Genomic DNA, 54,756 nt, shown 5'->3' with positions numbered 1-54,756 from the left:
TTTTTTGAGACGGAGTCTCGCTCTGTTGTCCAGGCTGGAGTGCAGTGGCCGGATCTCAGCTCACTGCAAGCTCCACCTCCTGGGTTCACGCCATTCTCCTGCCTCAGCCTCCTGAGTAGCTGGGACTACAGGCGCCCGCCACCTCGCCCGGCTAGTTTTTTGTATTTTTTAGTAGAGACGGGGTTTCACCGTGTTAGTCAGCATGGTCTCGATCTCCTGACCTCGTGATCCGCCCATCTCGGCCTCCCAAAGTGCTGGGATTACAGGCTTGAGCCACCGAGCCCGGCCCGGGCTAATTTTTTGTATCTTTAGTAGAGACGGGGTTTCACCATGTTGGCCAGGCTGGTCTCCAACTCCTAACCTCGTGATCCGCCCACCTTGGCCTCCCAAAGTGCTGGGATTACAGGCGTGAGCCACCGCGCCCGGCCTAAAATATTTTAAAAGTATTTTTAATGCAAAGTTGAGCTGGTGGGAAGGTAAGGGAACTCCTGGAGTCCAGAAATCTTACAGAAATATAAATCCAGAGGTGTTTGGTGTTGGAGTTGGTACTTGCTGTGAGGAAATCTGCTATTTTTGATGACGAGAACCTGCATGACTCAAAATGTGAAGGGAAAAGACAGAACCCAAGGCCCAAGCAGGATGAGATGCCAGAGTGGAGACCACATGGATGCCGGGAACCCCAGGAGGCAGTACCCTCCAGTGGGTAGGATGGGAAAAAATGCCCCTCACAGAGGTAGGCGGTTGGGGTGATTAGCTATCTTCACCTTGTTAGTGAGCAAATGATTGAAAGAAAGCCTTCTGGGCCGTGTGCGGTGGCTCAACCCTGTAATCCCAGCACTTTGGGAGGCCGAGGTGGGTGGATCACGAGGTCAGGAGATCGAGACCATCCTGGCTAACACGGTGAAACCCCATCTCTACTAAAAATACAAAAAAATTAGCTGGGCGTGGTGGTGGGTGCCTGTAGTTCCAGCTACTCGGGAGGCTGAGGCAGGAGAATGGCGTGAACCCGGGAGGCGGAGCTTGCAGTGAGCCCAGATCGCCCCACTGCACTCCAGCCTGAGCGACAGAGGGAGACTCCGCCTTAAAAAAAAAAAAAAAAAAAAAAGAGAAAGCCTTCTGTTAATAAGCCTGCACTCACAAATTTGGGACTTAAATTCCCGCCATCTGACAAGTCCAAAATTTCATCTAAATTAATGTCTGGTTAGGAATGTTCCCAAGTACATGTTAACATTAAACAGAAGTCAACTAAGATGCTAAACCATTTCCCAAGTAGTTCCCAAAGATAACGTTTTGAGGAACATGAGTTAGCCATGAAAAGGAGCGGGACATGGTGGCTTACACCTGTAATCCCAGCACTTAGAGAGGCAGAGGCGGGAGGATGGCTTGAGGCCAGGAGTTCAAGACCCTGGCCTGGGCAACATAGGGAGACCCTGTCTCTACAAAAAATACAAAACTTAGCCCAGCATGGTGGCATGCGCCTGTAGTCCCAGCTACTCAGGAAACTGAGGCTGAAGGATTGCTTGAGCCCAGGAGGTCAAGGCTGCAGTGAGCCAAGATGGTGCCACTGCACTCCATTCTGGGCAACAGAGTGAGACTCTCAGAAAGAAAAAACAAAAACAAGCAAAAAAACAAACAGTGGCTGGGCGCGGTGGGTCACGCCTTTAATCCCAACACTTTGGGAGGCTGAGGCGGGCAGATGACGAGGTCAGGAGATCAAGACCATCCTGGCTAACACGGTGAAACCCTGTCTTTACTAAAAATACAAAAAGTTAGCCGGGTGTGGTGGCATGTGCCTGTAGTCCCAGGTACTCCAGAGGCTGAGGCAGGAGAATCACTTGAACCCAGGAGGCAGAGATTGCAGTAAGCCGAGATTGCACCACTGCACTCCAGCCTGGATGACAGAGTGAGACTCCATCTCGGGGGGAAAAAAAATGTACTATGGAAAATGAGTAAACATGCATAAATGCATAGAAAATATTAAAACATTCTGCAGGCTGGGCGCGGTGGCTCAAGCCTGTAATCCCAGCACTTTGGGAGGCCGAGGCGGGTGGATTACAAGGTCAGGAGATCGAGACTATCCTGGCTAACATGGTGAAACCCCATCTCTACTAAAAACACAAAAAACTAGCCGGGCGTGGTGGCGGGCGCCTGTAGTCTCAGCTACTTGGGAGGCTGAGGCGGGAGAATGGCGTGAACCCGGGAGGCGGAGCTTGCAGTGAGCCAAGATCACGCCACTGCACTCCAGCCTGGGAGACACAGCGAGACTCCGTCTCAAAAAAACAAACAAAAAAAACATTCTGCAAACAACCCAAATGTCCAAAAGATGTCTAGTTCATTATACTAAGATACAGCCTTACATTGTAGCTGTAAAAAAAAAAAAAAGCCCAGTGGAGTAGCTCATGCCCAGCACTTAGCACTTTGGGAAACTGAGGTGGGAGGAACAGTTGAAGCTAGGAGTTGGAGACAAGCCTAGACAACATAATGAGGCCCCATCTCTTTCTATATATATATAAAAAGAAAAAAAAACCCTGATATATAAATCTCTCCATATACAACTGAAAAAACTCAAGATGCTGATAGAGGTATATAATATGCTACCTGGATTTTATATTTTTAAAAATGTATACCACGTGATGCAAATTAACTGCCTTGATTTTAAAAGGGGAAATGCACAATATTTAGATTGATGTTTATTTGCATATGCATTAGAAAACTTGAAAGGCATACAGTGAAAAAGCAAAAAACAAGCAAAACCAAGAAAACAACAACAAAACCCCAAGCCATAAGCAATGACACCTGCATGGAATAGTTCTGAGTTTGACAGAGGACAGCAACAAGAGAGAGTTCTCACAGCATCTTTTGATACTTTTTTTCTTTTTTTTTGAAACGGAGTCCCACTCTGTTGACCAGGCTGGAGTGCAGTGGCGTGAACTCAGCTCACTGCAACCTCTGCCTCCCAGGTTCAAGTGATTCTCCTGTCTCAGCCTCCCAAGTAGCTGAGACTACAGGCGCGTGCCACCACACCCGGCTAATTTTTTATTTTTAGTAGAGATGGGTTTCACCATATGGGCCAGACTGGTCTTGAATTCCTGACCTCAGGTGATTCACCAGCCTTGGCCTCCCAAAGTGCTGGGATTACAGGCGTGAGCCACTGCGCCCGGCCAATACTTTTTTTGTTGTTGTTGAGTCTTGTGAATAGAATACATATTCTAGAATAAAAAGCTTAAAATTAAAAAAAAAAACAAGTTTATTCCACACCTACCCAATTTCACATAGACTTGAAAACATGGATCATATAATAAATACGTGGGTTTTTCTACTGAATATTTACCGTTCATCTAAAGTACCTCAGAAAACACAAATATGAATCTTGCACTAGGATTTGTTGACATGACCACAAATTGTGAAATTTCAAAGTCCTCTCAATAGCCTTCCAGTCCTAGTAACTCAGGTACACCTGGATTCCTGACAACTCTATTTCTTTGTTTCCTTTCATCACTTTGGTTCATTTCTATGGGTTCTATTATTGGCATTTTTTTTTTTTCTCAGATCTTTGCAAAACCATCCTTTATGGTGAAAGTCTTGAAGGATTCTCCACAAATGCAGGAAAATGCATTGCTAACAAAGTGCTAAGTCAGAAGTATCTTGGGACCTGTTTGAACACAAGATTCGGCCGGGGGCGGTGGCTCAAGCCTGTAAAGTAATCCCAGCACTTTGCAAGGCCGAAGCGGGAGGATCGCTCGGGTCCAAGCGTTCGGGACCAGCCTAGGGATGCGAGACTCCCTTCTCTATTTAAATAATACTAACAAAGAAGAAAGAAAACAAGATTCAACAGTCTTGTCTGTTTCCATTTCGCAGTGTGCTTCCTCCTTCAATTGCACATTGCCGTATTCCCTTCCAGTTTGCATTCCCCCTAACGACAGAGTTAACTAAACTGGCACAGCCTGCCTGTTCTTTTGATCCGAAAAGGGTCACTTGGCTATTCTTTGCCACCAGTCCCATCATCACAGCCGACTCAGTCGGCCAGAGGACTGAGGGCCTCGGAGGCAGTCAGCGCTACAGTAAACGCGACAGCAGCGAAGTCCATCTGCGGTGGATCCGCGTCAAAGGCTGCTTCTCTCGCCCTGCAGCCTTCCACGAACAGCCTGCGGCGTTCCTCGAAATCCCGTAGTAATCTGACCGGAATCATGGAGCTACCATCCAGATACTCGCGGAACAAGAGCTGCCGGTTAATTTCTAAGAAAGCGAGCTGCTGATGGGGGTCTGGCGCGGACGCCAGGCCCGGGACGCTGCTGGGGATGGGCTCGGGCACAGGGCTCGGCACCCGGGCCATGGACCGCGTAGCTTCGGCCACTGGGCCTTCCCCGGACTCCCGCACCCGAACCCCGCCGCCGACTGCCCCCTGCAGTATGTCGCTGACGCCACTCGCTGTGCCCACCTGTGGGACACTGCTGTCTCCGGGGAGTTCAGACATCTCCAACAGTCCAGTCGACTCCGCCATAGTCCGAGTGTTTCTACGGAGACGGAAATAATGGTATTGCGCTGCTGTATGCAGGATATGCGCATGCGCGAGTCTCGGTGAGCGCGTAAACGCTGCGCGTGCGACAGTGTGCGCATGCGTAAGCACGGTGCACTCTCCTCGAGCGTTCCCTAGCGGTCCTGAGTAGCCATTACGTCTGTAGCCGCCTCTGGTCCTCTGAGCGCCTGAGGACCTGCGGACTGTGCGGTATTTTAAATTACAACCAGTTCAATATTATTGTAAAGTTCCTTATAAGGTCATTTTCCAGCTCCTGTCTTTTTTTTTTTTTTTTTCCAGACTGGGTCTCGCCCTGTCACCTAGGCTGGAGTGCAGTGATGCGATCTCGGTTACTGCTGCTTTGACCTCCCAGCTTCAAGCCATCCTCCTGCCTCAGCCTCTGGAGTAGCTGGGACTACAGGTGTGCACCACCACACCCAGCTAATTTTTTATTTTTTGTAGAAATTGGATCTCACTTTGTTGCCCAGGCTGGTTTCGAACTTCTGGTCTCAAGTGATCATCCTGCCTTGTCCTCCCAAAGTGCTGGGATTACAGGCCTAAGCCATGCGGCCTGGCCTGTAAGTAATATTTTGACACTGCAAGTTTGGGGGTTTCCCAAAACCACCTTTAGGCCTGATAATTCCCAGAGCTCATTGAAATGTTACACTCAGTCATGCGTATTACAGGCAAAGGACACAGATTAGAAGAGATGTATAAGGCACAATCTGGGATGGGGAGGGTTTCAACTGTGAAGTTCCTGTGTTCCTAGGGATGTGTTACCCTTTGTCGTCCATGTGTGGCAATAAGTGCGGGGGTAGTGCTAACATAGGACTCTTACCCAGGCTTTGGTGTCGAGAATTTTTATTGGGGTTTTACTACATAGGCATGCTTGATTAAACCATTGCCCATTTTGTTGAAGTCAATCTCCAGCCTCCTACCTGATATCACATGGCTCCAAGCCCCAACTCTCTAATGATGTGGTTAGTCTTTCTGTGTGGCTAGCTCTGATGCTGATGATAACCCAAAATGTGAAAGTCTGTGTTCCATTTAAAATCAGTCAGCTGTGGCTGGGTGTAGTGGCTCATGCCTGTAATCCCAGCACGTTGGGAGGCAAAGGTGGGAGGATCGCTTGAGCCCATGAGTTTGAGACCAGCCTGGGCAACATAGTGAGACCCCTGTCCCTACAAAAACATATCAGGCAGGCATGGTGGCATGTGCACCTGTAGTCACAGCTATTCAGGAGGCTGAGGTGGGAAGATGACTTGAGCTTGGGAGGTCGACTGTGCAGTGAGCTATGATTGCATCACTGCACTCCAGCCCTGTGTGACACAGCGAGACCCTGACTCGAAAAAAAAAAAATTCTTTGAATTTAACTGGAATCCAAATATGAGAGTTGCTGGCAATTGAACTTCAGGAGGATCCATCTAAAAATTCTGACCTATCACAGGTCGTGTCTGGGAGCTGATTGGGTTGGAAATCATTCTGACTCATGCGTACCTTGCTTTGTTTCTACAATTCTCTTGGAGAGATGGAGTGAGTTCTCCCACATGTGACATATATGCTTCAAAAGGCACATTTGTGATATTCCACAGAAGACAAAAGAAAGGACTTCTTTGGAAGGTAACTTTAAATTAGGCAGATAGCTTGATCACTGGAGGGAATTGGTAATTATGAGCTAGCCGTAAAGTCTCCAGAATTCAGCATAGCTTCCAATTTGAATGGCTATAATAATACACTGCTCATTACCTGCAAGTCAAAGAGGCCAGAGAAACTCTCTGGAAAAATAGAAAAATCAAGTAAAAATTCTTAAACTAAGTTTTAATGCTGATTCTCCAACTACCTTATTTTATTTTTATTTTTTTGAGACAGAGTCTCACTCTGTCACCCAGGTTGGAATGCAGTGGCATGATCTAGGCTCACTGCAACCTCCACCTCCCGGGTCACTGCAGCTTACACTTCCTGGGCTCAAGTGATTCTCCTGCCTCAGCCTCCTGAGGAGCTGGGATTACAGGTGCCCACCACCGCGCCCAGCTAATTTTTGTATTTTTAGTAGAGACAGGATTTCGCCATGTTGGCCAGGCTGGTCTCAAAACTCCTGGCCTCAAGTGATTTGCCCTGCCTCGGCCTCCCAAAGTGCTGGAGGCCAGGCGCGGTGGTCATGCCTGTGATCTCAGCACTTTGGGAGGCAGAGGAGGGTGGATCACGAGGTCAGGAGATTGAGACCATCCTGGCCAACATGATGAAACCCCATCTCTACTAAAAATACAAAATTAGCTGGGTGTGGTGGTGCACGCCTGTAGTTCCAGCTACTTGGGAGGCTGAGGCACAAAAATCGCTTGAACCCAGGAGGCGGAGATTGCAGTGAGCTGAGATCGTGCCACTGCAGTCCAGCCTGGTGACAGAGCGAGACTCCATCTCAAAACCAAACCAAACCAAACCAAAAACCAAAAACCAAAATAAAGTGCTGGGATTACAGGCGTGAACCACCACGCCTGGCCGCCAAAACACAGTTTTTGATAATTAGTCCCAAATAAATTCCAACCACAGCCTCTCCATCTCAACTGAAGGCAACTCAATCCTTCTAGTTGTTCCAAATGAAAAAATCTTAGAGTCATTTGTTCTCTCTTTTTGTGTGTGTGTGTGTGTGTGTGCACGGAGTCTCACCCTGTCACCCAGGCTGGAGTGCAATGGCACCATCTCGGCTCACTGCAACCTCTGCCTCCTGGGTTCAAGTGATTCCCCTGCCTCAGCCTCCCAAGTGGCTTGGACTACTGGCACACACCACCACGCCTGGCTAATTTTTTGTATCTTTAGTAGAGATGGAGTTTCGCCGTGTTGGCCAGGCTGGTCTCGAACTCCTGACCTCATGATCCACCTGCCTTGGCCTCCCAAAGTGCTGGGATTACAGGCATGAGCCACCACTCCTGGCAACATTCTCAAATATGACATTCAATCTGTCAGCAAATTTTGTTGGGTCAGCTTTCTCAACATAATGAGAATCTGTTGTTCACTGTTTACACTTCCTCTGCACCCATCCTGCTGAACCACCACCATCTCTTCCCCAGATTATTACAATAGCCTCCTGCTGGTCTCTCTGCTTCTACTTTGCCCCCTACAATCTATTTTTAATAAAATATCCAGAATGGGCCGGGCGCGGTGGCTCAAGCCTGTAATCCCAGCACTTTGGGAGGCCGAGACGGGCGGATCACGAGGTCAGGAGTTCGAGACCATCCTGGCTAACACGGTGAAACCCCGTCTCTACTAAAAAATACGAAAAACTAGCCGGGCGAGGTGGCAGGCGCCTGTAGTCCCGGCTACTCGGGAGGCTGAGGCAGGAGAATGGCGTAAAAACCCGGGAGGCGGAGCTTGCAGTGAGCTGAGATCTGGCCACTGCACTCCAGCCTGGGCGACACAGCGAGACTCCCTCTCAAAAAAAAAATAAAATAAAAAAAATAAAATAAAATATCCAGAATGGTTATTATTATTTTTCTGAGATGGAGTCTTGCTCTATTGCCCAGGCTGGAGTGCAGTGACGTGATCTCGGCTCACTGCAACCTCTGCCTCCCGGGTTCAAGTGATTCTCCTGCCTCAGCCTCCTGAGTAGCTGGGATTACAGGTGCCCGCCACTATGCTGGCTAATTTTTGTATTTTTAGTAGAGACAGCATTTTGCCATGTTGACCAGGCTGGTCTCAAACTCCTGACCTCAAGTAATCCACCCACCTCAGCCTCTCAAAGTGCTGGGATTACAGGCGTGAATCACTGCACCCAGCCCACAATGATTATTTTAAAATGCAAGTCAGACAGCTCACTCTTCGACTCAAAACCTCCAGTAACTTCACTTCCCTCAGAATAAAAGCCAAAATCCCAACAATGGTCTATAAGGCACCATTCCAATACCAGTTCAGGCCAACTTGCTACTTCTCTGACTTCATCCCCATTCCTTTCCCCTTGCTTGCTCTGCTCCAAATCAAGGTGACTTCCTCACTACTTCTCAAATACCTCAGAGAACTCCTGCCTTAAACAGTGACTGTTTAGTTTGCCTGGAATACATATAACTTGTAATAATATATGACATAAATAACATGTATTGTGTACAATAACATATAAAATATATTCTATATTTATAATACAAAATAATTTATTATGCCTATTTCCTCTATTTGAATGGAACCTGAATTCCACAGGGCAGGGAATTATAAAAATTTACCATTTTAAGCCAGGCGTGGTGGCTCAGTCTGTAATCCTAGCACTTTGGGAAGCTGAGACGGGTGGATTGCTTGAGGCCAAGAGTTCAAGATTAGTCTGGGCGACATGGTGAAAACCCATCTCTACAAAAAATACAAAAATTAGCCAGGCATGGTTGTAGGTGCCCGTAGTCCCTGCTACTCAGGAGGCTGAGGTGGGAGAATCACCTGAGCCTGGGAGGTTGAGGCTGCAGTGAGCCATGATTATACCACTGCACTCCAGCCTGGGTGACAGAGGTGACATACTGTCTCAAACAAACAAAGAAACAAACAACCAGGCCGGGCGCGGTGGCTCAAGCCTGTAATCCCAGCACTTTGGGAGGCCGAGACGGGCGGATCACAAGGTCAGGAGATCAAGACCATCCTGGCTAACACGGTGAAACCCCGTCTCTACTAAAAAAATACAAAAAACTAGCCGGGCGAGGTGGCGGGCGTCTGTAGTCCCAGCTACTCGGGAGGCTGAGGCAGGAGAATGGCGGGAACCCGGGAGGCGGAGCTTGCAGTGAGCTGAGATCCGGCCACTGCACTCCAGCCTGGGCGACAGAGCGAGACTCCGTCTCAAAAAAAAAAAAATAAAATAAATAAAGAAACAAACAACCAAACGAACAAAAAATTTTTTTAAAGAGATAGCATTCTTTATTTGAAGGCTGAGAGAGATTTTCTCCTGACAACACTTCTGACACCAAATATGTGTGGGATTTTCCATAACGATTCTCCAAAACAAACTGAGTGTCCCACAGTTCCATTCTGATACCAACTATCTGCAGTTAGTGCAGACCCCACAGGTCCCATAAGACTATGCCCACTTCAGATGCCAGTCACAAATGGAGTATGTAGGCTACCCACACTTCTACCCAGCCAAGTACAAATTCAGGAGTTCCCGTGACCCACCACCTCAGGTTTGATAATTTGCTAGAACTCACACAACTTAGCGAAGTGCTGTATTTACTAGTACTAGCTTATTTATTTTGAGACAGAGTCTCGCTCTGTCTACCCAGGCTTGAGTGCAGTGGTTCCATCTCGGCTCAATGCAACCTCCACCTCCTGCATTCAAGTGATTCTTGTGCCTCAGTCACCTGAGTAGCTGGGATTACAGGTGTGTTACCACCATGCCAGGCTAATTTGTGTATTTTTTAGTAGAGACGGGGTTTTGCTATGCTGGCTAGGCTGGTCTTGAACTCCTGTCCTCAAGTGATCCACCCTTCTTGGCCTCCCAAAGTGCTGGGATTACAGGTGTGAGCCACTGCGCCCAGCCAGTACTAGTTTATTATAAAGGATACAACTCAGAGAGAGCCATGTAGAAGAGCTGTACAGGGTAAAGGGTGGGTGTGGGGGGCACGTAGAGCTTCCATGCCCTCTCTTGGTAGGGTTCTCCCAGCACCTTGATGTGTTCAATCTAGAAACTCTCAAAATCCTGCTGTTTGGGACTTTATGGAGGTTTACTTACATAGGCATCATTGATAAATCACTTACCAATGTAATTGACTCAATCTCCAGCCCCTCGCTCCTCTCCCCACCAGGAGGTTGGGGATGGGGCTGAGAGTTCCAAGCTTCCAGTGAAGCCTTGGTCTTTCTAGTGACTAGCCTCCACTGCAAAACTATCTAAGGGCCACCAAGCGTCACCTCATTAGAGCAAAAGATGCTCCTAACACACTATCACTCGTTGATTCTAAGGGTTTTAGGAGTTCTGTGCCAGGAACCAGAGAGAAAGACCAAACACTGTATCTTTCTTATTATAGCACAAAGGCTATTTTTACTTTGAGGATCAATGATTTTCATCTGGTGTTTGCTCCTTTTGGAGCAAACCCGTGGCCCATCCATTGCATGAGAAATGGAGGTATTTTTTTGCTTTCCTTGCAGAAAACAATATGTATGGGTAGATCTTGGTGACAGGAGGTGGGAGTATCTAGTCATTGTAGTTAGCTGACAGAGAACCACCTCCCTCTTTCCTTTTTTGTGTGTTCTGTCCAATCCCTGAAGAAAACAGAACCTTACCCACTATCCTAGTTGTATTCACTTCAGAGCTGGTGTCCAATGCCCATTTATTGGAAGGTCTTCCCACATTCAGCATGTGCAGGTGGCCATTTCTCCAGAAGCAGTTGAGTCTGGATCTCAGATATGAGGTCATATGTTTAGGTTTGCATAAAGAAACTGAATTCAGTTTCAATGTGTATTTAATTCAAATTCAGTTGGAATGTGTATTTAGCTACTCTAAGGATGTGCATTGGTCCAAGAACTCTAGATTCTTATGTGCTGCCCCTCACAAATCCCAAAACTTTGGATGTTTAACCTCTATAAGATGTCACCACTTGTAAGGATGTAGAATGGCTGGGTGTGGTGGCTCACACCTGTAATCCCAGCAATTTGGGAAGCCAAGGGTGGCGGATCACTTGAGGTCAGGAGTTTGAAACCAGCCTGGCCAACATGGCAAAACCCCATTTCTACTAAAAATACAAAAATTACCTGGGCATGGTGGTGCACGCCTATAGACCCTGCTACTTGGAAGGCCAAGGCAGGAGAATCACTTGATACCTGGGAGGTGGAGGTTGCAGTGAGCCGAGATCGCACTACTGCACTCCAGCCTGGTGACAGAGCAAGACTCTGTCTCAAAAAAAAAAAAAAAAAAAAAAAAAAAAGAAAAGAAAAAGAAAAGAAATGAGGTGAGCTGACTTTGAGGTTGATGTAGTTACATAATGAATAAAACACCCAGAAGCACTCTGAAAAAGAAGTATAATAAAAGGCTTTAGCATTACCAGATTTAGAACTAGTTAGAAAATCTAAAACACAGTTTTTGTACAAAAAGGCATCTTAAAACAATTAGTGGAGCTGGGCATGGTGCCCAGCACTTTGGGAGGCTGAAGCAGGTGGATTGCCTGAGGTCAGGAGTTTGAGACCAACCTGGACAACATAGTGAAACCCTCTCTACTAAAAATACAAGAAATTAGCTGGGTGTGGTGGTGTGTGCCAGGAATCCCAGCTCCTTGGGAGGCTGAGGCAGGAGAATCACTTGAACCCAGGAGGTGGAGGTTGCAGTGAGCTGAGATCCGCCACTGCACTCCAGCCTGGTTGACAGAGCAAGACTACATCTGGAAAAAAAACAAAACCAAAACAATCAGTGGGGAAAAGGTGGACTACTCAATAACTGATATTAGGGCAACCAGGAAGTCATCTAAAAAAATTGGATCCTTGCTGCTGTCTCCCATCTTCTGGCCTGCCTGGATGTTCAAGGGGACAATGACAGAGCTGTGGACTGCAGGAAGATGGCTTGCTTCTCTTCCAGTGTGATTTGGATCATGGGCATTTTGTAGCCTTTGAACTGGCATTAATTGCCAGGTTGGGCCATCAGGAACTTGCGCGTCCATCTCGGGGAGACCTGGCCTTCAGAAATGACAGCATTTGGCCCCAGGAGGAGCCTGCAACTCGGCCTTGGTCTTCCCAGTGTGTGCCGCCCATGGGGATATGGGACAGTAAGGAGCTAAGCAGAACCTGCTGCCTGAATAGGGGAACCTGCATGCTGGGGTCCTTTTGTGGCTGCCCCCCGTCCTTCTATGGATGGAACTGTGAGCACGATGTGTGCAAAGAGAACTGTGGGTCTGTGCTCCATGACACCTGGCTGCCCAAGAAGCGTTCCCTGTGTAAATGTTGGCAGGGCCAGCTCTGCTGCTTTCCTCAGGCATTTTACCTGGCTGTGATGGCCTCGTGATGGATGAGCATCTCATGGCTTCCAGGACTCCAGAACTACCACCGTCTGCGTGTACCACTTTAATGCTTGCTGGCATCTGCCTTTCTATACAAAGTTACTATTAATCGACATTGACCTATTTCCAGGAATACAATTTTAGATATCATGCAAATTTCATGACCAGTAAAAGCTGTTGCTACAATGTCCTAACTGAAGGATGATCATTTGTTAGTAGCCTTAAAATAATGAATACATTTCCAAAATGGTCTCTAACGTTTCCTTATAGTACCAACTACTTCTTACCTCTTTGCCCTGCCCTCTCCCAAAAAACTACTTTTTTCAAAAGAAAGTCAGCCATATGGTCGGGTATGGTGGCTCATGCCTGTAATCCCGGCACTTTGGGAGGCCAATGCGGGTGGATCACCTGAAGTTGGGAGTTCGAGACCAGCCTGACCAATATGGAGAAACCCTGTCTCTACTAAAAATACAAAATTAGCCAGACTTGGTGGTGCATGCCTGTAATCCCAGCTACTCGGAAGGTTGAGGCAGGAGAATCGCTCAAACCCGGGAGGCAGAGGTTGCGGTGAGCTGAGATCGCGCCACTGCACTGCAGCCTGGGAAACAAGAGTGAAACTCCGTCTCAACAATGACAACAACAACAACAACAAAAGTCAGCCATATCTCCATTGTGCCCAAGTCCAGTGTTTCTTTTTTTTCTTTTTTTGAGATGGAGTCTTGCTCTGTCACCCAGGCTGGAGTGCAGTGGCGCAATCTCAGCTGAAGGAATGGAAGTCCGTCTGCATGTATGCAGGGAGACTGGGTAAGAAAGAGGAAGCAAATGGGAGAGAGAGGTTGGAAAACATAAAATAGGTTATTTGATTGGTGATTAGGTGGGTGTAGAGAAGCAAGTTAAAAGGCTAAATGGAAGGACAAGTTTCCATCATCTATAGAAAGATACATAAGACAAGGACTCCCCTTTTTTCCCCCAAAGGCACTGTAAAAAGAATGAAGTCGTCTCAGAAAAAAAATTATACCTCAATGTCCCCAAATTATGTTTCCTCCAAGCTATACAATTATTTTAACTGTTGAAGAGAAAATGTTCACAATGTATTTAGTTGTAAACCAAGTGATAAAACCACATATTGTAGAGCTCATTTTAAAAATACATTGTATAGGCCGGGCGCGGTGGCTCAAGCCTGTAATCCTAGCACTTTGGGAGGCCGAGACGGGCGGATCACGAGGTCAGGAGATCGAGACCATCCTGGCTAATACGGTGAAACCCCGTCTCTACTAAAAAATACAAAAAACTAGCCGGGCGAGGTGGTGAGCGCCTGTAGTCCCCGCTACTCGGGAGGCTGAGCCAGGAGAATGGCCTAAACCCGGGAGGCGGAGCTTGCAGTGAGCAGAGATCCGGCCACTGCACTCCAGCCTGGGTGACAGAGCGAGACTCCGTCTCAAAAAAAAAAAAAAAAAAAAAAATACATTGTATATATGTGTATGCACAGTAAAAATGGAAAATATATTGAAAAAAATTTGATCCTTATATTGTACCTGAGAATAAATTTCAAATGGTTCAAAGATTCAAATATGAACAATGAAACCACACACACACACACACACACACACACACACACACCAAGAGTACCTTAGGATTCAAAATACTGCAGGTTTATTTATTTTTTATTTTTTGAGACAGGATCTCACTTTGTCACCCATGCTGGAGCCTGCTGGGCTCAAGTGATCCTTCCACCTCAGCCCCCAGAGTAGATGGGATTAGAGGCGTGTGCCACTACACCAGGCTAATTTTTCATATTTTTCATAGAGACAGGGTTTCACCATGTTGCCCAGGCTGGTCTTGAACTTCTGAGCTCAAGTGGTCTGCCTGCCTCAGCCTCCCAAAGTGCTGGGATTACCGGTGCGAGTCACTGTGCCCAGCCTCCTGCCTCCTGCAAATCTAAAGGAAAATAGGCAACAAAAATTACCATGGCCAAAGGCTTTCCAAAAAGCCAAAACCTAATGATCAAATTGTGAAAAGATATTAGTAACTTATATCCCAAGCTATTATCATACCTCATATCACTAACATGGGTGTCATAAATAGCTACTGGATTCAACGAAGAAAGTACAAAATTATCTGGGAGGGGAGTGGATAAAGAATATGAACAAGGTGTGGTGGCTCACACCTATAATCCCAGAACTTTGGGAGGCCGAGGAGGGAGGATCATCTGAGGTCAGGAGTTGGAGACCATCCTGGTCAACATGGTGAAACCCCGTCTCCACTAAAAACACAAAATGAGCCAGGTGAGGTGACATGTGCTTGTAATCCCAGCTACTTGGGAAGCTGAGGCACAAGAATCGCTTGAACCTGGGAGGCAGAAGTTGCAGTGAGCCGAGGTGGTACCACTGCACTCCAGCCTGGGCGAGAGAGCTAGATTTTGTCTCAAAAAAAAAAAAAAAAAAAAAAAAAAGACTATGAGCAGAGAGTTTACGGAAAAGGGAATTTCCATGACTCTTAAAATTAACTGGCCGGGTGTGGTAGCTCACCCCTATAATCCCAGCACTCTGGGAGGCCGAGGTGGATGGATCACCTGAGGTCAGGAGTTCAAAACCAGCCCGGCCAGCATGGTGAAACCCCATCTCTACTAAAACTGCAAAAATTAGCCAGGCGTGTTGGTGCATGCCTGTAATCCCAGTTCTTGGGAGGCTGAGGCAGGAGAATCCCTTGAGCCTGGGAGGTGCAGGTTGCAGTGAGCCGACATCACACCATTGCACTCCAGCCTGGACAATAAGAGCGAAACTCCCATATCAAAAAAAAAAAAGGTATTTAAGTCTGCTCATAATAAAAGCAAATTAAAACTGATATACCAGTTTTTCGACTATCAGATTCGCAAAAGCCAGAAATTGATGGTTTAGTGTGTTGGCTAGGCTGTAACATCCATGATCATTAACTGCTGGTGGGAGTGCAAAGCAGGACACATATAGAATGTTGCATAGCAATATCCATAAAATCTCAAAGGCGTACCTTTGGCCCAGAATTCTCATTTCTGGGGAATCAGCCTACAGATATTACATGTAAAAAGGAATCTAGGTAGCTATTGATTAAAAGACACATCATTAGGGCTGGGCGCGGTGGCTCACACCTAGAATCCCAGCACTTTGGGAGGCTGAGGCGGGTGGAACACGAGGTCAAGAGATCAAGACCATCCTGGCCAACATGGTGAAACCCCGTCTCTACTAAAAATACAAAAATTGGCTGGGTGTGGTGGTGGGCACCTGTAGTCCCAGCTACTCGGGAGGCTGAGGCAGGAGAATCACTTGAACCTGGGAAGTGGAGGTTGTAGTGAGCCGAGATTGTACCACTACACTACAGCCTGGTGACAGAGCAAGACTCCATCTCAAAAAAAAAAAAAAAAAAAAAAAAAAAGTTTCATGAAAACCTAAGGAAAAAATGATCTATTACAGCATCAAATGTAAGATGCACCTACATTTCAGAGATGTTCAAATATGAAGTGAATTTTGAATTGAAGCAATACTGTATTTGTGCACATGCCACATGATATACAAGATGAACTACTCTAGTAATTTTTTATTCTGCCCAAAGAAATAGATGGGCAACAACCTACATGTCCGTCAATATATTCCTGGTTAAGTAAATTTCGACATAACCTCAGAATGGAATAAAATGCCACTTTAAAAAATAATGAGGAAATACAGTGGTTTGGAAGGGTCAACATATGTTCTTAATGAGAAAGCAATGTATAAACCAGTAAATATAATATGCTGACTTCTGTGAATACATAAAACAAGTAAACCCAGATTTATATGTGCCTGTGTACATGTAAGGAAATGTGGCTATTAGAGGTCATGGTTGGTACTGGATGGAGGAAAACAAGAATGGAAGGCTTTTCACTGTATATTTTATACATTTTTTGGCTTGTGAATGGATTTTTTTTATACCAAAAAACTTTAAAAATTAAAAATTGAAAGAAAAAAGTCCAGAAATTTGATGTTCTTGTAAACATGATTTATCACATAATATGTACATTTACTTTGCTTGTCACTTGAAATGTCTAAGAAAACACAAAATCAATCTTAAACTAGAAACTTCTATTGAATATTACATGAAGAGAGCACATATTCCGACAATTTCAAGTTCTTTTGGTAGCCTTCTAGTCCCAATAACTCAGCGTTAACGTCTTATTCTGTTCAGCACTATCTGATAATTTCTTTCATCCTCATGGACTCTAGTATTGGTGATTTTTCATCAAGTCTCAGTTTTATAAAACCATCCTTTACTTTGTAATAAAGCAATGTTGAGAGACATTTTCCGTAATGCAGGGGGAAAAATGTAGATCAATCACAAACTCAAATAATGTTACAGTTATAATGCTTTGGACATTTTTTTCTATTTCTTCTGTGATGCTTTTCCAAGATAAGCTTCCCCCTCCCCCCTTTTTTCCCCTCCACCTGTGCACTGTCTTATCACAATATACTCTTGACTTCTGAAAATCAAGTTGCAGGATTGGTATAACTGGAATGCAGAGGTTCTCTTGAAGTAGTGTCACCACATAACTATTCTCTATTGATAAACTTATCACAACCAAGTTCTTCTATCAGAGGGTTGATAACTTCAGATGCAGTCAGAGCTATCGTAAAGGTTAAAATATCGAGGTCCACCCTGTGAGGATTTCGCTGATATTCGGCATCAAACGCTGCTTCCCTTGCTCTGCAGGCTTCCACGAATCGCCTGCGGCGTTCTTCAAGCTCTTGTATTCTGCCGGGAGCAATCGGGTAATTTTCCAGATAGTGGCGGAGAAACTGCTGGTAATTTATTCCTAAAACGCTAAGTGGGTGGCGGAGACGGAGATAGGGCAACGCAGCCAGGCCTCCGTTCCCGTGCCTGGACCTGGGCCTGCCCTCGAGACCCTCTTCGTCCACCGGCTCCCCCAGCAAGCGGGCGACCTCCGCCATCCGGGCTTCTCTGGCTGCCGCCGCCGCCGGGCTTTCCCTGCCCGCCGCGGCTGCCCTGGCCACCGCCGCCGCTGCCACCGGGGCTCCCCTGGCTGCCGCCGCCGGGGCTCCCCTGGCCGCCGCCATCCGACCTTCCCTGGCCGCCGGCATCGGGCCTCCCCTGGCCGCCGCCATCGCGCCTTCCCCGGCCTCCTCAGGCTGTGCCGGGGCCGGCTCCCGCCTCCCGCAGCCTACCTCCGCCTGCGGGACGTCTCTGTCACCATTCGCCGCGCTTGTCTGCGGGACGCTGCTGTCTGCGGGCAGCTTGGACATCTTATACCGTGGGGTCAACTCGGCTGCTCCCAAAGAAACTGGAATAACGGGACAGCGCGATGCCCGGTGGACGCCCCAATGCGCGTGCGTGAGCGCTGTGCGCACTATAAATGCCGTGTGCGTAACTGGGCGCGAGAGCTTAGATTCTACCGCAAACCCTGGGAGCAGTGCGCATGCGTACTTTCCCGGCGCCCGCCGTTCTGCAGATGCCCCCTCGAGGCCGGGAAGCGCCAACGCATCTGAAACAGCCCAACGACGAAGGGCGGGGCCGTATTGGCCATTTCAACCAGCTTGATGTTTATGAGAAATGCTTACAAGATCGCTTCTTATAGGCATTCTCAAGGTTCTGTCCTAGGGTGTTTCTCTTTGTTCTCCAGTAGATTATATGCCACCTCTATTATATATCAAGATATTTTAGATTCATGGTCTTTTCTGGATTTTTAATTTTTTTTTTCATTCATTCCTTTGCCTATCTTCACCCATACGGATCGATTATAAAGCTACTAAAGCTTTATAATTATAGTCTTTTCTTATTATCTTTAACATTGCATTGACTACCTTGGACATTTGTTTTTCAAATCTTATTTGTGCAATATAACATTCAGAAAAGTAAACAAAACATAAATATACAGCTGAATGATTTATCACAAAGTGAACATCCATTTAACTGCCACACAGGCCAAGAAATGGAATATTTCCAGTATCCCAGAACCCTTCCTCTTCTTATCACTATCCTTTTCTTTCTACCCAGAAGTAACTACTACCCTGATACTTACGGTAATCACTTTCTTGTTTTTCTTTTCATTTTACCACCTAAGGGTGCATTCTTAATGCTGTAGTTTAGTTTGGTCTGTATTATGAATTTTATGTATGTGAGAAACACACTCACCTGTCCAAACCCGAAGAATGGATTTGGAGGCACGAAGAACAGTGGAAGTGAGACTTTTAATAAAGATCTTGCAAGATCAGCTGGCTGGTAGGCAGGCACACCCAGAGCAGTCACAACGGTAATTTATCTCCTAGCATGCAAGTCCCTCCCCCGGTTCCTAATTGGTCAAGTACTATGGGGTTACAATCTTCCCGGACTTCACCTAGGTTTCATTATCCCCTTTATAAGGTTATACCCCATCCCCTTACACGTTTAAGTTTCGATTTCCCAGTAATAAAAATTCCTTCCCTTTTTTTTTTTTTTTTTTTTTTTTAAGATGGAGTCTTGCTCTGTAGCCAGGCTGGAGTGCAGTGGCGTGATCTCGGCTCACTGCAACTTTTGCCTCCTGGGTTTGAGCGATTCTCCTGCCTCAGTCTCCCCAGTAGCTGTGACTACAGGCGCGTGCCACCAAGCTCAGCTAATTTTTGTATTTTTAGTAGAGATAAGGTTTCACTATGTTGGCCAGGATGGTCTCAATCTCTTGACTTCATGATCCACCCGCCTCGGCCTCCCAAGGTGCTGGGATTACAGGCGTGAGCCACCGTGCCGCCGGCCACTCTCTTCCCTTTTACGGGCTGACCCCGCCTCTACATTCTATTCCCTTATTGTGACCTTCTAGGTGCATGAGCCCTGCGATTTGTTACATTTTCAGGCTGGCTGCCAGTACTTAGATTTATCATGCCTCAAAAATGAACCATTTAAAATGTTTTCTCACGTATACTCTTGTATCTGGTTTTTTGCACATAACATTATTTTTATGAGATTCACCCATTCACATTTTCTCTTTCTCTCTCCTTTTCTTCTCTCTCTCTCTCTCTCTTTCTCTCTTTCTTTCATCTATTCTGTTACCCAGACTGGAGTGCAGTGGCACAATCACAGCTCACTGCAGCCTCAACCTTCTGAGTTCAAGTGATCCTCCCACTTCCGCCTCCCGAGTACCTGGGACTACAGGTGTGCACCACCACACCCTGCTAATTTTTAATTTTTTTGTAGAGACAGGGTCTCCTTATGTTGCCCAGGCTGGTCTCAAACTCCTGGGCTCAAATGATCCACCTGCCTCGGCCTCCCAAAGTGCTGGGATTATAGGCGTGAGCCACTGTGCTGGGCCTCCAGCCTACATTTTCATTATGGTTTTTAAACATTTTACTTTCTTGATAGTTACTATATTCATTACCATTCTTTTGTTTTGTTTTGTTTTTTTTTTGACAAAGTCTCACTCTGTCGCCCAAGCTGAAGTGCAGTGGCGTGATCTTGGCTCACTGCAACCTCTGCCTCTCGGGTTCCAGTGATTCTCCTGCCTCAGCCTCCTGAGTAGCTGGGATTACAAGTGTGCGCCACCACATCCAGCTAATTTTTGTATTTTTAGTAGAGACAGGGTTTTATTATGTTGTTCAGGCTGGTCTCGAACTCCTGACCTTGTGATCCGCCTGCCTTTGGCCTCCCAGAGTCCTGAGATTACAGGCATGAACCACCGTGCCCGGCTTATTACCATTCTTTTACGGGTCTCGTAATATTGAAACATGCATCTTATATACTGGCTCTCCAATTACTTTCTCTTTGTTCTGATTAATGTGAACAAACAAAATAATTTGCTTTGATTTTGCTGGTGGTGGTCCCTGTCATGATGCCATGATTCATGACCATCAACAAATGACTTAAATGACTTATTGTTCGCTGCTCTATCAGAAGTAGCTATTCTGAGGCAGTAAGGTCTCATCCACAGAACACAAGACTGCATTTTAATTTTCCTGGTCCAAGCACCAAATTAATAAAACACAACAGCTAGACTACTTGCTGCTTCCTACCAGCATCTCTGCAATCACTAAGTGTGTGGCTCCTTTAAGGCAGCTCCCAGGCTAGGCTGGAGTCCTCACCTTCAGGCTGCCTGGAGAGTCACAAATATTTAACAAAAGAAGTTGCAGACTTAGGTAATAACATATATTATCACAGGAAGAAGTAGAAATCATAGTAATTTGCTGTAATCCTACAGAAGCAGATATAATCTTGTTCTCCAGACTAAGAATCACCTTACAGCAGAAGCTGAAAGGCCCTCTGATTTTCCAAGAATAGAAATTGCTCTAAGTAAAATGATGATTTATTAGACAGAAGTGATACAAAAATGGTTCCAGGAAAATGAAGTGAACTAAAATAAGAAACTACAAATAGAGGAAGGCAGAAAAACTTGGTGATAATGTGAGGGGATACAAACAAAAATTTGAGAGGTAGTCCAGGTTTTCTGTTGCTCCCAAGACTGTGTCTGTTGTGGCTGCAGCATCTTTGTAATTCACCGCCAGTATTTCAGGATGACTTGAGGATGATTGCAACCATGTTGTAGACTAAACCATTAAGGCAGCTGGGATCAGGGGCTCCACATTGCTTAAAATCTTTACAGCAGAGGGGTGTGTGTGTGTGTGTGAGAGAGAGAGAGAAAGAGAGAGAGAGAGAATTTGAACCCAATTAATATATATATTTTGAGACAGAGTCTAGCTCTGTCATCCAGGCTGGATGTGCTGGGATTACAGGCGTGTGGCACATGCCTGGCAAAAAGTGGTTCTTTTTTATGGTTAGGTTTGAAACTACCTTTGCACAAATGATAACAGTGAGAAAATTATGACGGTGTAGGAGATCTGATCTAACCAATCCCCATCTTGCGTTTTTTTTCTTTGGTTTTGTTTTTGAGATAATGTCTTGCTGTCTCCTGGTCTGGACTGCAAAGGCACGATCATGGCTCACTGCAGCCTTGATCTCCTGGGCTTAAGTGATCCTCCCACCTGAGCCTACCACGTAGCCGGGACTACAAGTGGGTGCCCCCATGCCTGGCTAATTAATTAATTAATTTTTTTTTTTTTGGTAGAAATAGAGTCTTGATATGTTTCCTAGGCTGTTCTTGAACTCTTGGCCTTAAGCGATCCTTTCTCCATCTGCAATCTGTCTGCTTTGGCCTCTCAAGGTGTAGTATTACAAGCGTAAGCCACTGTGCTCGGCCTCTTCCCCTTTTTTTGTGGCTATCTTGACACTGAGTTTTTGAATAGCCCAGGCCAGTTGTTTGGTATAACATCCCATACTTCTGGGATTGTCTGATTGTTTCTTTATGATTAAACTATCCTTTACCCTAAGTCCCTGCTGCAAACGGATCCCGGAAATAAACATTTGCACATAAACCTCTAAAATAGAGGCCCGGACTCAGCCAGGTGCAGTGGCTCACACCTGTAATCCCAGCACTTTGGGAGGCTGAGGCAGATCACTTGAACTCAGGAGTTCGAGACCAGCCCGGCCAACGTGGTGAAACCCCATCTCTACTAAAAATACAAAAGAAAATTAGCCGGGTGTGGTGGCGTGCGTCTGTAATCTCCGATGCTCAGAAACCTGAGGCAGGAGAATCCTTTGAACCCGGGAGGCGGAGGTTGCAGTGAGCCGAGATCGCGCCACTGCACTGCAGCCCAGGCGGCAGAGTGAGACTCCAAGTCACACACACACACACACACACACACACACACACACAAAAGAGGCCAGGACTCAGAGCATCCTGGAAATGGTTGTGCAGAATCTACACTCCAGACGGAAACACTGGGGAAAGTTTAGGAGCCCACCTTTTCCTCCCCTTACCCTCCGTTCAGGCTTCTGCCCACTAGAGGGCAGCCAAGTCAAACAAGGTCTAAAGCTTTACTCAGATTTGGTGATCTCTTCTGGGATCGTTTTTTTTTTGTTGTTTTTTTTGTTTTTTTTTTTTTTTGAGACGGAGTCTCGCTCTGCCGCCCAGGCTGGAGTGCAATGGCCGGATCTCGGCTCACTGCAAGCTCTGCCTCCCGGGTTCACGCCATTCTCCTGCCTCAGCCTCCCGAGTAGCTGGGACTACAGGCGCCCGCCACCGCACCCGGCTAGTTTTTTGTATTTTTTAGTAGAGACGGGCTTTCACCGTGTTAGCCAGTATGGTCTCGATCTCCTGACCTCGTAATCCGCCCGTCTCGGCCTCCCAAAGTGTTGGGATTACAGGCTTGAGCTACCGCGCCCGGCCTAATTTTTGTATTTTTAATAGAGGCGGGGGTTTCTCCATGTTGGTCAGGCTGGTCTCGAACTCCTGACCTCAGGTGATACACCGGCCTCTGGCCTCCAAAGTGCTGGGATTACAGGTGTGAGCCACCGCGCCCGGCCCTTATGAGTGTTCTTTTGGGACCCTGTCAGAGCAGCTTACTAAGCACTTCTTCTGTTGTTACCTTGTTGAGTTGAGGTCTCCTCTGAAACTTTGTGTATATTTTGAGGAGATGGACTATTTCTAGAGGTCGTCCCAGAACTGCAACTGTGCTTTCCCATAATAAATCTACAAATACTGACTTCTCTTTTTTTTTCCCTTTGAGACAGGATCTTGCTCTGTCACCCAGGCTGGTGCAATCATGGCTCGCTGGAGCTTCGACCTCCCGGGCTCAGCTGATCCTCCTGCCTCAGCCTCCTGAGTAGCTGGGACTATAGGCGTATGCCACCATGCCTGGCTAATTTTTTTTTTGTTTGTTTTTGGTATATTTTGTAGAGATGGGGTTTTGCCATGTTGCCCAGGTTCTGACTTCTTTTTTTTTTTTTTTTTTTTTTTTTGGGGGGGGTTGCGGCGTTTTTCCCCCCGGTGGGGGGTGGGGGGGGCGCGGCTCACTGCAAGCTCCGCCTCCCAGGTTCACGCCATTCTCCTGCCTCAGCCTCCGAGTAGCTGGGACTACAGGCGCCCGCCACCACGCCCGGCAGTTTTTTGTATTTTTAGTAGAGACGGGGTTTCACCATGTTAGCCAGGATGGTCTCGTTCTCCTGACCTCGTGATCCACCCGCCTCGGCCTCCCAAAGTGCTGGGATTACAGGCTTGAGCCACCGCGCCCGGCCCCTGACTTCTAATAAACAAAAAATTTGGTCTCTGTATCTTTCTTTTTCCCTTTATATTTCACTGAAGAAAATGAAGGTGGGCTTCTTCATGGGGCTGGGCCAGTTAAAATTAGGCTACACTCATATAAGCATTTCCCCAAATCCTCCTAACACCTCTTGTGAAAAAGGGTATCCACCACATCACACCATCAATTCTGTGACAACTTATTCTAACCCGCTGCTTCTCAATCCTATCTGCAAGACATCATCTTGAAAACAAAATCAAAAGAAAAATAAAAAAACCAAAAAAACGCAAGATGGGCATTGGTTAGATCAGATGTCTTCCACTGTCATAATTTTCTCACTGTTATAATTCGGGCAAAGGTGGTTTCAATCCTAAGCATAAAAATGAACCATTTTTCCTGTATTTTTGGGTCTTCAATCTGAAAGCACTTGTGTATACATGTTAAATAAATTTGTATACCTTTTCTTCAATTAATCTGCCCTTTGCAAATTGATTTTTCAGCAACCTTGAGAGGACCAAAGCCCTTGGCCCCTAAAGGGATTTATGGCTTTTATTTTCAGACTTCTTATGGAAGTTGGCTGCCTTTCTAATTAAAAAAAATACTTGCCATAGGAAATTCTTTGCTTTTTTATTTATTTTTTTAAATAATAGAGACAAGGTCTTGCTATGTTGCCCAAACCAGTCTCAGACTCCTGGGTTCAGGCAGTCTGCCACCTCAGCCTCTCAAAGTGCTGGGATTACAGGTGTGAGTCACAGTACCCAGCCAGGTAATTCTTTTTATTTGTCATCCTTGTGTGGTAGCTGAGACCACACAGGTGTGCACCAACATGTCTGGCTAACTTTTGTGTTTTTTGTAGAAACAGAGGCAGGCTGTGTAGCTCAGGTGGGTCTCAAACTCCTGGATTCAAAGAATCTCCTGCCTTAGCCTCCCAAACTGCCGGAATTACAGGCATGAGCCCCTACGCCCTGTCTATAATCCCATGTAGCTGGGATTATAGGTACCCACCACCACTCCCAGCTAATTTTTGTATTTTTAGTAGAGACGAGCTTTCACCACGTTAGCCAGGCTGGTCTTGAACCTCAAATGATCTGCCCGCCTTGGCCTCCCAAAGTGCTAGGATTACAGGCGTGAGCTACCGCGCCCAGCCTGTCACCTTGATTTAAATGAATGCAGCTTTTTTTTTTTTTTTTTTTTTTTTTTGAGACGGAGTCTCACTGTGTCTCCCAGGCTGGAGTGCAGTGGCGCCATCTCGGCTCACTGCAAGCTCCGCCCCCCGGGTTCACGCCATTCTCCCGCCTCAGCCTCCCAAGTAGCTGGGACTACAGGCGCCCGCTACCGCGCCCGGCTAGTTTTTTGTATTTTTAGTAGAGACGGGGTTTCACCATGTTAGCCAGGATAGTCTCGATCTCCTGACCTTGTGATCCACCCGCCTCGGCCTCCCAAAGTGCTGGGATTACAGGCTTGAGCCACCGCGCCCGGCCGAATGCAGCTTTCTTAGTGTCTTGATGTTTGTGAATTTCTGTGGAGTTTGATACTGCTCCTTTTGCTGCTGCTTCTGTTTTTCCAGGGTCCCCTTATCACTTGACCTGCTGTTATATTATGTTTGATTTATTACAGATACCCCATCAGCCTGGGTCTCTCTTTACAGCCTTTGTACACATAGGTCTCCACACAGGGATTTGGATTATCTCAGTATCCCACATCCTCACTGTCCCCTGTCCCCGCCAACACCTTTCTGAAGTTTTCTAGTCCCTCCTTTTCGTTTGTGCTCCTTAAAGCCCAGCCCCATGCCTGACTTTGGTTCCCACTGAGTACTGCTACAAGCATTCTACATTTGTGGATATTAAATCTTTGGCAAGGTCATTTACCTGGGCTGGAATAGGGTTCTCGGCTGATCTTCCTTCGTAAACACCCACCCAATGGGAGAGGCTGATACTCAACATGCAAACCTTGTTTTTTACTTCTCCAGGCAAAGGGTGTTGGAAGACATTCTGAAAGGGGTGTGTTGTGAAGATTTACAAATAGTCTTTGAACATCTGCTTTATGATAGGTCTTGGAGGTGCCTTGTGGGTGTGGCTTTGGAAGGATGGTTACAAGGAAATTGTGGATATTAAGGAAGTCAGGAAAGGAAAAGATCACTCACAATTCAATAATTCAGAGAAAGCTACTAAGGGACTTGCTGGCTGCTTGATGCCCAGAGGCCAGGCCATAACTTCTATCAAGGCTCAGGACTGTGGAGAGAGAATTTAAAGGGGCACCACAAAAGAAACTCAGTAATCAAGATAAACAAATTTTTAATGTAATATCTTTAAAAACACAAACTAATGCATAAAGAAAACACCCATATTGAGCAGAAAGGTTACAATTGTGCCTCTGCTTCAATTCCACCCCACCCTCCAGAAGTTTCCCTCAAGCCGCACCTGTAAGATAAAAAAAAGATAAAAACCTGTAAGATAAAAGATAAAAATGAGCTGGGTGTGGGGGCTCAAGCCTGTAGTGCCATCACTTTGGGAGGCCGCCGCAGGTGGATCACTTGAGGTCAGGAGTTCGAGACCAGGCTGGGCAATGTGGCGAAACACCGTCTCTACTAAAAATACGAAAAAAGAAAGAAAAAAAAAAATCGGCATGGTGGCGGGTGCCTGTAATCCCAGCCACTTGGGAGGCTGAGTCAGGAGAATTACTTGAACTCGGGAGGCGGTTACAATGAGCCGAGATCTTGCCATTGCACTACAGCCTGGGAGACAGAGCAAGACTGTCTCAAAAAACAAAACAAAACAAAACAAAACCTCGGGAATTTTTGGCTCAAGCCTCCAATTCTCACCACCACTATCACCAGGGGATCTTCTGCTGTTCACCCAAGTCCAGCCTAAGTCCCCTAAAATCCTGGGGAAACGTGACCAGACTCTCCCCATCTTCATTCCAGGAGTTTGCCCCGAGCCAATGTTGCTCTCCCTGAGAACAGTCTGGAGGTTCCCTGTCCTGGTACACTGTCCTACTCTAGGGGACACAGGGTTAGTGTCGCCCCCAAACCGGGAGTTCCGAGAGAGTATTGCCTCTCCCTGAGCCACTTCTGTCCCAACCTGGCATCTGCTTGGGGAAGGGTGCACCAGGGCAGAGACTTGCGTGGTGAGCTCAGCTCACCTGCAGGTGAAGGTCAGCGCACACTGGCCACCCGGGACCGCATTTTCCAGAATCCTTTGGCGGTCCCATGATGCTCTCGCAGTCATCAGATCTCATTGGCTCGCAGAGGAGAAACTTGTCAACGCCACTTGGGCATCTTAACAGTGGGCTCTTAAACTCGGCTGTGTGCGCTGTGCAGATGTCAGAGGCACCCTGTGTGGGCAAAGCCAACTGCTTGCCCGCCTCTCTAGCTCCAAAACTACAATACCCAGAGGCCTCTGCGGTCACTTCCAGTACGTACCCTACGCACCTTCCGTGTGTCGCGTTAGCGTCAGAAGCACTTCTGGTCGCTGGTCCCGGCTGGTTAGGCTAGTTGGCCCCCAGGGAGGCCTCCCTCCCGGTGTTTCCCACACCTCTGCACCTCGTTACCTGACCGGCTTCAGGATCCGCAGCGTGCACCCGCATTCGGTGAGTGCCCTATAGGCAGGCAGCATGCCCCTCTGTGCGTCCCTGTGTTACTCACGGGGACTCAGGCTGGGAGCCATAGATCTGTCTCAGAACTCGGGTGCTCTCCTGTGGGCACCTCCAGGCCATTTTCCTTTCACTGGAGCCCACAGGGTTAGAGACAAACCCTCACTCTGTTGCTTGGGGACAAGGGCTTCACTCCCTGGCCCGAGCTTGGGGCTGAGCTTGAGGGTGCTGGGTCATCCTGGGCCCCCTGTGGATGGGAATTGGCTGCCCTGGTGATTTCTGTGACATCCCCGACCCCAACTTCGGGGCTCTGGAGCGGACTCCGCTTCACCTCGTGGGGAGGGGGTTTCCACCTGAGAGTCAAAAAAGAGGTGAGAGTTACCTGTAATTCCATCTTGGATGTCAGCAGAATGGATCCTGTTACCTTTTCTTGCCCTGGAGGCTGCCTTGTTGGTACTGGGGAAAGTTCATTCCTAGTTCTGGAAGAGCGGCTCATTCGAACAGGAGTCCTCCTTCAGCATTCCTTTCTGCTCCATCCCTACTGCAGTCATTCACGAAGTAGTTAATTGTAAACACACAAGGAATGGTTTAAATAAAAGTACTGAGACATGTGCACTTAATTGTTCAGTGATGTGGATGAAAGGCAGGGACAGCAGAGATGCCTGTGATTTCAAGTGGTTGGGGAGGACTCCCAGAAGTAGGGCTGTCTCAGCTGCCCCTGACCAGTTTGTTATCTTGGAGATTCGGGGGAAGGCATTCCAGTGGGAGGCAGAAGGACGCCTACTCTCAGAGGCTGGGCTCTTGCTAGTGTGGAAGGATTATGGTGGCCAAGGGCCTTCTTAAGGTTGATTTTTAAATATGCATAGGTGAAGATACAGACTAGCTGTTCACACATAGAACAAGGAGAAGCTTGATATAGTCTGACCTGAATTTTACATTTGAGAGCATTTTCAGCTTCTGGCAATTGGGACATTTCACCCAAAATTCCAGGTTCCCTGCTTCTTGGAAAATAAATCTGCTTTAACTCTGCACTATTCTTGTTTTTTTGAGATACAGTTTTGCTCTTGTTGCCCAGGGTAGAATGTGATGGCATGATCTCTGCTCACTGCAACCTCCGCCACCTGGGTTCAAGTGATTCTCCTGCCTTAGCCTCCTGAATAGCTAGGATTTACAGGCATGTGCCAGCACGCCTGATTAATTTTCTTGTAATTTTCTTTTTAGTGGAGATGGAGTTTCACCATGTTGGTCAGGCTGGTGTTGATCCTCTGACCTCAGGTGATCCACCCGCCTCGGCTTCCCAAAGTGCTGGGATTACAGGTGTGAGCCACCTCACTTGGCCAGTCTGCACTGTTCTTAGTGTCAGACAATTTGAGCCAAACAATGCCTTTCTCATTCGGATATGACCTTCTGGGTCTAATTTTTGTATTTTTGGTATAGCCAAGGTTTCAACATGTTGGCCAGGCTGGTCTCGAACTCCTAACCTCATGTGATCCATCTGCCCCAGCCTCCCAAAGTGCTGAGATTACAGGCACGAGCCAGCGCTTGTCCTTGCCTGGCTAATTCTTTGTATTTTTGAAGAGACAGGGTTTCACCATGTTGGCCAGGATGGTCTTGGATCTCCTGACCTCCTGGTCCTGCCGCCTCAGCCTCCCAAAGAGCTGGGATTACAGGTGTGAGCCACTGTACCTGCCCTCAGTGTAGCTCTTTATCAAAGTATTTATGTAGGAAAAATTAATCAAAGGGCACAAGCATTTCAATACTTAGGTTGTTTAAGATGAAATCTGTGACTGGAAGAGTGCCAGACACACATGAAATGTTTCCTGCATGAAGGAACCACAACTGAAATAAACAAATTTGAAGGAACTAAGTAACAAATTATTTTCTGTTTGGTTTGGTATATTATTTTGGGAATGTATTGATTACATATGTCAAGGGTGTTGGGAAGAATTTCCAGATACTCTGATATGCATGACAGCTTTATCATACAAAATAAAGCAAGGCTATCTTAGGAAATTAGGTATCACTGCCAAGGACCTTTACATGAGATGATAAATTAAAATTACTATTAACTTTGTAACAATCAGATGGACTGGCAGGCAAGTTGTGTCATTTTTTTCTCAGCATTTTTTCTTTTCCTTGATTCAGTAAAACAAACTTAAATGCCAGCTATCTGCAGAACACTCACTAGACTATGTTTAATGATATGTGAAACACAGCCTGCACACTCACAGATCCTTGCCACGTCCTGTTCCCATCCTCTCAAAACCTGTGTTGCCGGGCGCAGTGGCTCACGCCTGTAATCCCAGCACTTTGGGAGGCCGAGGGGGGTGGATCACCCAAGGTCAGGAGTTCAAGACCAGCCTGGCCAACATGACGAGACCCTGTCTCTACTAAAAATACAAAAATTAGCTGGGCCTGGTGGCAGGTGCCTGTAATCCCAGCACTTTGGGAGGCTGAGGCCGGCATATCATGAGGTCAGGAGATCCAGATCATCCTGGCTAACACGGTGAAACCCCGTCTCTACTAAAAATACAAAAAAATTAGCCGGGCATGGTGGCGGGCACCTGTAGTCCCAGCTACTCCGGAGGCTGAGGCGGGAGAATGGCATGAACCCGGGAGGCGGAGCTTGCAGTGAGCCGAGATCGCGCCACTGCACTCCAGCCTGGGCGACAGAGCGAGACTCCATCTCAAAAAAAAAAAAAAAAATGGTGGCGACGAGGCGGCTTCTGGGACTGGGGCAGCCCTGACAGCGGCGGCGGCGCAGGCCAAGGCGGCGGGTGGGAAGAGGATTATGAGAGGGGCCTACGGGAGACCCAGCATCGGACCCATAGGAGTCCTGTTCTCAGGACCTTCTCCATCGGTCTTCTGCTTTGGTTCCCGGTGGAGGAGGAGCTTCAGGGTGCCGGCTGGCCTCTCCAGACTTCTTTTCGGATCCGATTATGGATCCGACCGGGTGATCAGCAATGGGGTTACAATGTAGTGAGGTGGGAAGGGTCTCGCTGGGGCACAGAAAGATCCCAAGGGCCGCAGGGCCTACTGTCCGCTGAAAATGCACTGATCCGTGAGCCCACTGCCTCCCTCCTTCCTGGGTGGAGCAGTGGACTCCTGCCTTAATCTCCAAGGCCCGGGTACTCCACATCACAACACTCCTTTCTGCCGTATGTGCAAAGAGAGACAGAGGCGGGTCCGAGATGGAGGCAATGTGACCACACGTGGCACTGACGTCCCCCAAGAGCAGATAGAGTGAGCGTGTGTCTTTGAGGCCATAGGGGGCGATGCCCAGACGGACACTGATGGACATACCCTGACGCCACCTCCCTTGCACCCAGCAAAACCCAGTCCTTTGGTCCCCTGACATCCATGGCAGCAAAAAGATTCAGTGCTTGCAGGCACTTTCCTCAGGAGCAGAGGAACTGGATGGCCCTCAGGAATGAGACAGAAAGTGCAGGTGGGATACAACACCGCCTTTTCTAGAAGGCAAAGGTGAGTCACGCTGGTGTCCTCTCCCGCTCTTCCTGGACCGACCACGCAGCCAGCAGTTGGGACATGGAGACCAAGGGAGCTTCCCCGCCCAGACAGGTATGGAAGCCCCGAGCTCCAGGATCATCACACCTGCCCAATCAACCAGAAATAGGTTTGCAGAGGGTAGCAATCATGAAATGGACCCCTACGAAGTTTGTCCCTGATAGACTGGGAAGTGATCTTTGTTGAAGACAGTGAGCCAGACGAAGAAGCCTCAACACTTGTCCAAAATTGGGCAGACAGAGCAAGAGGGAGGACAGAGCAGAGGCCAGAGCCCAGGCAGGATACTGCAAGTGCAACCATCACGGGCAGCCGGGGAGAAGTGCAAAACGGGTGACTTGGACAGAAAGGCCAGCGTTTGCGTGACAGAGATGCTTGCCCCATGTCATTGCCGGCTTCCTTCTCCGTCCCTGTGTCGAGCTGTGGCTAGATTACTCAATGAGGGCGGAGGGCGAAAGGAGTGAGAACCATCTTCTTGAAGGTGTGTGGGCACCCTCCTGCGGGTGGACAGTGAGCACCTGGGAGGCCTTTGTCCTTGGCTGGGGTGTGGTCCTCTGGATCCTAGCAAAGAGGCGGCTCAGAATGGAAAGGGGATGAAAACACTGTGGGGCAGGCCGGAGACTCGGAGCCCTGATACCCAAGCACTGCCACGGAGGGCTCCTTGAGCTCTCCTTTGCCAAGCCTCAGGGACAAGTTTCTGAGACAACTGTGGGAATCACTGTGACGGGAGAGTCAGCTGGCGCTTCGTGCATGCATTGGCTGGTCCGACTCGCGCTCTGCTCCTGGAAGTCAGACTGTGGCCCCTTGAAACAATGGCGGCTGCGCAGCTGCAGGGGGGCTACTGCTGCAGCCGCGGTGTCGGCTAGATCCGGGGTCCAGTAGGGGACAGCGTGGGAGAGGGGGCCGCGGGCGTCCCACGGCCAAATCCTCAGGAGTCCTGTCTTCAGGACCTCCTGGAGCCGACTGCCACCGGTGGAGGGGGAGCCTCAGGGCGCCTGCTGGGGTCTCAGGACTCCTCTTCAGGTGCGATTTTGGACCCCTCTGGGTGAGAAAGAGGGCTCACCGCATCTGGTGAGGCAGGCAGGGCCTTACTGCAGCGCAGAATGATCCTATAGGCCTCAAGGCGTGGTGTCAGCTGAAAATTCACTGACCCATGAGCCCTCTGCCTCCCTCCTCCTTTGAAAGAGCAGTGGCCTGCCCGGCTTCTAAAAGCCCTGGGGCTCCTGCAAGCCGACACCGCTTTCCAGGACACGTGCACACAGGGACAGGGGCAAATCCGAGGTGGAGCCAATGCAACCACACGTCGCACTGGTGTATCCCAGAGCAGATGGGGTGAATGTGTGACACAGAGGGCATATGGAGCAATGGCGAAACAAACGATGGTGTCCAGGCATGTGCCTAGTGGAAGAGGGGCACAGGTGACCTTTCCATCAATGCCAAGGAAAATCAAAGAACACCTGGGAACCAGGAAGGGGTCTGTGTGTGAGCCCAAGCCACATTTTGAAATGCCTGCCAAAGGAGCAAAGAGGTTTCTGCAAAGTTCACCCCATTCCCGACACTCCACCGCCCAGGTAGCCCCGACGCAATCTCCCCTGCGCCCAGCCCCGGGCCCAGCCCAGTCCCGTTGGTTCCCCGACATTCCTTACAGCCAAAAGATTCAGTTGTGGGATGCAGCCCACCCAGGAGCAAAGGAGAGGATGTCCCTCAAGAATAAGACAGGAAGTGGAGAGGAAATGCACTTTCCTAGAATCCAAGGCCAGTCACTGTCGCCTACCGCTCATTCTAGGCAAACTACTCAGCCATCAGGTGAAACATGGAGACCGAGGGAGCTTCCCTGTCTGAGACAGGTATGGAAGTTCAGAGGTCCAGGATTGTCAAAACTACCCAATCAACCAGAAACAGGTTTGGAGAGAGAAACGCTGATGACACGGATCTCCACGAAGTTTCCCCCTGATGGACTGGGAAGTGTTTTTTGTTGAAGGCATTGATCCAGACCAAGAAGCACCTAGACCCCTCAAAACAGGGCAGACAGAGGAAGAGGGAGGACAGAGCAGAGGCCAGAGCCCAGGCAGGATAACGCACAGTTTCACCACCACAGGCATAAGGAAAGGAGTGCCAAACGGGTGAGTTGTCCAGAGAGTCCAGCGTCCCAGTACAGGGATCCTTGCCGTGTCCACTTTCCTGCTTCTTTTTAAGATTGTGTGGTGATGTGTAGTTTCATTTCTCGGAGAAGAGCCACGAGGAGATAGAACCATCTTCTTTGACTTCGGTTTGCTTCCCTCCTGCAGGACAATGAACTCCTGTGAGGCTATTTGTCCTTGTCTGGAATGTGGTCATCTTGATCCTAGAAAAGAGGCCGCTGAGGATAGGGATGAGACTTCAATTTCTCCGGGACCGATGCCTCTCCACACGTCGTGGAAGCCTTCACAAACCCAAAGTGGAACCGCCGCGAAAAGGACTGACAACCTGCCACGTGACCTAGCCAGAGACGCAGGAAAGAGGCTCACTAAAGACAGGCAGACATGCCGGAAATCGCTTTGTGGTGCACAGGGCACATTCACCCCAACACTCACTCGCACACGGGCGCACAGACAGAGAGACAGAGAAAGCGAGAGAGACAGACAGAGACTGAGAGACAGAGAAGAAAGAATGTGATACACACCCACAGACACACAGCAGTGGCACAGAAACACACCCCCCCAGGCAATCCCTGAGGCTGTGGGGTTCTGCTCTTGAGGAGAACGACTGTTGGGTGAGAGAGCAGTCCACAGGCACACAGGCAGGCCTGTCCTCGAGATCACGGGGGTTATGACTTTTGGGGGGATTCACCGGATCACCGTCCGGGCAGGCCTGAGGCTGGGATGCCGCGCTGCTTTCCTTGGACTCCGTCTGTTTCTGCATCCTGGTAGGCCCTCCGTGTATCGCGGTGTCCCAAAACGGTTTTGTCGACCCCTTGGATTGGTGAGGCTGGCGCCTCGACACCGACGCACTGCCACGGAGGGCTTCTGCTTTGTTGGGGCTCAGGGAGTCGTCCTCAGCCAACCGTTGGAGTCGCTGTGACAGGAGAATGGGCTCGGGCCTGGCGCGTGAGCATTGCCCAGGCCGACTCGTGCTTGAAGTCCGGCTGCGGCCCCTTTACACAGGTTCGGAGACGCGTGTGCGGGGGCTTCTGTGGCAGTCGCGGTGGCGGCTGGAGCGGGGATGTAGTAGTGAGCATTGTGGCAGTGGAGGCTTCGGGCCTCCCAGGGTCGGCTCCCCGGGAGTCCTGTCCTCAGGACCTCCTCGAGCTGACTTCTACCGGTGGAGAGGGAGATTTAGGGCGCCAGCTGGGGTCTCCGGACTCACAGGCTGGAGTGCGTTTGTGTGATCATAGCTCACTGCAGCCTCAGTCTCCCAGGTTTCAGCGATTTTCTTGCCTCAGCCTCCCACCTACCTGGGACTACAGGCATGTGCCCCCACACTCAACTACTTTTCTTCAAAAACATTTGTGTATGAATGGGGACTTACTATGTTGCCTGGCTCATGTCAAGCTCCTGGGCTCAAGCCGTCCTCCTGCCTTGGCCTCCCCAGGTGCTAAGATTAAGGTGTGAACTTCGCATGCAGCTAAATTCTTATATCTTAAATCCCTACCTCCCACAATAAGCAGATGTTAGTCCTGCTTATTTTATAACTTTTTGCTGTTCATGTCTCTTTTTGTCCCTGGACATAGTGATTAGCAACCTACTCTCCACCAAATTTCAAATCATTAAGGGCATTATGCTGTGTCCCAGGAGTGGCTGAGGCTTCAAGGACCTGCTGCTCTAACCTAGGCCTGCTGAGGAGTACAATTCATCTTGTGTTTCTGTGTTGTTTAACGACCTTCCTGAGCTCCTCTAAGTCAGTCCATCCTGCCACAACTGGGAAGAATCAGGAAACTCTCCAGGAAAACGTTTCTCAACCTGCCTGTTGTCAAGTAGAAGACAGGTCTGCTGACCATGGCAGGCATGGCAGCGTGGGACAGTGAGTGCCCCCCACCGTGTTTGCTATTCACTGCATGTTCCACCTGAACTTTCCCATCTGCTCAGTGAGTCTTGACAGTGGGGTAAAGGAGACTCACGCTCAAAGACCAAGGCTGACCCTCTCTGAATACAACGCCTTGACCTTGTTACTGTCACCATGGTTTTGTCTTCAGGGACTAAAAGATACAATAAGAATTGTTCCTTTAATCGTCCTGTTGATGCACAAAATACTTAAATGCTTCTACATAGGTCTGCTCTTTTGCACCACAGAGCATTAAGGGAAAGTCCCCACAATAAGAGTGCCTTTCACCTGAGCTGCTACATGTGACAGTTAGACAGCTAAAGGTTAAAAAAAAATCAAAGCTCTCCAAATGTTGTGGGTATGACAGCTGGTCCAACTTCACAGTCTGTACTTTCCCTCTCTAACAGCAAGGATAAATACAGAGATAACTAGCAACTGATACCCTAGTGTGCCAAGCCATTGATGTATCTATGTGATTAAAAACCAGCATTTAACCATACCCCAGATACATTAAAAATCAACCCCACACTCATAGTAATCAAAGTAATGAAAGTAATTCCACTTTGCTTCCAGATGGCAGTTACAATTGGAAAGGAAATACCTAGTTTACGGGAGGCATTAATACTTACATTGTTGCAGAACCTGAAGGCTTATAAGAAAGTATTCTGGACTTTCTGACCTGGATACTAGCAAATAGTGAAAAATACATGTCTGAGAATACTCTTGGAACAGAAATGTGAAAAACCCAAAGTTAAGAGATATTATGAAGGATCAAATATAAAATGACCCACTGCTAAAGAGGCAACAAAGAAAATTGTAGAAGAAAATGGCAAAATGTACTATGCCTTAGTGGGTTTGTGCTACTGTGTAACAAAATACACTAGACTGGGTAATTTCTAAAGAACAGAAATGTATTTCTCACAGTTCTATAGGCTGGAAGTCCAAGATCAAGGTGCCAGCAGAATTGGTGTCTGGTGAGGGCCTGGTCTCCGCATCCAAGATGGCGCCTTGTGCACTGTCTTCAGGAGGGGATGCACTGTGTCCTCATATGGCAGAAGGAGGAAGGGCAAAACAGGGGAAGCCCACTCCCTCCAGTCCTTGTGTAAGAACCCTAAACCCATTAGTGAAGACTCTCCTTTCATGACTGAATCACTTCCTAAAGGCCCTACTTCCTAATCCTGTGAATTGCTGATTAATTTTAGGGGAACACATTCACAGTATAGCACCTTATATTCAATTTCTTAAAAATTATTTTGTTGTTTTGCTTTTCTGTTTTTCAAATGGCTTAAAGTGCACAAAATTGGATTCATCATAATTCTTGGCTCATAGCATACCTTGGCTCCTATTTCATCCTTGTCTGTGCCTGGGCCTCTATATAAATATATTTGAATGTATTTGAGTAATACGGTAATCACTTGTGAACCCACAACACAACCCAAGAACTAGGGTTCTGATCCTAACATCTGCTCCTCCTTTGTCCCTTTTCCTGATTTACACCCTTCAGCCCCAGAGATAACTACTACCCTGAATTTATGTTTAGGATTCCCTGCCTTTAAAAACAATTGTTTTATTGCATATATATGATTGCCCTAAATGACATATTATTTAGTTTTTTAAGGGTATAATTTATTTACCCATTCTCCTATTAATTTACCCTTTCTCCTATTAGTGAACATTTGGCTTATTTCCAGATTTTTGTGATTATGAATGACATTACAGGAGCATTTCTTTTCTTTTTTTACTGCTTCTGGTACATATGGGCAAGAGTTTCTCCAGGGCCTACGGTAGAGGAATTACTGTGCCATAACATATGAGTATGCTCATTTTTATAAGATAATCCAAATTATTTTCCAAAGTGGTGGTTCTAATTTAAACTCTCACCTCCTGTATTAATTCAAGATGATCTTGTTGATCCACAGTCACTCCATATTTGGTGATGTGGTTTGGCTGTGTCCCCACCCAAATCTCAGGTTAAATTCTATCTCTCAGAATTCCCACATGTTGTGGGAGGGACCCAGGGTGAGGTCACTGAATCATGGGGGTCAGTCTTTCCTGTGCTATTCTTGTGACAGTGAATAAGTCTCGTGAGATCTGATGGGTTTATCAGGGGTTTCTGCTTTGGCTTCCTCCTCATTTTCTCTTGCTGCTGCCATATAAGAAGTACCTTTTGCCTCCTGCCATGACTCTGAGGCCTCCCTGATCATGTGGAACTGTAAATCCAATTAAACCTCTTTTTCTTCTCAAACTCGAGTTTGTCTTTATCAGCAGTGTGAAAACAGACTAATACAGTAAATTGGTACCAGTGGAGTGAGGTGCTGCTGAAAAGATATCCAAAAATGTGGAAGCAACTTTGAAACTTGGTAACAGACAGAGGTTGGAACAGTTTGGAGGGCTCAGAAGAAGACTGGAAAATGTGGGAAAATTTGGAACCTCCTAGAGACTTGTTGAATGGCTTTGACAAAAATGCTGATAGTGTTATGAACAATAAGGCCCAGGCTGAGGTGGTCTCAGATGGAGATGAGGAACTTGTTCGGAACAGGAGCAAAGGTGACTCTTGTTATGTTTCAGCAGAAAGACTGGCAGCATTTTGCCCCTGCCCTAGAGATCTGTGGAACTCTGAACTTGAGAGAGATCATTCAGGGGATCTGGTGGAAGAAATTTCTAAGCAGTAAAGTATTCAAGAGGAGACTCAGGTGATGTTAAAGACATTCAGTTTTATAAAGGAAGCAGAGCATACAAGTTTGGAAAATTTGCAGCCTGATTTTGTGATAGAAAAGAAAATCCCAGCCGGGCGCGGTGGCTCAAGCCTGTAATCCCAGCACTTTGGGAGGCTGAGACGGGCGGATCACAAGGTCAGGAGATCGAGACCATCCTGGCTAACACGGTGAAACCCCGTCTCTACTAAAAAATACAAAAAACTAGCCAGGCGAGGTGGCGGGCGCCTGTGGTCCCAGCTACTCCGGAGGCTGAGGCAGGAGAATGGCGTAAACCCGGGAGGCGGAGCTTGCAGTGAGCTGAGATTCGGCCACTGCACTCCAGCCTGGGCGACAGAGCCAGACTCAGTCTCAAAAAAAAAAAAAAAAAAAAGAAAATCCCATTTTCTGAGGATAAATTTAAACTGCCTGCAGAAATTTGCATAAGTAACGAGAAGATGAATGTTAATCCCTAAGACAATGGGAAAAATGTCTACAGGGCATGTCAGAGGTCATCACAGCAGCCCCTCCCATCACAGGCCCAGAGACCTAGGATGAAAAAATGGTTTTGTGGGCCAAGCCCAGGATCACTGCTCTGTGTGTAGCCTAGGGCCTTGGTGCTCTGTGTTTCAGCCACTCCAGCCATGGCTGAAAGGGTACAAGACAGATCTCAGGCCATGGCTTTAAGAGTGCAAGCACCAAGCCTTGGCAGCTTCCACCTGGTGCTGAGCCTGCACATGCACAGAAGTCAAGAGTTGAGGTTTGGAAACCTCCACCTAGATTTCAGAGGATGTATGAAAATGCCTGGATATCCAAGCAGAAGTTTGCTGCAGGGGTGGGGCTCATATGGAGAAGCTCTGCTAGGGTTGTGTGGAAGGGAAATGTGGAGTTGGAGCCCCTACACAGAATCCCTACTGGAGCACTTCCTAGTGGAGCTGTGAGAAGATGGCCACTGTCCTCCAGACCCCAGAATGGTAGATTCACTGATAGCTTGCATCGTGAGCCTGGAAAAGCTTCAGACACTCAACATCAGCCCATGAAAACAGCCAGGATGTGGGCTATACCCTGCAAAGCCGCAGGGGCAGAACTACACAAGGCGATGGGAGCCCACCTCTTGCATCAGCATGACTTTAATGTGAAACATGAAGTCAAGGGAGATCATTTTGGAGCTTTAAAATTTGACTACCTGGCTGGATTTTGGACTTGCATGGGGCCTGTAACCCCTTTGTTTTAGCCAATTTCTCCCATTTGGAACAGCTGTATTTACTCAATTACCTGTACCCACTTTGTATCTAGGAAGTAACTAGCTTGCTTTGGATTTTACAGGCTCATAGGCAGAAGAGACTTGCCTTGTCTCAGATGAGACTTTGGACAGCAGATATTTGGGTTAATGCTGAAATGAGTTAAGACTTTGGGGGACTGCTGGGAAGGCATGATAGGTTTTGAAATGTGAGGACATGAGATTTGGAGGGGCCAGGAGCAGATTAATATGGTTTGGCTATGTCCCTACCCACATCTCAATTTGAGTTGTATCTCTCAGAATTCCCATGTGTTGAGGGAGGGACCCAGGGCGAGGTTGTTGAATCCCTTGGGCTGAGCTTTCCCATGCTATTCTTGTTATAGTGAATAAGTCACAAGATCTGATGAGTTTATCAGGGGTTTCGTCTTCTGCTTCTTTTGCTTCCTTCTCATATTCTCTTGCCATTGGTGTGTAAGAAGTGCCTTTCATCCATGGCCATGACTCTGAGGCCTCCTCAGCCATGTGGAACCATAAATCCGTTAAGCCTCTTTTTCTTCACAGTCTCAATTATGTGTTTATCAGCAGTGTGAATGTGAACTAATACATTTGGTATTGTCAAACTTCTTAATATTTGTGGAGAGAATAGATATGTAGTATCTTGGGCATTTTCCTGATTACTAATGAGGGTGAGAAAATTTTTATGTTTTAGGGGCATTCTCTTTTGTGAAATCCCTATTAATGTCTTTTCCCAATTTACTGTTGGGTTGCTATTTTTAAAATTAATTCATAGGAGCTCCTTATACTTTGTTGATATGATATTAATCTTTCATAGGTTTTAGGTATTGCAAATGTCTTCTTCTAGTTTATAGTTTATCTTTTTACTTTTTCACTTTTATTTTTTATTTTTTAATTTTTTTTTTGAGACAGAGTGTTGCTCTGTCATTCAGGCTGGAGTGCAGTAGTTCACTGCAACCTCCACCTCCCAGGTTCAGACGATTCTTGTGCATTAGCTTCCCAAGCAGCTGGGATTACTGGTGTCTGCCACCAATGCCTGGCTAATTTCTTGTATTTTTAGTGGAGATGGGGTTTCACCATGTTGGCCAGCCTGGTGTCAAACTCCTGACCTCAGGTGATCTACTGTTGGGATTACAGGCTTGAGACACCATGCCCAGCCTATCTTTTCACTTTTTGATGTAAAAAGTTCTTAATTTTGTGATAGTCAAAACGTCTAATCTTTTTAAATGGTTAAGTGGCTTTTTGTATCTCATTCACTTACATTTTCTACTAAAAGTTTTAAAATTTTGTTTCTGATGGGTAAGTCTTTGGTACATCTGGAATTTAATGTTTGTATATAGAGCAAAGAAAGAATATAATTTTATTCTGTTTCCTATATCAATAACCATTATTTTTCTTTTCTATTTATTGAAAAGTCCTTTCTTCCCTTGCTGATCTGCCATGTCACCTGCGTCACATATCAAAGATTAAGTTTGTGGAGATTTGTTTGGGAGCTCTCTATTCTGTTTCATTGGTCAGTTTATCAGTGAAGACCACACTGTCTTAATTGCTGTAGCTTTATAAAACTTCTGATATTTGACAGGACATCTTTCCTCTTCTTCAATAATGTCTTTGATATTCTTGGCCCCATCCCTTTTCCAGATATATATATATATATATATATATATAGAGAGAGAGAGAGAGAGAGAGAGAGAGAGCGAGCGCGAGCGAGCGAGTGAGCGAGAGAGTGACAGGGTCTCACTTTGTTTCCCAGACTGGAGTACAGTGGTACAATTGTAGCTCACTGCAGACTTAAACTCCTGGGCTCAAGAGCTCCTCCTATCTCAGCCTCCCAAGTAACTAGGACTCTAAGGCATGCACCACCACATCCAGCTAATTTTTAAAAAAGTTATTATTTTTTTGTAACGATGGGGATCTTGCTATGCTGCCCAGGCTGGTCTCAAACTTTTGGCCTCAAGCAATCCTCCCACCTCAGGCTCCCAAAGTGCTGGAATTACAAGTTTGAGCCACCACATGTGGCTCCATTTTCCATATTTTAAGACCATATTTTAAAAGCTCCTCAAGCCTGCTTTTTTCTCTTGGTGCTACTTGCAACTCCCTTACTTAGCCTTGGAAATACTATTAGTGAAGAAAATTTGAAGAGTTGAAAAATAAAATCTTCTTTCTTTTCTTCCAATTGCAAAAGAGCAGACACCCTCCTGAATCATAAAACGAGTTTTGATAAATTGGTGAACTGAGAGCATACACAGTATTATTAATTCTGTTCTAATTTCTGCTTCACTGTGGAGTCTCTTTGCATAGTCTTAAAAGATTATTGCTATGAAATATTCTTTTACATTTAACCCATAACCTCTGTAATTCTGCAGTTGTAATTGGTTGTCTTACCTAATAATCTGTTGCTTTGCTTCATAATATTTAAATTGGCATCTCTATTTTCCAAAAGGCTTAAATACTAGTATGGATTTTTTAGTTAAGCCAGAAGAAAGTTCACTTTATTTACTAACATAACTTATACATAAAGGTTTAATACATCTCCCTGCTTCTTTTCTTTTGCATCATGACAACCACTGAAAATAATATTTCTATAGCAGTTGGGGGTAAATAGACAGTGGCTTTTGTGGCCAGAGGTGAATGGCCCAGGGTCTCCAGCACTCCAGGTCCCACTGAGCCTGCCCCACAGCTGAGGGCATCGGTATTTCCACACACCTGTAGTGCATGGTGCCCCAGAATAGAGATTGGATGCTCTCCTTTATTCAAATGGGAAGTTGAGAGTATTGCCATTGTAATTAAATTAATACATACATATTTATACACTGTTAAAATCTGGTTGGATTTGTGTCCCTTCACAAAACAAATCGCTTAAATGAAACCACAGAGTTAACATAATTAAGTATATCTGCTTCTGTGAGATGCTGCTCTTTTAAATTGAATTAGAATCTAATTTGAAATGTCAATAAAAAGTTCAAATATTCAACTCGATTATATTTAGATTTCTTTTTGTTTTATTTTGAGATGGAGTTTAGCTCTTGTCACCCAGGCTGGAGTGCAATGGCATGATCTCAGCTCACTGCAAGCACCTTCTTTTGGGTTCAAGGGATTCTCCTGCTTCAACCTCCCGAGTAGCTGGGATTACAGACACGTGCCACCACGCCCAGCTAATTTTTGTATTTTTAGTAGAGATGGAGTTTCACCACGTTGGCCAGGCTGGTCTCGAACTCCTGACCTCAGGTGATCCACCCACCTCAGCCTCCCACAGTGCTGGGATTACAGGCGTGAGCCACCACGCCTGGCCTTTTTAGATTATTTTACTTTATTTTAATTACTTATTTTTATGAATTTATTGTTATAAAAATGCTAGTTTTTAAAAAAAATCAATCAATATAACAAAGAACAAAGAAGATGATCAACAAGCATTCCCACCTCCACGATCTGGAAATAACTGTCATCAATCCAAAAGCTGACGCATGGTGGATCCCTTCACACCAGTTCACAGTACAAGGTAACCCCTTGCTTATAGAAAACATTATTATCATTATTATTTTTGAGACAGAATTTGACTCTTGTAGCTCAGGCTGGAGTGCAATGGTGCAATCTTGGCTCACTGCAACCTCTGCCTCCCAGGTTCAAAGGATTCTCCTACCTCAGCCTCCCAAGCAGCTGATATTACAGGCACGCACCACCATGGCCGGCTAATTTTTTTGTATTTTTAGTAGAGATGGGGTTTCACCATGTTGGCTAGGCTGGTCTTGAACTCCTGACCTCAGGTGGTCCACTCGCCTCAAGCTCCCAAACTGCTGGGATTACAGGCGTGAGCCACCGCACCCGGAATAGAAAATATTATTAAGTAGCAAACAGTAGCAGTATGCTTGGGGGTTTTAGGATTGATTATTTTCAAATCTCTAGAAAAGCTGTAATTCCAGGGCAGAGTCTCATCTGTTAATGGGGAACTGGTCTAAGGTTCCTTCCAGCTCTCAGATTAATGGTTTCCCAGGTTGATCTGCTCCCTGCCACCCACCCATCCTTGGTTTTGTTTGTTTGTTTGTTTGTTTTTACAGAGACAAGGAAGGTCTCACTATATTGCCCAGGCTAGTCTTGAACTCCTGGCCTCAAGTGATCCTCCTGCCTTGGCCTCCCAAAGTGCTGGAGTTACAGATGTGAACCATTGTGCTCAGCTCATCCTTGGCTGTTCAAGTGTGGAGGTAAATAGATGCCAAGGTTACCTCCAGGTCAGAAGTGGCAGACGCCCCAGGGCAGAATCATAAACCTAACCAGGCCTCCCGCTGCACGAAGACCTTATTTTCTGAAGCTTAAACCTGGACAAAGGTCTGACCGGTAGCACTGTGTTCTTGAATATCAGGTCAAAATTTAAAACTGGGACTATCCAGAAGAACCTGGTAGCTGCAGGTGCAGTCTGCAGTCCAATGGTCAGCTACGAAAACAGGCTACTTGTACTTTCTCTTTTTCATGGAGTCTTTGATGTAAAAATTGGTAACACTTTCTTGCTTCTGGTGTGCTTCCCTTTCTTATTCATTTTCCATAAGTAGCTTCCTCCATCCCACCTCCCAACGGGCACAGTCAATTCAAGACATTTTAACCATGAAAATGAGTCTCCATAACACAAGTTTAGAGGACAGGCACGGTGACTGACGCCAGTAATCCCAGCACTTCGGGAGGCTGAGGCAGGCAGATCACCTGAGGTCAGGAGTTCAAGACTAGCCTGACCAACATGGTGAAACCCCATCTCTACTAAAAATACAAAATTAGCCAGGCATAGCAAAAGGGCTGTCATTCTGCCATCTTGGTAGGAGCTCCAAGAAGCTGAGAATGGAGGCTGAGGGTAAGTGCTACAGAGAAACATTCCCAGAGAAAATGAAAATAGGTGTCTGGTTGGTTTCACCAATGATATGGATTAGGGACTGCTGTCTATTTTATTTTGCCCCTCTAAAATAGGTGTGTTCATTGCCTTTTTCTTGTCTCTTTCAGTCTTCTTTGCTTGATTTGTATAAAGCAGATAATGTGTTCCTTTGATGCACAGGTTGAGAGAGATTGCATGTGATAAGTTGTAGTCACATCACAGACACCATATTCTGATTAGATAAGACACTGCACTTTACTCTGAGCCTGTTCCTATAATTGTATGCCTTCAGAGATTCCTTACAGGGTGTGTTTTTGGTATATGGGAAGTAGTTCTGAGGGGAACTAGTTGCCAAGGATGGCCCCTCATGACTACAGTCACAATAACTACAGCTTGTGGAGTCCTCTCCTTTTGATTAGGGCTGTCTGTGTGACTCACCTTGATCAATGTAAAGTCATAGAAGTGACACTGTCTGCCATTCAAAGGTAGGTCTGTGATGCTGTGCATCTTCTCCGTGAGCCTTTTGGAAGACTTTCTTTGGTGAAAGCCAATCACCATTCATTAAGTCTAAGAACTGTGAGAGTCTATTTGAGGAAATTAAAGGCATGAATGGGAAGGTGAGGTAGTGAAGGAAATAATCAGCCAGTTTCCAGGTGTTCACTCAGCCCTAGTGTTGAATTGGGCATGAGTAAAGCATCCCTTGAAATCCCAGCCTAAAAGATCCCTCAGAAAATGTGACTCCCATCACATGATCTACTACTCACATGAGTTCAGTAAACCTGTAAAGCTGGGAGAGATCAAAATAAATGATTGCTTTTAACCAATATGTGTTGGGCGGTTTTCTATGCTGCAATTTATCACAGGAATAGCAGCAAAGCAGAGTCTGCTCACTGTGTCCATGTACATGAATTGTGTCTATTCCAATAATAATCTTCGTGTTCTCTGATCTAAAACCATGACCATTTATTTCCAAAGAGAAACCCCTGGATTCTCCCCACATAAAATGAAAAACTTTTCAAATATTTGCAAATAAGAATAATTGGGATTATTTAAGGGGAATCACTGGGCTCCCGTGATTCTCTATTACTTGGATTGAAAACTTTACATGCAAAACTTATCATCTTTTTCTTCACTTCTTTCACAGCAGCCCGCACAAAGCCAGGCATAGTGTTCATACACAATAAGCATCCTGAGAACAATGGAAAAATTAAGAAATTCCACATCATTTTCCTCAAGGTATAGGTTTTCCCCAAAGCTACTAGGTACACCTGCATGGCTGTAAACAGCTGTCTAACATTTAAGTGCCGTGAGTCATCTGAGATTGGGTAAGTATTTTGGTTCAGACTGTCTGACGTCAACTACGTACTATAGAAGGATGCTGTTTCTAATGTCTTATCAGACATTCCAGGGACCTTGTCACTCACTCCCTTTGTCACAGGAAGGTTTATCCCCTTTGATTTCCTGATGCCTCCCATAGAATGCCCTGGCCCCTTTTGGGGATGATCACATCCTCTTTCCCCCTCTTAAAGCAAGAACCAAATCATGTGTGGTTTCGTGCTGTTTTAATGACCAAGTGTAGGGGAAAGGGTTGAGGAGGGATAATTCTGTTAGCAGACTCCAGGAATCCCATGGTCAGGTAGAAAGAGGGTTTCCTCAACAATGAGGAGTGTAATCATCTCCATCCATTGCTGACAAGCACTGAGTCCAGGGAGACATCTCTGCGTACTTGAATCATCTTCACATATGATGGTGGGATTCGATGGACAAAGGCGTAAATGTATTCACCATTTACCTTTACCTTTAAGAGGAAAAGTGCATCAGAAAGACAAGTTTTCAGCCTCCTCTCTACTCTGCCCTAGTACCAATAACATTCTCCAAGAAAATTCCTAGTTATACAAGTGAATGTTGTAGATACACTTCTGTTTACAGATGATGTTTTGTACCTATTTGAGACAGTTGCTGACTTTATTTCTAGTTTCCTCTCATTCCTCTTGTGACGTTCTATACTCTGTGTCACACAGTCCCTGTTACTCAGCCTCCCTTTTAAACTGGATGACCCCATTACCAGGGACTGTGTTTCAGGAACCTGAGACCCTGCATCTCACACAGGACATGCCACAGGGTTACTGCTAGACCATGTTCATTGAAATGCATACTTTTCAGTTCCATGAACTGTGACTGCCTTTCATTATTGATGGCACAGTTCCTCTTTGGAGTAGCCTACATCTGAGGTGTTAGTGGCAAAGAATGAAGCCCAGTGTTCTTAGAGAGTTAAAGGAAGACAGGTCTCGTATAACATAAGATATTATCTTCAACAACTTCTAAGCATAGGAAAAGATCCCTCACATGAATCTGAATGAGATGGGAATCTTTTGGCCTACTCATTAGAGAAAGCAAGAGAGTATGGATATATTCCTTATATTGAGACTATAGAGAAAGTCACCTTATTAGTATTAGTTTTTCAAATTTAACATGCACATATTTTTCTTTTTTTTTTTTGAGATGGAGTCTTGCTCTGTCGCCCAGGCTGGAGTGCTGTGGCACGATCTCGGCTCACTGCAAGCTCCGCCTCCCGGGTTCCCGCCATTCTCCTGCCTCAGCCTCCCGAGTAGCTGGGACTACAGGCGCCGCCACCTCACCTGGCTAGTTTTTTTTTGTATTTTTTAGTAGAGACGGGGTTTCACCGTGTTAGCCAGGATGGTCTCGATCTGCTGACCTCGTGATCCGCCTGTCTCGGCCTCCCAAAGTGCTGGGATTACAGGCTTGAGCCACCGCGCCCGGCCAAACATGCACATATTTTTCAACCAATTTTTTCATTTTTTTGTAATTATGTCCCAATATAAGTATTGGGAGGTTGGTAATGACAAAAGGATTTATTTGAAAGCCTGATACAACATCATTTGTGAGAGCAAAATACTGGGAACAACTTCAATGCCCAACTGAACAATTAAAGCAGCACCTTGGATTGAGAATGTCTTCAAGATATATTCTTTGGTAAAAAACCAACTTAGTTCCTAAAGTGTAATGTGTAGAGCAACTTATACCAGGATTTGCTTAAACACAAATGAAATCATAGACATATCTATATGCTTCCATAGGCAAAGATTTCCTCTGAAGGGGTTGGCTCGGTGGCATATGCCTGTAATCCCACTATATTGGGAAGCTGAGTTGGGCTGATAACTTGAGACTGGGAGTTCAAAACCAGCCTGGCCAACATGGTGAAACCCTGTCTCTGCCAAAAATAAAAAAAATTAGCCAGATGTGGTGGCATGCACCTGTAATCCCAGGTACTTGGGAGGCTAAGGCAAGAGACTCACTTGAATCCAGGAGGTGGAAGTTGCAGTGAGCTGAGATCATGTCACTGCCCTCCAACCTGGATGACAAAGTGAGTCTCTGTCTCAAAAAAAAAAAAAAAAAAAAAAGAGAGATTATTCTCTCTGAAGGAGAGCAGAGCACTGGTAATGTTATTTGTATGAGTAGAATTGGGACCCAAAAGTGAGACGAAGACGTAAGTTTTGATTGATAGAAAAAACTTTTTTCTTAAGTATGATTGATAGAAAAAACTTTTTTCTTAAGTATGATTGATAGAAAAAACTTTTTTCTTAAGTATATTGTATTCATTCAGCTACATGAAAATTTAAATACTGGCATACGTAGAAATGAGCACTATGTGAAAAGACAGAGGAGATTCTCCACTATTGGGGAAATGGAAGGTGAGCCGACCTTGACCTTGGTCAGATTTGGGAAAGAGCTGAGGACGGCAGGGCAAGCAGAGGGTGCTCTGTGATGAAAACCTGGGGCGGGGTAGTTATGGGAGATGGGCCCTGAGGGACTGGTGAGGCCAGGTCAATGAGAGCTGCCTCTTGCTCTGGGATCTCAAAGAGCCTGGGTGCTAGGAGCTCCAGGGGTGCTCACCTCATACTCATTGCGACACACATAGATGCGCAGGTCAAATGGTTTGCCATCCTCAAAGGGCACATAGTGTAAATTCTCCTCCAACATCCATATCCCAAACTCACGACTGTTCATGACCACACGACGGCCTAAGTGCACTCGCAAATGGAAGGCAATTTCTGACTCCTCATTCATCTCAGTGTAGAAATCCACCTGCAGCTGTGGTTCATTGCTGAGGGCAAAGCACACAGCATGTTGGACAGGTTCCTTCATTGTGCAGACACACACTTGACACACACACAAATCCCTTCCCCCCTTTACCCAACGAAAAAGTCTCCCCGATGATACTGCAGGCCTGATCCCTGTGGAGATACTTAAGCTCCTCGTGCCCCCAGCAGGGAGATGCTGTGCTCCTCATCCCCAGATGAAAACTGAGTCACAGCCACTGACCTGGGCCTATGACTTGTTCATTCCCTGAAAATTCTATGCCCCTTGATGAAGAGCCACAGCTCCAACCCACTGAGTGTCCTCCTCCGCTAGACCCCGTGACTGGCCCACAGGTAGTTGCTGCAGATTTCATGCCTGATGCTGGAGGGTCTCCAGGACCTGCACCTGCATGGGGCCTCCATCCTGCCAACTGGACATTTCCACATCACCCACACATAAGGTCGAACTGTTAGCAAATCTACTCCTTTCTCCTCCACCCTCTCCATTGGACCATGGAGTACTCACACAGAAGAGTCGATCGGTGTCCCTTTGATTATCACGCAGGAACCAACAGACAAAGACACAGGCAGTTTGTATGGCACCTGCCAGAGTATTGAGAGTAAGTGAGAGGTGCAGGGGTCAGGCGCAGTCTCCCCTCCTGTAACATATTCCCATAGTGCAGGAGGTTAGAGATCACAGGGAAGACTCTGTGGACTCTCCCCTTTCACCCTACCACATCAGGACCCCGTGTTCCTGAAGATATGGTGGACCCATAGGTAAGAGCAAGGGTTCAGGAGCCAAGATGCCTGGATTCCGGTCCTCATTCTGCCTTTTACTAGCCGTGCAATCTTAGATCGGTTACTTGACTTCCTCAGTTTCCCTAAAACAAAGAGGATTATCACGAATTCCTACTTTGTAAGAAATTCTTTATAATAGAGCAGTTAATATATGTAAACCTTTTCCCCTAATCCCTGGCATGGGTAGGGCCTGTTAGTGGTGACTTAACAGAACCGGGGAGTCCTCCTGAGACACTGACCTGCCTTCATTTTCAACTCTGAAAATGAAAACAAGACTTGAGGATGTAAGAATTTAGAAATTCACTCCAGTGAGAAACAACACTTGTTGAAAGAGAGAGAAATGGTGAAAGAACAGGAAACGCCTGTGTGTGGGAGGCACATGCATCACGATCATCAAGGGCAATGGACGTCCTTCCAAGAAGGGGACACATTACTGAGAGCACAGCCCCAGTACTTGCACAAAAGAAGCCTGTGGGTCAGAGACATAACTGGAGGGAACGATTGATTTCTACCACGACTACAAGTGGTGGATGATTTTTCTGTATTTTTGAGATAGGGTCTTGCTCCGTTGCCCAGGCTGACATGCAGTGGTGCGATAATAGCTCAATGAAACGTCGAACTACTGGGCTGCAGTGATCCTCACACATCTGCCCCCTCTTGTGTAGCTGGGGCGAAAGGTGCCTGCCACTCTGCCAGTCTGATATTTAAAGTTTTTTAAAGAAAGGGTCTCACTATGATACCCAGACCAGTCTCAAACTTCTGGCCTCAAGTTATCCTCTCATCTTTGTCTCTCAAATTGGTGGGATGATGGCCATGAGCCAGTGAACCCAGCTGCTTTGTTGATTAATCTCCACTGTAAGCTCTGTCTGAACTGAGACTAAACTGTTCCTTCATGGGTGGAGGAACAAGTTTAGACTCAGTTGAGACAGAGCTTACAGTGGGTATTTTACGTGATTCAGTCTCTGAAACCATGGCCTCTAATGTCCTTCTCTAGCAAACCTCCTGTCTCACAATGAAAAGTACAGGATAGGCTGGAGACAGGGAAGCTGAGCCTGGGAGGCAAGAGCCAGTGGTCACTCTGTGCAGACCCCACCTGAGGAACCATCACCCCCATAGTCTGCATTCCTCTTCCCCACTCTTACTGGGAAGAGACATCTACTGATCATACATTCCACTCTCACAAGTGATCTGAAACAAGTCCTTGGTAACTCACAATCTCCAAGATCCCCACCAGTTAAGCCATCTGGGATTCACATTGCCACACATGAAAAGACACACAGTTCCTTCATCAGAGATGCTACTGTGTAGGGAGGAACCTTCACATGCACAGAAGGCCACACGTATGTTTTCCCTTCAATACCCAGTCACATCCCAGCACACACATCCACAGTCACACAGAGCCATGCCACTCACTGAGTCACACACACTTGTTCACTGTATGCATAAAGATGCTCATGCACTGGTCTGGCTCTGCACAAACACACATATCACAAAGAGGAAGACAAAGCACAATCACCCCTTACACTGATACACACACCTGCTTGACCTGGTGGGCCATCCACCTTCCACCTAAAGTCATATCATCTCAGCAGAGTTCACTCTCATCAGACACCACCTCATGCTCACACAGGGTTACATTGGTCCAGGATCCACACCCCACATGGTACAAGCATCTCAGATACCTAGCCTCAGTGTTTCTCTTCCACACACCCAGAACTCTCAGTAAAGCATTCACAGTAGAAATGCTTATATTTTCATCTCATAAAATACCCCATTTCTTTCTTGGTTTGTGTGACGTGAGATTATTGAAGGCTGTGCCTTTTCAACTCACAGTTAGAAATGACATTGTTCTCTCCTTCTGGGCGACCTTCGGAATTGTGTCCAGTCTTCTGAGTGAATCTCTGAGTTGCAGCACTTAAATGACCCCTTTAAGCCTTGCCCTCTGGCTTCATTCCAGATTCCAGGCTCCTCCCAGCAAGCTTTCCTTGCAGCATGAGAAAGGGTCAGGTGTCATGAAGAAACTCAGTCACAATCATAGCTATTTGCAAGTCTGTGTCTGTAATGCAGCAGAAATGACAGTGGGGAAGGTATCAGGCTGTGGATGGGGTTACCAGGGAAATGCATAGATAAGGATGATGGAGTGAGGGGTAGCGATTGTAAAGCCCAGCCTTTGTGCCTCTCAAGCCTTTTCTCCACTATGCAGAGTCTACCCAGAAGTTGTACATTTCCCCAATTTTGTACAATGGCTAAACAAGAAAAAAAAGTTGGAGATTTTGGGAAAACATATTAGCCCTATAAGGCAATTCTTCTCCCTGCCTTTAAACGTTCTGGGACAGCACTGACGTTGATCCTGAGGAGGATCTGGGGAGAGAAGTAGAGAAGGTTCTTGAATGAACCTGCCCCACACTAAGCCACTTGGCTTTGCCAGGTAAGGGCCACTTTCATCTGACTGTCACACACTTGGGCTCCAGCTACACCCTCTGTTGATGTCCATGCAAATCAAAGTTTCAGAGACACTGTTTCTTCTGCATATTTGGGAGAAAGGTGAGATTTATTACTATTATTATTATACTTTAATTTCTAGGGTACATGTGCACAATGTGCAGGTTTGTTACATAGGTATACATGTCCTATGTTGGTTTGCTGCACCCATTAACTCGTCATTTACATTAGGTATTTCTTCTAATGCTATCCCTCTCCATCCCCCCCTACCCCAGACAGGCCCCCATGTGTGATGTTTCCCGCCCTGTGTCCAAGTGTTCTCATTGTACAATTCCCACCTATGAGTGAGAACATGCAGTGTTTGGTTTTCTCTCCTTGTGATAGTTTGCTCAGAATGACAGTTTCCAGCTTCATCCATGTCCCTGCAAAGGACATGAACTCATCCTTTTTTATGGCTGCCTAGAATTCCATGGTGTATGTGTGCCACATTTTCTTAATTCAGTCTATCATTGATGGACATTTGGTTTGGTTCCAAGTCTTTGCTATTGTGAATAGCACTGCAATAAACATATGCATGCATCTGTCTTTATAGCAGCATGATTTATAATCCTTTGGTTATATACCCAGTAATGGGATTACTGGGTCAAATGGTATTTCTAGTTCTAGATCCTTGAGGAATCACCACACTGTCTTCCACAATGGTTGAACTAGTTTACAGTCCCACCGACAGTGTAAAAGCGTTCCTATTTCTCCACATCCTCTCCAGCATCTGTTGTTTCCTGACTTTTTAATGATCCCCATTCTAACTGGTGTCAGATGGTATCTCATTGTGGTTTTGATTTGCATTTCTCTGATGGTGAGTGATGATAAGCATTTTTTCATGTGTCTGTTGGCTGCATAAATGTCTTCTTTTGAGAAGTGTCTGTTCATATGCTTTGCCCACTTTTTGATGGGGTTGTTTGTTTTTTTCTTGTAAATTTGTTTAAGTTCTTTGTAGATTCTGGATATTAGCCCTTTGTCAGATGGGTAGATTGCAAAAATTTTCTCTCATCCTGTAGATTGCCTATTCTGTCCCACACTAAGCCACTTGGCTTTGCCAGGTAAGAGCCACTTACCTGCCAGGTTGCCCACTCTGATGGTAGTTTCTTTTGCTGTGCAGAAGCTCTTCAGTTTAATTAGATCCCGTTTGTCTATCTTGGCTTTTGTTGCCATTGCTTTTGGCGTTTTAGTCATGAAGTCCTTGCCCTTGCCTATATCCTAAATGGTATTGCCTAGGTTTTTTTCCCCAGGGTTTTCATGGTTTAACATTTAAATCTTTAATCCATCTTGAATTAAGTTTTGTATAAGGTGTAAGGAAGGGATCCAGTTTCAGCTTTCTACATATGGCTAGCCAGTTTTCCCAGCACCATTTATTAAATAGGGAATCCTTTCCCCATTTCTTGTTTTTGTCAGGTTTGTCAAAGATCAGATGGTTGTAGATGTGTGGTGTTATTTCTGAGGGCTGTGTTGTGTTCCATTGGTCTATCTCTGTTTTGGTACCAGTACCATGCTGTTTTGGTTACTGTAACCTTGTAGTGTACTTTGAAGTCAGGTAGCATGATGCCTCAAGCTTTGTTCTTTTTACTTACGATGTCTTGGCAATGCGGGCTCTTTTTTGGTTCCATATGAACTTTAAAGCAGTTTTTTCCAATTCTGTGAAGAAAGTCATTGGTAACTTGACGGGGATGGCATTGAATCTATAAATTACCTTGGGCAGTATGGCCATTTTCATGATATTGATTCTTCCTATCCATGAGCATGGAATGTTCTTCCATTTGTTTGTATTCTCTTTTATTTCATTGAGCAGTGGTTGGTCGTTCTCCTTGAAGAGGTGCTTCATATTCCTTGTAAGTTGGATTCCTAGGTATTTTATTCTCTTTGTAGCAATTGTGAATGGGAGTTCACTCATGATTTGGCTGTCTGTTTGTCTGTTATTGGTGTTTGGGAATGCTTGTGATTTTTTGCACATTGATTTTGTATCCTGAGACTTTGCTGAAGTTGCGTATCAACTTAAGGAGATTTTGGGCTGCGACAATGGGGTTTTCTAAATATACAATAATGTCATCTGCAAACAGGGACACTTTGACTTCCTCTTTTCCTAATTGAATACCATTTATTTCGTTCTCCTGCCTGATTGCCCTGTCCAGAACTTCCAACACTATGTTGAATAGGAGTGGTGAGAGAGGGCATCCCCATCTTTTGTCAGTTTTCAAAGGGAATGCTTTCAGTTTTTGCTCATTCAGTATGATATTGGCTGTGGGTTTGTTATAAATAGCTCTTATTATTTTGAGATACGTTCCATCAATACCTAGTTTATTGAGAGTTTTTAGCATGAAGGGCTGTTGAATTCTGTCGAAGGCCTTTTCTGCATCTATTGAGATAATCATGTGGTTTTTGTCACTGGTTCTGTTTATGTGATGGATTACATTTATTGATTTGTATATGTCGGACCAGTCTTGCATCCCCTGTATGAAGCCGACTTGATTGTGGTGGACAAGATTTTTGGTGTGCTGCCAGATTCGGTTTACCAGTATTTTATTGAGGATTTTTGCATCGATGTTCATCAGGGATATTGCTCTAAAATTCTCTTTTGTTGTTGTTGTTGTGTCTCTGCTAGGCTTTGGTATCAGGGTGATACTGGCCTCATAAAACGAGCTAGGGAGGATTCCCTCTTTTTCTATTGATTGGAATAGTTTCAGAAGGAATGGTACCAGTTCCTCCTTGTACCTCTGGTAGACTTCAGCTGTGAATCCATCTGAATCTGGACTTTTTTTTTGGTTGGTAGGCTATTAATTATTGCCTCAATTTCCAAGTCTGTTATTGGTCTATTCAGAGATTCAGATTCTTCCTGGTTTAGTCTTGGGAGGGTGTATGTGTCCAGGAATATATCCATTTCTTCTAGATTTTCTAGTTTATTTGCATAGAGGTATTTATAGTATTCTCTGATGGTAGTTTGTATTTCTGTGGGATCAGTGGTGATATCCTCTTTATCATTTTTATTGCATCTATTTGATTCTTCTCTCTTTTCTTCTTTATTAGTCTGGCTAGTGGTCTATCAATTTTGTTGATCTTTTAAAAAAACTAGCTCCTGCATTCACTGATTTTTTTGATGGTTTTTTTGTGTGTGTGTGTCTCTATCTCCTTCAGTTCTGCTCTGATCTTAGTTATTTCTTGCCTTCTGCTAGCTTTTGAATGTGTTTACTCTTGGGTCTCTAGTTCTTTTAATTGTGATGTTAGGGTGTCAATATTAGATCTTTCCTGTTTTCCCTTGTGGGCATTTAGTGCTACAAATTTCCCTCTACATACTGCTTTAAATGTGTCCCAGAGATTCTGGTATGTTGTGTCTTTGTTCTCATTGGTTTCAAAGAACATCTTTATTTCTGCCTTCATTTTGTTATGTACCCAGTAGTCATTCAGGAGCAGGTTGTTCAGGTTCCATGTAGTTGAGCTGTTTTGAGTGAGTTTCTTAATCCTGAGTTCTAGTTTGATTGCACTGTGGTCTGAGAGACAGTTTATTGTGATTTCTGTTCTCTTACGTTTGCTAGGAGTGCTTTACTTCCAACTATGTGGTCAATTTTGGAGTAAGGGGCCGGGCGCGGTGGCTCAAGCCTGTAATCCCAGCACTTTGGGAGGCCGAGACGGGCGGATCATGAGGTCCGGAGATCGAGACCATCCTGGTTAACACGGTGAAACCCCGTCTCTACTAAAAAATACAAAAAAAACCTAGCCGGGCGAGGTGGCAGGCGCCTGTAGTCCCAGCTACTCGGGAGGCTGAGGCAGGAGAATGGCGTAAACCCGGCAGGCGGAGCTTGCAGTGAGCTGAGATCCGGCCATTGCACTCCAGCCTGGGTGACAGAGCGAGACTCCGCCTCAAAAAAAAAAAAAAAAAAAAAAAAAAAAAAAAAAAAAAAATTTGGAG

General features: G+C 46.1%; 3 protein-coding genes, 1 long non-coding RNA gene and 1 pseudogene across 4 annotated transcripts in view; 1 reads left to right on the top strand and 4 right to left on the bottom strand.

The window, feature by feature from the left end:
• Positions 1-3,223: 3,223 nt before the first annotated feature.
• Positions 3,224-4,560, bottom strand: EID2B (EP300 interacting inhibitor of differentiation 2B). Its single transcript, XM_025368019.1, has one exon. It carries the CDS (start codon positions 4,499-4,501, stop codon positions 4,016-4,018), a length of 486 nt encoding a protein of 161 aa, XP_025223804.1. The 5' UTR covers positions 4,502-4,560; the 3' UTR covers positions 3,224-4,015.
• LOC112611977 lies at positions 4,532-12,568 on the top strand (annotated as a pseudogene).
• A 3,776-nt stretch (positions 12,569-16,344) lies between these two features.
• Positions 16,345-17,973, bottom strand: EID2 (EP300 interacting inhibitor of differentiation 2). The gene has a single exon (XM_025367480.1). It carries the CDS (start codon positions 17,724-17,726, stop codon positions 17,016-17,018), a length of 711 nt encoding a protein of 236 aa, XP_025223265.1. The 5' UTR covers positions 17,727-17,973; the 3' UTR covers positions 16,345-17,015.
• A 7,829-nt stretch (positions 17,974-25,802) lies between these two features.
• LOC112613209 lies at positions 25,803-28,476 on the bottom strand. The gene is made up of 2 exons (XR_003116929.1): positions 26,664-28,476; positions 25,803-25,942 (listed from the first exon to the last, which is right to left on the bottom strand). It is a non-coding gene; the product is annotated as an uncharacterized LOC112613209 (long non-coding RNA).
• A 16,530-nt stretch (positions 28,477-45,006) lies between these two features.
• LOC112613033 (galectin-16) overlaps positions 45,007-54,756 on the bottom strand; it is a 21,139-nt gene continuing 11,389 nt past the window's right edge. Inside the window, exons 2-5 of the mRNA XM_025368155.1 lie at positions 50,188-50,412; positions 48,085-48,161; positions 47,374-47,584; positions 45,007-45,256 (exon numbers count right to left, since the gene is read on the bottom strand). Of these exons, the coding sequence (XP_025223940.1) occupies positions 45,131-45,256; positions 47,374-47,584; positions 48,085-48,161; positions 50,188-50,202 (429 nt within the window). The 5' untranslated portion in view covers positions 50,203-50,412 and the 3' untranslated portion in view covers positions 45,007-45,130. The remainder of the gene's footprint in view (positions 45,257-47,373; positions 47,585-48,084; positions 48,162-50,187; positions 50,413-54,756) is intronic.

Source organism: Theropithecus gelada, chromosome 19 (assembly GCF_003255815.1).
Source record: "Theropithecus gelada isolate Dixy chromosome 19, Tgel_1.0, whole genome shotgun sequence".
Lineage (NCBI taxonomy): Eukaryota > Metazoa > Chordata > Mammalia > Primates > Cercopithecidae > Theropithecus > Theropithecus gelada.
This window is presented reverse-complemented; position numbering and strand designations above follow the sequence as displayed.

Excerpts from the sequence above, each read along its gene's own strand:
- EID2B (XM_025368019.1), bottom strand. The coding sequence starts at position 4,501 with ATGGCGGAGTCGACTGGACTGTTGGAGATGTCTGAACTCCCCGGAGAC.
- EID2 (XM_025367480.1), bottom strand. The coding sequence starts at position 17,726 with ATGTCCAAGCTGCCCGCAGACAGCAGCGTCCCGCAGACAAGCGCGGCG.